Below are 59,807 nucleotides of genomic sequence, written 5' to 3' on the forward strand. Positions count from 1 at the left end.
GATCTTTCAGATTTGTGATGACTTTGTGTTTGGACAGGAGAAATCAAAGAACATGCTTATCGAATAGATATGTAGAGGAAGACTACACAGTGTTTTCACAGGGTAAAAATATTTTTCTCTCTCTCTCTCTCTCTCTGGCCACTTTGCCGGATAAGTGGACAAAGTCCGTATGACACGTTGTCTATCATGAAACACTCCAGAACCCACGATGAAAAGAACAGAAAAGAGAGGAATTCAAGCAGAAAAGAACAAGAAAAAAAGTTGCTAGTAAAGAGCATTTTGCATTATGCAGTCCATAGAAAAGCCATCTGTCTGGAACATCTCTTTACATATACAATTACTTTTACTGTACATTCGGGGTGAAACAACATTAGCCTCTATGTGTCCCGTGTTACTTTTCATGTAAAAATTCATGTAAATTTGGACTTGCAGCACCGCATGGGCTTGTGGTCTGTAGTGAAGAAGGAACGGAAGCTTCAGAAAAAGAGAGAAGAGAGAGCAAGAGGGAGAGAGAGAGAGAGAGAGAGAGAGAGAGGGAGAGAGAGAGAAAGAGAGAGAGAGAAAGGGAGAGAGAGAGAGAGAGAGAAGGTAATGGACTGAGTATGTGTGTGTGTGTGTGTGTGTGTGTGTGTGTGTGTGTGTGTGTGTGTGTGTGTGTGTGTGTGTGTGTGTGTGAGAGAGAGAATGAGAGACAGAGAGAGAGAGAGAGAGAGAGAGTGCAGGAGGAATAGAGAGGGCTACAGCGAAATAAAGACAGATGGAGAGAATTGAAGGAAAGAGAGAAGAGAAGGAAAGAGAACACAGGACAGGCTGAGAGAGAGAGAGAGAGAGAAAGAGAGAGAGAGAGAGAGAGAGAGAGAGAGAGAGAGAGAGAGAGAGAGAGAGAGGGAGAGAGAGAAGCAGGAGAGAGGCACAGGGTGCATCCCCCCACAGCGTAGGAAGAAAACCCTTAAGTGAGAGGGAATCATCTGTATCTTATCAATGCAAAGTCCCCCTCCCCAAACTCCTAAACAGAAAAAGCTGCTGCTCTTATGACAGAACAGACCAGGCTCCCCTTCAAAGAGCTCTCTCTCCTTCTCTTTATCCCCCTCTCTCCCTCTTCTCTCATTCTGTCTTTCTCTCGCTCTTCCTTCTCTCTCTCTATCCCTCTTTTCCTCCTGCTCTCTCACTCTCTCTCTCTCTGCGAAAGCGGCTGTTGTCTTTTGAGGAGAAAGGGATCAGTTTCAGCAGAGTCGGCCGGGAGGGACTGGCTCTCATCAGCCTGACAATAAAACTGGAGAGAATAAAAACAAAGTAAAAAAAAGCTTCACTAAGAGGAGGAAAGAGAAAGAGAGAGGGAGAAAGAAGGGGAGTGAGAGAGAGGAGAAAAAGAGAGCGGAGGAAAGAGACAGGAGAGAGGAGAAAGAAGAATAAAAGAAAAAGGAGGGTGAGAGAAAGAGAAGTTGTGATTTCTGTCACACACACACAAACATATTCCTATACATCCCATTCCTTTCACTGGCAATAAAAAAAACAGTCATCAGAAGATGTTGGAAAAAAAACTGGTGGGCGGGAAAAAAACGGAAATGTGTGCAAACTAAGGCCTTGAGTTTGGACGATATTAGGAGGCGTTATCCGGGTGTTGGAATGCTTATGAAGTCTAAGCCAGGGGTTCCCAAACTTCACCATGACAAGGCCCTCCATAAACCGGTAGAGTCCAGCCAAGACCACGCAGCCCCCTCCTTACATGGGTCTTGCCACACATTCTTTTCTCTGCACCCCCCTTTCACAACCATAACCCAATTGGGATATATAGAGTAATGATGATGGTAAGAGATGGTTCAGAGATGCAATACATTATTATAATTTTTAACTACAAGAGGAATATTATTTCGCTTCGTTTTGTTTATTTTGGTGTACATTAATCATTCAATTATTGATTTTGTTTTGCTATACTTTTTCTTCCAACTTGCAGCGGCCCCCCTAGTACCCCCTTCCCGCCCCCCTTAGGGGTTCCTAGCCCCCACTTTGGGAAGCACTGGCCTAAGCTACTCAGATTCCTCTGTGCTTCCCTGGGGTTGGGACCACAAAGGTCTAAGATGACTGTCCTGCTGCTCACAGCCAACAGATGTGCTTTGAAGACAAGGAAGAAAGGAAAGTGTTTTTTTCTTCTTCTTCCTTCATTGACAACAACCAGGCGATGGCTGCGGTTGGTATGCACTTCCATCCCATTCTATATTGTGTCCCACCAACACGTTCCCCCTCATCTGATTATATTCATGTAATAGAGTCAATGTCTGTGCTGCCGCGTGCCAAGTCAAGTCAGTCTGTAGTATTCCCCTCCAGTTTCCTCCTTTTAAAAAACAATCTTTCACCACTCATGATCAATTGTAAGTACAAGGCACTTAACAGCTATTTTACAGACCGTGAGTGCAAGGAACGAGCATGTTTGTTGGGCAATGGAAATAAATGGGACTATAATCTCACCAAAAACAAATTGATTTATTATTCAGTAATAACTTCTGTCTGCCAATGTGGTGGGGTATAATGGTATGAGAGAGAGAGAGAGAGAGAGAGAGAGAGAGAGAGAGAGAGAGAGAGAGAGAGAGAGAGAGAGAGAGAGAGAGAGTATGAACGAGCGCATTAGTGCATAACCATGGATTAAGTGTCACTGAATGAAATCTCCCAGGCCAGGCAAGGCAGTGCATGCTCTTGTGGAAAAGAAGTCCAAATTCATCATAGTCATAATAATAGAACTCTATATATACACAATATATGGCACATAGTTTTTTTGTTTTGTTTTACTGGATGTCCATCAAGGTAAAAAATAAAATATCATAATAAAAAAAACAAATCATACCATAGACAACTGCCATATGTCCAAACATATGTCCAATAGAATATTGTTTGTGATTATGTTCAGAGGCGTTATGTTCAAACCGGCGCGAGGCAAAAGTCCTGTCAGATATTCCTTCCTCATTGTGCTCTCTGTTCCCTCGTTTACCTAGCTGAAGAGTCGTGCCTATTAGGATCCGCCGCACAGTCGATTTCGCAGTGTCAATTCACCACCTATAGAATCGCATTTTAACACTGATAATGTTGGTAGAACTCACAAGTGTTGACTTGACACTTTGCAAAATCAGCTGCCTGAGAGGCTCAGTCAGTCGGCACTGTTTGTGAGCGTCCGTCAAACATCAGCACGGTTTGTGATTATGCTCAAAGGCAGACAAACCAGCTTGAGATGGCCAAAAAAAAGTCCAGCCAGATAATTCCTCCTTTGTGTGCTGTCATTTGCTTGTCTACCTGGCTGAATAAGGTGTGCTTAATTAAGTCTCAGCTGGTTCAGTGTCTGATTGTCCGTCCCTGTCCCCGTCCCCGTCCCCGTCACGTCACACATCGGCGCTGGACGAGACGTGCGAGAGGCGCGGGTCCGAGTCGATCTCGTAGCGGTAGTGGTACCCCTCCCACACCTCCCGGCAGGCGTCCCGCATGTCGTAGATGCGCTTCTTGATGCCCTTGCGGTTCAGGTACAGCACGAAGAGGAACATCAAGCCCACGAAGCCCAGCACGATGCCCAGGAACACGTACGACGTCTGCAGGGCCAGGTCCGGCCCCTCCCCAGCCCGGTGGCACCCCAGCGGCACCTCGGCGACCCCCAGGATGGACGTGTTGCGCAGGGCCGGCGGGAAGGCGCACGAGAGACGCTCGGCGTCCGCCACGCGGGCCCGCGACTCGTTCAGCCATGCGGCGAAGGGCTCGATGCCGCAGGTGCACGTGTACGGGTTGAGGCCCAGGTGCAGGCGCGCCCAGGGCAAGCCGTCCAGCTCCCGCAGCGCCTCCTCGCGGAAGGTGCGGAAGGCGTTCATGCTCAGGTCCAGGTCCTCCAGGCGCTCCAGCGACGCGAAGGTGGCGTTGTGGAGGGCCACCAGGGAGTTGTTGGTGAGGTGCAGCCGGCGCAGGCTGCTCAGGTGCTGGAAGATGTGGTCGGGCAGGTAGATGAGGCCGTTGCTGCCCAGGTCCAAGCCCTGGAGGCTGGAGAGGGCGCTCCAGCGCAGCGCCACCGCTAGGTCGCGCACCGACGTGTGGTTGTAGAGCGAGCGGCTGAGGTTGAGGTCGCGCAGCGTGCGGCTGGGCACCGAGAAGGCCTCCGGGTGGATCACCACCAGCTGGTTGGCGCTCAGGTCCAGCGAGCGCAGGCTGCGCAGCCCAGCGAACGTCTGCGACTCGATCTCCGTGATCCTGGTTGAGTGGAGAGGAGAGGAGAGGAGGGAGAGTGTTTAATATGATGCATGCATCATATACAAAAGCCAGCGAACGTTTGCGACTCGATCTCGGTGATCCTGGTTGGGTGGAGAAGAGAGGAGAGGAGAGGAGGGAGAGTGTTAAATATGATGCATCATGATCATACACAAATGCCATGAGACCACAGCAGAATTCAGTAGAGGCTATACAGCCCATGGGACTCGATCTGGATGATCCTGGAGAAGGAAACAAGGAGAAGGACTCTTCCTGGACTCGAGCGAGCCTGGTGGAAAGGAGAGGAGGATGAGAAGGGCAATGCAAACATCATGAGCAAAGGCCATGAGATCACATTGCCCCTCAATGGAGGCCATACAGAGTGAATTTGTAAGTCTTGATCTGGGTGATCCTGGTTGAGAGGAGCGAAGAGTGTTAAATGCAATGTGAACATCATAAGTAAAAACCACATGACCACTGGAGATAGATAACAAAATGATTGTGAGTTTAAGTCATTAGACTCGATATGAGAGATTAGGGTGGAAGGGAGGGGCAGTTTAATATAACAGGCAACAGCCATCAGATCACATCACAATTCAGGCTACACAGCCTGGCAAATGTGTGCGGCTTGATCTGAGTGATCCTGGTAAGGTGAAGAAGAGGAAGGCTGGTTAATGTCATGCCCACATCATGAACAAAATCAGATTTTTTTCAAAAGCCAATCACGCAGTATGACAAGTGTGCGCGACACCATTTGAGTGATCCTGGTGGAGAGGAGAGGAGCACAACTGATTAATGTCGTGATAAGTATTATAAACACTAACCTCATAAACACTAACCATTGCACAAGTTTAATAGATACAGACTGCACACAATCTGAAAGATTATGGTGGAGAGGGGGATGACTGTTAAATGTAATGCAAACATCATATCTGATGCAAATAAAATTACAAAAAATACAGAGACGTTAGCAGTTTAAACCGGATCTGAGATGCACTGTTGGCGAGAAGCAATTACTCCCATTTGAAGTCTTTATTATGCAACATTATATTTAAGTCTAAAGTTCAGCTGTTAAATATATGTGAAAATGACCAATCCCCTCTGCAATACTATCATCAGGACAAAACAAACACCAGGTTCAATCACCACCATCATTCAGTGAAGATGAATGAAAACACAATAAGTGATTAGACTAAATTATCTAGGCTATGAAGAGGGAAGATTGTGTATTGTAAAGCAAACAGAATAGATAGACAAACCCCCTTCACATCTCATGGCCATTCAGTAGACACGAATGTCACCAGAATTAGTCCAAGATTAGGCTACTAACCAACTACCATGTTATTACATAAGACATTAACACAGGTCATTTCGGACATATCGTAGCCTACCTGTCCCTTCAGATAGGCTATAAAACAATGATGGTAATAATAAATGATTAAATGCAACCTTATTATGCATAAACCATTCGTTAATGCATGACTTAATGTATCTGGGAACCACAACACCAAAATATCCAAACAATGCGTAATTTACCTGTTGTTGTAAAGCGACAAAGTTGTCACGTTCCCAAGTCCTTTGAAGGATTCGGGTCCGATGCGGCTGATGTAGTTGCCCGTTATGAAGAGGTTTCTGGTGTAGCCCGGGATGCCACTCGGGATGTCCTGGAGCTCTTTAGATACGCATTTCACCGTCAAGGCTGCCTCGGAGCACTCGCAGCCGGTTGGGCACGCCGGGCCAGCATGGCAGAGGGCACAGAGCATACCCGTCAGAACAATCCATAGAAGCATTTTTCAAAACTGTTCTCTGACGGCCAGGCGAAACAACTTTGCACGTAGACCTTGCAAGGGCATGCGGCAGCCAACACAGCGGGACCCACTGCGATTATAAAAGTCTAAAAACCCGACGTGAAAGAATATAAGTCACTCATTCTCATGCCTTCTTTTCTGCAAAACTGCACGCTCTTCATTCGCACCACCATGGACACGCACCATGCATGGCGAAATCCACACAGAGCAACACCTTCAGCGCACCCCCTTTCCTTTGCACCGCCGCCTCCACGAGTTTTTGGGCTTCTCCAACTTTTCTAGCCTCCGAGGAAGACGAAACGTGCAAACCCGCGGAACACGACTGGGCTGTGGAACATAGTTCTCGTTCTGACGAGTTTCGGTGTCTGCGCGCACTAGCCTATGTTTATTTCCCCGTGCATGTGCAAAACTCCACGTGCGAGCGGGAGGTTGGATGCGATTTCCATGAGAAAAGCAATAGTGGTCTTGAGACGTGTTTGATCCTCGCCGGGTCTGTGCGGGGCGTCGCTCGCCTCAAACAATGAAATTAAAGCATCGTCGCCTCGTACAATCGGCTGGGAGGAGCCACGGGACTCAACTCCCCTCCAAACCTTCCTCGGGTCGCTAGTACAAAGGCAGAGAGGGGTAGGATGATTGGGGAGGGGGTTGCACCGCAGAGTACCATAAATGCTTACAGCCCAAAACTGTAGCTTTCAGATGGTGCTTGCATAATGACATTATGGGCTACCCGTCAAACTTGCGCACAACCCGAGCGAGGCAGCGAGCCGTCACATTCACTAGCCTATCCTTGTATAAATGATGAATAAAAAAGAAAAAGAAAAAAACCCGTAGTCGACACTTTTAAAAACTAATCTTACCACAATCTAGCTACAGGAATCGGTAGATACAGAGGCAATGGAAAGGGAACAAGTTTCACAGTTAATGAAGAATGCCCTAATATAACCCTACAGCTTCATCTTGAAAAGGGGGGTGGTGTGGCCGTAAACCCTCTGGAATTCGCAGTTCTTCAGTTAAAAAGAAGGCCCTCGGACGACATGAAGCGGAAACAATGGTGTCAAATAACCAACGATTCATCCTCAAACGATGATGTCAGTAAAGCAAAGGGCTCTCTCATTGTTTTAGTGGGGCGGTAAGATATAAGTACTTGGCGCCTCTCTCGTTTCTCTCTGCGTGTTTCAAAGAGCTGTTTGCCCCCCTGTGACTTTAAACGCACAAAGGGAGTCTTTTTTTTTTTAAACTGACGGAACCTTTTGACAGTCCGGTGTCAAAATCGAGACCGGCGCAACATGATGTATGAGGTTAGTCATCTAGCCGTCAGAACTGTTTTCGTCTCAAAACTAGTGCGACCTCTTTAATGCGTGCTGTTTGGATTATAAGACCTATTAATAAAATGTAACAGGTTTTGACTGAATATCAGCTTTGTAGTGCTGCTGCCAACAGACACTTGACCTGGAGATGGGCCCTCGTTTGGTAGACTGAGTGGTCTGCAATAAACAATTGCACTGAATTCAAATTAAATAATTAGAAATAAAATATTTAATGAATTAAGTTGTGAATCAACAAATACACATTTCTTTAAATATTTGTATTTTATTTTATTGAGATAGTTCCCTGTCATTTACAGACATAACAAGATCACACCATCTCTGGGTTCCCTTCATTTGCAGAGAAAACCTGCTAGACTGTGCAGCACAACAGTAACTCTGTAAGGATCAAGAGAGCCGGGACCAGGACAGATCCAGAAGACATTGGAATTAATGGAAAACATTTTATGAGGCATTCTGTCACCCGTACAAACTGAAATAGAGAAAGACAGACAGATAGAAAGAAAGAACACACACATATCCTCTGCATCCCCCTAACCCTGATAGATTCTGACATGAAATCTACCACTTGAATCAGCTGAAAGGCGAGTCTTTTGGACAAGCACGTGTGGGTGGTTGTCAAGTCCACCTGTGTGGAGATGTCAGTCATCATCATTTTCTGGTAGAAAAACAACCGTTGATGATGCTGCTACTGTACGTCACTGTCGATCTGAAGTTGATAATCCGACATCCGTGCCAAGTCTTGACAGGTCATTCCTCAACAACCAAAGAAGTTCTAGCCACTCTACCCTGTTTCTGTTTAGTAGTCTGTCCTTAGGTGTATTTGAGTACATCTCTCACTCGTTAATTTGCATTGGTGCCATTGCTCTGTTGAAATGGGCTGCTTTGGCAAAATGAGCTACCAGCATGTCAACATTGCCCTAAAACAGGGATGGGGAACCTTTTTCATTTGAAGGGCCATTTCAAAATTCTCCAAGGGATGTAAAAGTCTTCAGAGGGCCGTACTATGAACACAAACCAGGATTTCCCCCTGCACTTTGGGGCTATATTGAAGGTAGCCACCTTTAAAACAGACCCCACCTTCTCTAGGTCCCCTGAATATAACTTAATTGTATTGCAAATGTAATTTCTAAGATTTCTTTACAAAATATGTCATATTTCATGTGAAGCTGCATAACATTAAAATTATATCGAGGGCCAGATAAAGCGGCCTCAAGGGCCATAACGGCCCTCAAGATATAGGTTCCTGTCCGAGAAGCAGTTTGTAGCTCAGCTTGGTGGGCAGGCCATCTCATTAGAACGCCCCAAGTCATAAATGTACTGTAATTGATTCGGTGCACTAGGCTGATATTAAAACACACGCTCACCACACTGACTTTCATGTTTAGTCATCACAAAAAAAGTTGAAACTAGGCCAGAGCCCTCCAGAGCTCAGCTTCTCCTCTTCACCTCAGTAATAGTGAGATGGAGCCTGGTTACAATATGAAAAGTAATGTGCCTACAACAGCAAGACACTGACAACTGTGAATAAAGAACGTCTCACACTGCTCACAAAAGCCATTTTAACTGCTGCTCATAAGCAGGTTGGGCACACGGACACACACACACACACACACACACACACACACACACACACACACATACATACACACACACACACACACACACACACACACACACACACACACACACACACACACACACACACACACACACACACACACACACACACACACACACACAAAACATTCCAAGGCCTCATGGAACAGTGTTTGGGGTGTTGGGGTGCAATGTTTGGGGTGTTTGTTGACTTGTTCTTCCCTTTGCTATAGGTATATGATGCACAATGGCTACATTTACATGACGTTTTAAATTCCGAATTAATAATTCCGAATTAAATAGTTCCCTCGAGTTTACTTTGATCTTTCATTTAATTCAGAATTAAGAAGTGTTTACGTGATGTTTTCTTTTTTTTGAACTTTATTGCCAACAGAAAACTTAGAGGCAATCACAACCACATAAACAAACATATCACACCCAAACAAACAAACAATACTAAAACAATAATATGCATAAAAACACACATATAAAAGAAAATAAAATGAAAATACATAAAAATAAAAAAAATGATAATACATAATGAAATAAAAATAAAAAAGGGGGGGGGGTTCACCTTGATTGCTAGCTTATATTATGTATGTCTTATGTAACTATATGCTTAACCCATATAAAGAATGACAGGTGTCCATCTCCTAAGGAATAGGGGTAATTTTAGCTGAAGGATGGCAGTCATATTTTCCATCAGTTGGACTTGGTTGCACCTCAGTCTCCATTGAGCCACTGTAGGAGGCTCAGGCTGCATCCAATGCATTGTGATCATTTTTCTTGCGATCATTAGTAGGACATGCAAAATATAACACAGGTCTTTGGAAAAGTTTTGTTCTGTTGTTTTTTCCAGCAAAATAAATACAGGGTCAAACGGTATGTCCATGTGCAGTATCTTCTCCAGTATGTCTTAATGTCTCTCCAGTATGGCTGTATCTTGGGACAGTCCCAAAAAATGTGGGTATGGTCACCTACCATCCCACAGTTTCTCCAGCATTTATTAATACCCCCAATGTTGAAGATACTAACCTGAAGTGGAGTTCTAAAGAATCTCACCTTTACTTTCCAATCAAACTCTTTCCATAATTGACTTCCCACCCCTCTATGACATTTAGAACATATATCCTCCCATTCATCATTTTCAATTATTGTATTAAGTTCCAGCTCCCATTGTCCTTTTATGTGTAACGTGTTATCTGACATATCTGTTGTTAGTTTTTGGTATATTTGAGACACTTGGTGTTTTATTATAATACGGTGTTCCAGTATATATGCAAAATGTGCTTCAATGCTATTGGGGTCTTCCTTGAGTAGTTCCAATCTGGATGTTTTGTTATGTAGTTCATGATTTGGAGATATCTATAAAAATCGGGTTTGGGGCAGATCAAATTTATCCTTAATTTGTGAAAAAAGTCTTGACCACCTGCCCATCTATTAGCTGATTGATTACTCGTAGGCCTTTCTCAGCCCACCTTCTAAACACTATGCAACTAGAGATGGGAGAAATTCTATATTTCCTACAATGGGCATGGCTCTTGACAAAGATGCTTCTCCTTTTAGGTGTCTTTGAATCGTATTCCAAACCTTAAGGGTGTATTTTAGTATACCTGTTCTTTACTTTGATTTTCTTTTGTGACTGTTGACTGAGGAGGGTAGTGTATCTAGTGCAATTCCTGGCAGAGAACTCTGCTCAATAGACACCCAACCCATTTCACCTCTGGCTATCCAAGCTAACCATTGCTCTAAGTTGGGCTGCCCAGTAAATACAATTTTAAATTAGGTAGACCAGACCGCCTTTTTTCTTGGATGACATCAATACTTTCAACCTGACTCTAGGTCTCTTATTTTGCCAGATGAATTTTGATATACGTTTTTCAAGCATTCTAAATGTGGACTGAGGAACTATAATGGGTAGCGACTGAAATAAGAACAGGAACCTTGGCAGAACATTCATCCTTACTGATTCAACCCTACCAAATAGAGACAAAGGCAACATTTCCCATCTACTTATATCTATATTTATTTCTTTTATCAATTTGTTGTAGTTTGCATTATATAATTGTGAAGGCTTTGGTGTTAAAATAATCCCAAGATATCTGAATCCCTGCTGGGACCTCTTAAAAGAGACCAGGTTATCTAGTTGAGTTGGCCAGCTACCTACTATCATCATGGCTTCAGATTTATCTGTATTAACTTTGTAACCCGACACAGTACTATAGGCGTTGAGGCTATCCATGAGTGCTGGGGATAGAAGTGATAGGATTTTCTATAAACACAAGTATTCATCAGCAAACAATGAAATCTTGTGCTGAATATTTCCTTCATCCCTTATACCTTGAATATGTGAATTGGTTCTTATCAACTCCGCCAGAGGTTCAATACTTAGCGCAAAGAGAGAGGGAGACAAAGAGTCTCCCTGTCGTGTTCCACGTCCCAATGGGAAGAAATGTGAACAGTGTCCATTGACTCTGACTCTAGATATGGGGTTTTTATAGAACATTTTAATCCATTTAATAAAGTTTCATTAAAGCCCATATTTCTGAGTGTCTGTTGGAGGAAAAAGAGGTCCAATCTGTCAAAAGCCTTCTCTGCATCTAAACTCAGAAGCATTGATGGAACATCTCTATTGACTGCAACTGCTTGTAAATTGAGTGCCTTTCTAACATTGTCCACTCCTTGTCTGTTAGTAATAAATCCCGTTTGATCTGGCTTCACAAGTTTATGTATATATTTTTGTATTCTCTTTGCAATGATTGAGGTTAGAATTTTTAAATCTACGCATAATAAACTAATTGGGCGGTATGACATACATTGTGTAGGGTCTTTATTTTCTTTATGAATTACACTGATTACTGCTTCTGACCATGAGTGAGGTGGGTCTCCTTCTCTCAAGGCATAGTTATACACTTCTGTTCAGCAATGGTATTAATTTGTTTACAAATGTTTTATAGTATTCTCCTGGAAAACCATCTGTTCCTGGTGATTTGTTATTTTTAAGCTTAAGAATGCTCTCTTTAATTTCCTCATCTGTAATTGGAGATGATATTACTTCAGATTCTGATGGTGTTAATGTATTGAGTTTAATCAACTTGAGGAAATGTTTAACTTTGTCTTCCTTATGTGGGTCCCTCTCTTCTTCATATAGCTTTTTATAGTAGGTAGCAAATGCCTCTGCGATCTCATTAGGCTGTTGTTAGACTCCTACCTAGATGTGGACATGATACCTTATGTACAGTCCTGTTAGACTGTTCTTTCCTCAATTGAAAAGCCAGCAGGCGACTGGCTCTGTTTCCCATTTCATAATATTTCCTGTTTATAAATCGCAATGCTCCTTCAGTTTTATAGTTAACAGGTCATCCAGTTTCATCCTAGTCTCTTTTAGTATTTCCAAAATCTGTGGGTTTGTTTTGTCTGTTTATGTTCTGACTCTAAATCCTTAATTTCTTTCTCCAGTTTGTTTTGTTCTGATAGCCTTCTTTCTTCAGCCTTGAGGAAATAGCAATGATTTTACCCCCTCATCACTACTTTAGCTCCCTCCCACAAAGTAGAGGGGATACAGACCCATTGTCATTTAATGCCATGTAATCTAACAACTCTTTTTGAATTTCCTCCTTAATGAGCTCATTACTCAACAAAGAAACATTCAATCTCCAGTACTTAAACTGCTTGCGGGGCCCCATGCTTAGCTTTAAAGTTACAGGTGCATGATCTGAAATTGTGATCGGTTCAATGTTGCAGTCGCTGGTCCTGTAAAGTTCTGTCCCAGATATCAAAAACATATCTAATCTAGAGTAACTCCCATGTACATGAGACATGAAAGTAAAATCTTTCTCTCTAGGATGTAGATATCTCCATACATCAATTAGACCCAACTCATGCATCATTGCTTGTAGAGTAATAGATTTTTTGGATGCTGGACCCACCGTTGCTGGGAGTCTATCAATATTTTCTCTCAGGACACAGTTGCAGTCTCCTCCTATTAAAATAATACCCTCTGCTTTATCTGCTACTAATGCTCCAATATTTTTGAAAAAATCTCTGCTGTCTTCATTGGGGGCATAGAGATTTAACAAGTTATTTTTGTACCACCAATAGTCCCTTTTACCATCACATATCTCCCCTCCTTGGTCTGTAATAGTCTGTATATGGCTGAAGTAACTGACTTATTAACAAGAATAGCCACTCCCCCTCTTCCTACTCTCAAAGGAAGAGCTGAATACCTGGCCCACCATTCTCTTTTCAATTTTAAGTGTTCTTTTTCTGACATATGAGTCTCCTGTATCATTGGCTATTGAGCTGTGTAGTTTTTTAAGCTGGCTTAATATCTTTTTTCTCTTAATTGGACTGCCTAGACCCTTAACGTTGTAAGTAACACAAATTAAATTGTCCATGTTAATATATAATTCTGCATTTTCCATCCCCAACATTCCTAACTTCCAAGATATAAACATGAGGAGAGAGAAAAAAATAAGCATATTTTTGCATAGCATTGAACTCAAGGTGAAAGACAAAACATAAATATAAAGAAAAACAATGAAAAAAACACAGTAGTAAACTGTTAGATTTCCAAATACCCAACTGACTTTCCCGTAGTCTCATAATGGTGCCTGGCCCATGGACTAATAAGAAAACCAGCCCCTGATGTAACCTGGGCGAAGGATGGTGACCACTCCTCCGTGGGAATCACACACCGTGTGTCGGCGCTGTCGTCGTCCAGCTCGTGGATCATTCGCTGCGCCCTTCAGCAGAGTTCCATCCAATATTGTAGAGAATAGTCTTTATCCTAATAGTTTGGCTATAAAAAGCCTACTTTCTCCTGCAATGTAAACTTGGCATGTGTTTCAAAAAGTTCACTCGTCCTTGGCAAAGAAGGCATGCATATCCGCGCGCGTCATCATCGGTTTTAGTCTTTTCACCTCCCTCCTCTGTGCGTTTCCAAGTAGACCTGGCCATCTCCCTCTCCATCTTTTCACGTTCGTCCGATCTTAGGGTGGATATTAAGCTCTTTGAGTGTTGGTAGGGCTTCTGTGATCGTCGCGAAAGTCTTTTCACCCGAATCAAACAGTATTTTTAGCTGTGCTGGGAAGACGCATTTGGCTTTGATACCTTTTTTGTTTTAAACTCTTAATCACCTTTTCTCACCTCCGTTCTTTTCTTTTGCAGCTCTGGGGAGTAGTCATGATCAAAGTAAATCTGTTCTTCGCCGTAGAGAATTTTCTGTTGTTTCCATGCTTGCCTGAGGATGGCTTCCTTCTCCGAGTGATCCACGAATCTCACTATAATGGACCTTGGAGGGTCGTCGGCTTTTTTTGGTTTGGCTGTGAGCGCTCGGTGTGCCCTCTCAATTTGCAAGTTCCCGTCAGGCATGGGGTCAATGACTGATTTCAACAGCTCCTTTACAAACTCCCTAGTGTCTGCACCTTCACTTCCCTCAGGCACTCGATATATTCTTAGGTTATTGCGTCTGAGTCTATTTTGCAAGTCTTCGCACCGCGCCGTTAGATCCATATCTCGGTGTAACAGGTATTTCAATGCCCTTTCATACCTCATCCCATTGTCCTCAATCTCACCCACGCGATCTTCCACCTCTGTCGTTCGTGTGTCTAGGGATTTCACTTCACCTTTTAGTTCCTCCATTGATGATTTTATTTCGGCAAGCGATGCTTTGATTTGTTCTTGACCCTTTCGGTTTTCGGCTCGCATCTTTTCCAGCTCAGCTAGCACTCGTGACTCAGCGTCCAAGCCAGGCCCAAGAACTTGAGCTTGTTTCATATTTCCACTTTCTTCCTTCGCAATTTCGCCCTTTCTCGGTCCTTTACCTTTAGATGATGATGCCATTCTTTCGAAATAGTTGTTTTTGCCAAGTTTTTTGTCGATTAATTAGGATTTTAATGATCAAATGGACGGAGCTCTGCTGTCAGCTCATGCCCTGCACATGACGTCACCGGAAATCCCCTACGTGATGTTTTCAAAGCGGAATTAAGCTTCATTCAGAATTAAATGGAGTTAATAATGAATTAAATGTCTCATGTAAACGTAGCCAATATTATACAGGCATGATCATTCACAGGACCCGCCATATCCAGTAATACCCCAAGGAGGAAGACCAAAGGTGTCCGAGAAGGACCCTGTATGCGTGGACGCAGGCCCACTGACAAAAGGGGACAAATGGGTATGTTGTCCCGGGCCCAGGGAAATATGGGGCCCAGAATTGGGTCCCCATTACATTGTATGTATTGGATAGGGGGCCTTTTCAGAATACTTTGTTCTGGGCCCAGCAAAAGCTGTCAGCGGCCCTGTGTGGACGCAGTACGTCTTCACACAGGTGGAATTCAGACAAATTCAGAAAACAGAGGCCTGCATGGTGAGAGGGAGGATGACCCGCAGACATACAGTACAGTAGGCCTACACCGATTGATCGCTATTCATTCAATGATGAAGACAACCATGTAACAAACGGAAATCTAAGGTACATTGTCCAGCAACTGGACCATACAATTATCATTCTGATGGCAGAGGTGGATGAGGATACTATCAGAGTTGAGATTGGAACTGGTTGCAGAGTAGGAGATATGGTGAGAAAAGACATAAACAGACAGCTAAAGATGTGGGCATCTGGGACAAGTGTATCGAGAGAGAGAGAGAGAGAGAGAGAGAGAGAGAGAGAGAGAGAGAGAGAGAGAGAGAGAGAGAGAGAGAGAGAGAGAGAGAGAGAGAGAGAGAGAGAATTATGGAGCGACCATCAGTAGCGGTCAGAGCCCCATTTTGCTACCCCAGAAGGTCTGGGCCGGGTGCGAAAGAGTTGGTTTCTTGAGATGAACATGGAGGCAGTATAATGGCCAGTGTTGGGCAGTAATGCATTAAAAAAGTAATTAATTACTGTAATGCATTACTTGTTGCTGTAATGCAGTAATGTAAGGCATTACAGGGCAAAATCTGTAATATTTACTTAGTTACAATGCTAAATAACTTAACTTAACTTAAGTTGCAAATGCATTACAATGACCTGAATGTTAGTGGCAATCAGTGTGGTGGGTCAGAAAGAAGCTATTCCTGAACCTGGTAGTTTTTAGTCTGCATGCTGCCAAAAACACCTCCTGGGTTGGAGGTGAAAAAGTCATGACTCATGGGCTTGATTTACACTGTAATAAATTGCCAGATCCATATTTAGGCCTACAGTTCGTTTGGCGAAAGTAACTAAACTAATGCAAAAGTAGTGTAATGCCTTACATTTTTAAATATAGTAATATTGTAGTGTAAGGGATTATTTTGAAAAACACAGTAACATGTAATCAGTAATGCATTACAGGTTTTGAGTAACTTGCCCAACACTGATAATGGCACTGTGGCCTGCCTCTGCTCTGCATCCTGGCAGTCAGTGGTGTAGTCTATGTAGAACGCAGGTATACGGAGTATACCCACTTCAAAATTTCAGGGATTTCAGTATACCCACTTCAAATTGATTGATCCATTATGTAGAATAACACAAATATATACAGTATACACACTTTAAAAATGTGGAAAATATACAGGGTAACACTTCATTTTAGGGATACATCTATTAGCACTAATACATACAATGTTAATGCCTGCATAAGTAACTTGTAAGGCATGTACTAAGCAAACGCTGAAGCCTACTAGGTCCTTACTAAAGTTAAATTGGTAATAAATCCCTTATTGTGCATGAACAAGACATTTGCGAATACATGCCTAACAAATGTTTGATTTTGCTTTGTACATGCCTTACAAGTTACTTATACAGGGACATTGTATGTATTAGTGCTAATAGATGTATCCCTAAAATAAAGTGTTACCATATACAGTATACCCACCATAAAAAAGTAGACTACACCACTGCTGGCAGTGCTTCAGGTAGCTCACCGGCTGCTGCACGCCCCTGTTGCGCTGCTCTGTTTATAGTACGTCGTTTGTCGGCACGGCAGCAGCAACACCGGGGAGGGAGATGGATTCTCGCGTTTCCTGTTCTAATCCATTGCTCTGCATTGCACCGCCATTTGTTACAGGCAACTGGGTCAACGTACGACAACTTCCTACAGTACCAAAAGCAGGCACACTTAAGAAAGAGTGTTACAATTTGTTAGCTGGTGCGTGTATACGTGTATACACACCCACCCTACATACACAGTTTAAGACAAGTAATACAGTATGTCAGCAAAAATACAATCTTAAAAATAGCCTCTAGATAAGAACTTTATGTAGAAACATAGCTTATATATATACTGTATGTGTGTGTGTGTGTGTTTGTTGCTATTCGTACCAATGCGGTTATGCGATATCTAGCTACGATATGCAGCATGTTAAGTAAACAAAGTGTTTGTTCTAAGAGACATCAGTGCCACATCTACTATGCAGAGAGATGAGAGTGAGGGGGCTACTATTGGTCACATGGTTAGCACACCTGCACACATGGGTAAACACACACACGAAACCCCATTCATAGAGTATAATGTGTGTAGCACCAACACACACATACGTAGCCAAGCGTGCAGCCGCGCACACATCCATACACACGCGAGCCATGCATGCACGCAAACACGCGTGCTTACAACCTGCCCATGCTAGCATGCAAGCAAACATGCACACACAACTGGTCACAGACATGTGCATATGCGAGCAGGCAGGCACACACTACACACACGCACGCAGACAAACTGACACGCACTCACGCGCACACACACGGACAGTCACATGATCACATCGGCCACACACAATTGCTTTCAGAAAAGAGCCTCACCTAGTCTTAGTACTTTGGTTAAGGATGTAAGGACCTGCGTGGAAAAGGCAGGCCAGGGGCCAGGGGTGGAAATGTGGTCCCACTGAAACTGGAGAGGCTGAAAGGGTTGTGCTTACATCCCATGGGTAGGCTTCATAAGGATTTGGATAAGGATTGGTGGACAAGATGAGTTGAATTCAAAAGAGTTGGTGTGACAGGCCTATGATAGGAAACTGGAAAGTAATGAGTAATAAATTAAGTAATTTAGTTTGTACATATGCAAAATCAATATGCCTTTGCAGGATGCCATCACACTGACATATGGATCCACTGAGAACGTAATAAATCTCAAACATGATGAAATAAAACATGTCAGAGAGGTGTCAGTTGGTTATGAACAAAAAACACTTCACCTCCGTAAATCCCAGCCTTGACAAAAGATAGAATGAGTGGAGGAATTCGAAAGGCTCTCATCTCCCGGGTCGAAGAAGAAGAAGAAAAGCAGGAGGAGGAGGAGGAAGAAGAAAAAGAAAAAGACGAAGAGGACTAGAAAAAGAGGAATTAAGCCAATGTGAGAAAGTTTTGCACTGGATTCCGCACCCCAATCTACCCCCCCCCCCTGTCTCTCACACACACACACACACACACACACACACACACACACACACACACACACACACACACACACACACACACACACACACACACACACACACACACACACACACACACACACACACACACTTCTAATCTCATCAGTGTTGCTGGGGGCTCCTCTCTCACACTTGAGGAGAGATTTAGAGGCGGCTCTGTACCTCTTGGACCTCAAGATCTCGACTACCTGCTGCTTTTGGCTTTCCGTCCAAAGGAGAGAGAGAGAGAGAGAGAGAGAGAGAGAGAGAGAGAGAGAGAGAGAGAGAGAGAGAGAGAGAGAGAGAGAGAGAGAGAGAGAGAGAGAGAGAGAGTGGAGTGTTCGTTGGGAAGCGTTAGGGGTGGCATAGTGTGTTGGCCTGTGTGTGTGTGTGTGTGTGTGTGTGTGTGTGTGTGTGTGTGTGTGTGTGTGTGTGTGTGTGTGTGTGTGTGTGTGTGTGTGTGTGTGTGTGTTTGGAGGGGTGGGGGGGTAAGAGCCTTTTTTCTGTTTGATTCGAAACAAAGGGGGGATTTGATTCTGCCACTGACACCATGGCAACAGGGTTTGGTGTCCCGGCTATCGTCTGGGATTACAGCCCCGCCAGTTCAACTGCTGTTTGGGACTAAATGGAAAGTTAATATGTACAGTGCATCAGGGCACACAAAAAAGAGAGAGAGCGAGAGGGAAAAAAGGAAAGGTAAACAAAAAAGGCCGACCATCATTGTCACCGAGGCGCATTCAGTGTCTCAATACAGTGACCCAAAGGGGGAAAAAAAGAAGGGAATACCAACTGTTGTAGTAGGAACAGCGATCTCAGTTGAGAAGGGCTCCATGTTTTTTTGGACACAGATCCTCACTCTTAATCCTGGAACCATGTGGATACATTGAATTATCCAAGGGAAGAGGAGATTTCTTTTTTTTTACCCCCCTTTACTTGCTTATAGGCACTGACTGAATTCATTAGATCCAAAGACCATCCAAAGAGTAGAGAACAAAAAAGAAGGGAGAAAGAGAAAGGGATAAAGAGAAAGAAAGGAGGAGAAAAAAGTGGACACAGCTGATGAAGAAAAGAGGTCAATCCTTCTTTTGTTGGAATATCGTGGACCAAGAGGAGAATGAAACAAGTCCTTGAATTTGATTATTGTAAAAAAAGAAAAAAAAAGAAGTTGTGGATTTAAAGCAGACATCAATGGTAGAAGAGGAGTCGAAAAACAGATAGAACTGCACTTAGGACAACAGTCAGTGTCTGCTATGAATTACACCCACAGATTCCCACTGATGTGATGCATGCTGACTGACTTGCACTCTCATTTTTAAGTAACACTGGAAGACAACAAACGGGCTCAATTCTCAAAAGCACATCACTCACACGCACATACCCACACGCACACGCACACACCCACATGCACACTCACTTACGCACGCACGCACGCACACACACGCACACACCCACATGCACACTCACTCACGCACGCACACACACTTCTCATCAAAAGTTAGCATCACATGCAGGAACGGGGCACAGACTGTGGCCTGAATGTTCGATGTACAAAATGTGCAGTGAACTACAGATAGTGTTTTTTCTTTTAAAAACTTCCAAGAGCATGTGGTGCAAATATCTGCTGGGTTTACTATAACATACACATTCAGTAAAGGCAGCAAAATAAATGTTAAGTGTTCACTCCAAAAATGACATAAAAAAAAATACTGTAAATTAAACAAAGTAAAGGCATGCCTGTCTGCAGTTATTGCACAGGAGAAAAAGGGCTACAAAAAGCTGCATTAATTCAAGCCGAGGAAACAATTGCAACAACTCTTCAGAAGGCATATGCTGTATAAGAGAGAAAACATCAACTTCTAAACTTCTTTTTTTGTTCATTAAATATGAGAAACTGTGGAGCATCAAGATTAAAAAACAGATCACAACCGATTTTCAAAAAAAGGGGGCCATGTCCTCTTCTCCGGGAGGCTGAAGTGAGAGGAGAAGTTCCAGAGCCTTTGTGAACATGGCGACTGATCACAACCTTAAGGAGACATTTCTAGGAAGTCAAGACACTGAACTCCATGTTTGAACAAGGTGAACTGTAGCCGTGAAGGCTGCCTTTAGCAGAAGGCATCCGGCATGTCTCTGTACGAGTTACTTACGAGGCTAACTGTGGTGGGAGCCTCGTGTCATTGCACTGTTATTGCACTGAGGAAAAAAAGTGTTATGTCATTTGTTTCCTTTTCTGGTTTCATTGTTGATAGTGAGGCCCTGGTTGCATCACCTTTAAAGCCGGAACCATCTCCTTTTTTCAGATGCTGTTCAATAACTGCTGTTATTAAACATAATGAGAAGGAGGGTTGGTGTTGCTGCTCCTTTTCTTTCATTTCCTCCCCATATTCCCTTTCTCCTCCCTTTCCTCCGTCAGGTGTTGTCTCCCTCCTCTCTGCTACCATCGACTCCTCCCCTCTCTTCTCTTCTCCATCCCTCTCCTCTCCATCCCTCTCTGATCCTTCGGTCGTTCCTCTGGTCCATCTGTGATGCGTTGTGATTTGCTGGGCTGTGTTATGGTGTGTTCTGGTGTGTTGTGTTGTGTTGTGTTGTGGTGTGTTATGGTGTGTTGTGTTGTGTTGTGATGCGTTGTGTTGTGTTGTGTTGTGTTGTGTTGTGTTGTGGTGTGTTGTGTTGTGTTGTGGTGTGTTGTGTTGTGTTGTGTTGTGGTGTGTTGTGTGTTGTGTTGTGTTGGGGTGTGTTGTGTTGTGCTGTGTTGTGTTGTGTTGTGTTACATTGTATTGTGGTGTGCTGGGCGTGTCAGCCCAGGTTGAGAGTCAAGGCCACGATGAGGATCACACAGGACACGATGAGGAAGGGCAGCCAAGTCTTCAGGAAGCCAACCGTGCTACACACACACACACACAGACGGAGAGAGGGAGAGAGGGAGAGGCGGGTGAGAGAGGGATGGGGGAAAAAGGGGTAAGAGACAGAGAAAGAGGGACAATGTACACACACAGACAGATCACACACACAAACGGAGAGAGGGAGAGAAGGAGAGGCGGGTGAGAAAAGTTTGGGGAAAAGAGGGGTAGAGACAGAAAGAGGGACAATGTATACACACAGACAGATGGAGAGAGAGAGGGAGAGAGGGAGAGAGGGACGGCATGAGAGAGGAACGGAGGAAAACAGGGAGAGAAAGAGAACCTGCTAACAGTGCTGCACATGCATGGAGAGAAGGTGAAGGTCTCAAGAAACCCAAGTATGCTACGCAGACAGATGGAGAGAAGGAGGGAGAGAGGGCATGAGATGAGGGATGGATGGGGGAAAAGGGGGAGAGAAAGAGAAAGAAGTATGAGCCTGTACATGAATGAAGAGAGAGTAAAGACTTCAAGGAACCCAGCTATGCTACAAAGAGACAGAAAGACAGATGGAGAGACAGACTCTTCTTCTAAGCGATGGCATGGTAGAGTGATGGAAAAGAGAAGGAAAAAAGAAACTGCACAATGAAGAGAGAGAGAGAGAGAGAGAGAGAGAGAGAGAGAGAGAGAGAGAGAGAGAGAGAGAGAGAGAGAGAGAGAGGGAGGGAGGGAGAGAGGGAGAGAGAGAGAGACACTAAATAAGCCATTGAAGACTGAGAAGAGATGGAAAAGTAGTGGCTTCTGAAGTGGATTCATGAGAAATTTCACAAATGGAGAAGATGTCAGAAAATGACCTTCACAAAAGCAGTCGACATATGTACTGTATACAGCACATTTATTACACCTGAATCGTGACAGGTCAATCGTGTCCGTCTGTGCGTGTAGCCTACTGTATGTGCGTGCTTGTGTGAGAGCCCGAGAAGGAGAAAGAGACAGATGTCAGAGATCTCTGCATTTGACATGTAACCATAACAACCAATCCCCAGAGGTGATGGGATGGAGTGGAGTGGCGACATCATCAATGGACATCTGTTTCCCTTCAGCTCGGCTGCCTGATAACACTAACCACTACCAGCGCCACCAGGATGGAATATGACTTCATGGGTTCCCTGGGCCAGACAACAAGAAAGGCCCCTCCTCCATACAACTGTGAGGTTTGAAAAGATCTGGGTGTTTACCGAAGATGTTACAGAGAGATTTTGTTGTTGTGGGCTCTGGGTTTTCTCCCCCGAGGGAAATTTGAAAATAAATTGCAATTTTTAACACTGTGAGAACATAAATATAGACCAATAGCGAAGTGTCTTCTGTAACACGGAGGCTTGGGCTGCAGGGCCCCCTTGGCTCTTGGGCCCCTAGGCCTGGGCCTGGTAGGCCCATGCAGTACTCCGTCCTTGACCACCACCACCGCTCGTTGCTTCTGCTGACTGCTAACCGCCGGTTATGACTGCCTTTCCATGCCACACACTGACTCCCGCACACATCTCCATTCACATAAGCATACTGTATGTAATACAGACCATTTACACACACGCATATGCATATGCATATGCATATACATGTATGCACGCACACACACACACACACACACACACTCACTCACACACACACACACACACACACACACACACACACACACACACACACACACACACACACACACACACACACACACGCACGCACGCGCGCACGCACAAACACACACTTACTCACCATTCATATGCACATAGAATGACCAAATGTCCCATGGCCATAATGGCCATGATGCGTTAAACATTGAAGTCAATGGCAAAAACAGTGCATGGGAGTTATCGAAGCCCAGATATCCTTGATTCTTTGCTGTCAGCTGTTCTTGTTTGTTGACCTGGTGCCCCAAACTTCCCTCTTCAATATACCCGAAGATTTCCATGCCACGTTTTGGTGTTAACTCACCAGTTTAATTCTAACTCAACAGAAATGAAACCCCATTCATTTTCAATGGGGTTTCATTTCTGGTTATTTAGAATTAAACTGGTGAGTTAGCGCCAAAACGTGGCATGGAAATCTACAGGGTATATGTTTTTTTTTTTATTTATTTTTTGCAGCTTTCAACTTTTTAAACTTTTTAAATATATATATTTTTTTTTTTCCTACTTTTTTTGCCTTTTTAACTTTCTTTTTTAACTTTTTTGGGACTACCAGAGCAGGGAAGCTTTTCATTGTATATATATGTTTCATATATATACACATGACAATAAAATATCTTGTATCTTGTATCTTGTATCTTGTATATATAGACTCACACTTCCCTTGCCATTGTGGTGGGAGGTAAATTGGAACTAGTTGTTCAAACAAAGAATAGAGGGTAACCATAAGTGATCAATTCAAGTGATAAACTGCAGGCTGGTGGAATAAGATTAAAATAAAGTAATAAGATAAAGATGCATTGATTGTAAATGTCAGTCGTGCTAGGCATGCATACCGTATCACTACTGTGACATGTGGCTGCGTGTAATGTACAAACTCTGAGGACCAGCATGGTTTCAAGTATTACATTTATGTTATTTCATGTACTTTGGAGTATACTGTAAAGGTACTTCAAGCAGACCTGTTAATATATTTACAATACTTAATATGATATACTTTTTACAGACTTAAAAAGTTCCAATGTAGTCCAAAGAAGCATGAAGTTAATATACTTTTATTGAACTTCTAGTAACAATAAAATGTCATAGAAGTGTACTCAAGCACACTCTTAATGCCATACGAATGCATGAAAAGCGTGTTTGGAGCATACTTTCAAAAGTATGCTTGTAGTGCACTTAAAGTTGTCCAAAAGCGGTGCCAATTTAGCATCCTCAGTGTGCTGCAAGTGTGCTGAAGTACTGCTTTAGTAGTGCTTCAGCGCACTAATAGTGCAATGAAGCGCACTTTAAATCGCCGAAAATAGTACACTTTGTACTAAGTACGGTCAAAAAAAGTACACTTTAAGTATATGAGTTTTTCACCTGGGAAGGGTGGCATTGAACTTTGTTCCATGCTACTTTTGAACACCTTGCCCTAGCTGCAAACTGACCGACTCTTCCTTGCTATATAATGAAAGCTAAACGCGAGTAACAGTAGCTGCCAGTGCTGATGCGATGTGCACATCACGCCACAAGGGAAATGTTGGCATGACTTTTACCTGACTAAGATAGTCCAACAACATTATGCCACCCTGGATACATGTGAAACTAACAGTGGTTTCTGGCTTATACAACAGAACACGGCAGTGAAGCAAGAACTGCTAAATGAAAACTGTTTCTCTAAACTATTGTGTAGTGCACAGTGAATGAGCAAGAATTTTGGGCTTTTAAGACATACTACACATCGTGCCACTGAATCCCTTCTTAAAACCCTGCACCCTAAAGTTTTAAGGGCCCTGCTACACGGCAACGTTTTTCACTCAATCTGATATTTTTGTTAATAAGGTACCAGCGTTTTGGGTAACCTAGAACGATATTTTTGAGAACAGGTTCCAGAGTGGGAAGATTTGGGAAGGCTGCTGTTCCCTGCTGTGCCATCTTTACTATTAGAATGGATTAGTTATACGTGCAAGCAGTGTTGGGCAAGTAACTCTAAAACTGTGATGCATTACTGATTATATGTTACTATCTTTTCAAAATAACCCCTTACACCACAATATTACTATATTTAAAATGTAAGGCATTACACTACTGTTGCATTACTTTAGTTACTTTCGCCAAAAGAACTGTCGGCCTTCGTATGGATCTGGCATTTTATTACAGTGTTAATCAAGCTCAAGAGTCGTGAATTTTTCACCTCCCATCCAGGAGGTGTTTTTGGCAGCATGCAGTCTAAAAACTACCAGGTTCGGGAACACCTTCTTTCTGACCCACCCTAGTGCATATCATTAAAATCCATGTCATTGTAATGCATTGTAACTTCAGTTATTTAGCATTGTAACTAAGTAAATATTACAGATTTTGCCCTGTAATGCCTTACATTACTGCATTACAGCAAAAAGTAATGCAGTGTTTCCCATACATTGAGGAAACTATGGCGCACCGGCATAATTTAATTTTGCCCGCCATAGTTTCCGAAATTGTACAAAAAAAAAAATGTTTTGTACATTTTTTTTTTCTTCAATCGATCTCCGTTTTTTAAGAAACGATTTTAAAAACGAGTTCCTTCACATTTTCCTCCTGGAGTGTCAGTTTACTGACACTCCCCAGGCTTTGTTTTACAGTTGTATGATAATGAATTAGGCGACAGACCTGCATTGACACAGCAGAAGAGACTGCATATAGGGCTGCATATAGAAATGAATGTGCTATGAATGTGAATATAGGCTACCGACATGAATGTGTAATATGTTGTTCTGCCCTTTACTGGGAGGAATTTTGAAAAACTGGCCCTGTGATCGGCACCCCTCATGTAGAATGTGTAGGCCTATGTGTGTGGGGAAAAGCGCATAGGCTGCTGTCTTAGACTCTTTCTGTCTTTGCGTTAACAATTTCACAGTGCTCCTAAATTCTTGTCTGTGCTCCTATTATGTTTTTAAAAAAATGCATAGACCGCTGCATGAGGGATGAATGAAAGTGTGTTGTAAACAGAAATGATTCACTGTACTGCATTTAAAAAATATATATTTGACAATGTACTACTATACATGTCATGGGTAAAATTCACTGTAAAATACACTCTAATGCATTACAGTAATTGATTACTTTTGTAATACATTACTGCCCAACACTGCGTGTAAGCCACACGGCCAAAACTACTGACATATACAGGGGTTGTACAAAATAATAGAAAAACCTGTCATTTTAGAGTGGGAAGCTTCCTCTTGCGTCCACAGTTAATCCTGTTGGATGTGATTCATCCTTTTCTGTGATATGCAGACATTACCTTGGATACCGTGGTTCTTGATACATCACAAAGACTTTCTGTCTTGGTCAAAGATGCAACAGCTACACACGTACTAAGAATTTCTCCTTTTTGAACTCTGACATGTCACCAATAATGCCGTGTGCATTGCAATTTTTTTTTGCAAAACTGTGCTCTTACCCAACTGTGCTCTTAAGGGCCGTACACACACGTCGCTGCTAGTTACTCGCTCAGCGAATTAACTCAATAGAATGTCAATGTGTTCCAGCAAGACGAGCAGACGAGTAGGCGAGTACTGTACAAGTGATGCGATGTAGGCGGATCCCGAGTTTAAAATATTTTAACTTCGAGCGAGGCAAGTAAGCGAGTAACCAATTGGAATGCAGAGCTCGGTACTTCTCGCCTGTACATTGGCAGTTAAAGCCGCGGGAACTTTCAGCGAAAGTTCCATGAAAGCGTGGCGAGTAGGCGAGCAAGCGAGAAGATAGTAATGTGTGTGTGTACGCCGCTTTACCCACACTTCACCTTACTGGTGCAATGTGCTATTAATGAAGATTGGCCAAGAGGCTGGTCCTCTTGAGCCATGAAACTACCCACTCTAAAATGACAGGTGTTTTGCCCGACCCCTGTGTACCAGGGCTTGACACTAACTTTTACGCTTTCACTAGCCATCCAGCTATTCTACTAACCACAAAATTGATATTGTTTTTTTTTCTTTATCATTACGCTGTTCATCTAACCTCAGAGGATGAGTACATAGCTTTCTACATGGAAACAAATCAAACAAGTAGAAACTGAGTGACTGAGCTTTTTCTTAAGCGTAAATACAAACAATTGATACACAAGGCGTACAACACAGTATAAATGCTATTCTGATATGTCATACCATTGAATAAGGTACCTGCCACATTGGCTAGTGGCACTGTAATTGTTACCAGCCACAGCCAAGTTTTACCAGCATTTGGCCGGTTGGCAGGTGCCAGTGTCAAGCCCTGCTGTGTACGTCAGTGACCAGAACCACCCCCTTTGCGCACAACATTCAATCCATACCCTCACAATGCCATTACAGGTATCTGATCAGACAACGGGTTGTGTATAGGGAAAGAGGCTGCCTTGGATTTCAAACACGGACACTGTGTTCTACTCATTTTACACTGACCTTCCGTGTGCGCCGTACTCTTGTTCAAAATCCCTCCAGTCCATGTTTTAATGGGAACGCGAAGGCTCTATATCAATGAAATATCATCTTCTCTTTGCTGTTATCTTGCTCAATTTGAACTGTAACCAACTGTCGGCTTCTGTAAGGGAGTGGACACAGACGCACATTCACACACAAGCATCATTCTCCCCACGGCCCTGCCAGTTTGACTGGCAAGCCACAAAAGTAGAGAGGGTCTGGCTTATCATACTACCTGCCAGTAGATTTTATGCCACATACCAACAAGAAAAAAAAAACAAGCTCTCACCCTCAGTTCCTCAGGCGTTTTAGCCTACAGCCCATTGTTTATGCTGGCTTGCGCATGCCCTGCCCTGATGAAATCTTTGTGTAGACAGGACAAGGTTTGTGTGTGCACGCACCAGGCTTGTACGAAATTCCAAATTGACTGAATTTCAATTCAAAATAATGCCATAATACTAACACTAGGTGGTGCCATTACCTTGAATTTCTTTGAATTTAATCTACACCACCCATTGAAAGTACATAGAACACCACCACCTAGTGTTCGTATTATGGCATTACTTTGAATTGAAATTCTTTCCATTCGGAATTTCGTACAAGCCTGGCACGCACTATATTTCAAGACGCTGAGAGAGTAAAAAGAGACGGTGAAGTATTAATATAAACGCCGTCTAAGACTAATAATCTACCCCTAATATCTACTAAACTCTGATGGTAGTGTATGTGGTGGTGGTGGCTACTAACTGCTTAACACAACAGTACCCACTAAATACGGTTATCAAATACAAGAGCAGCCTTCTGGTAGTGAGGGGCGTCACATTCTTTTTGTCATTGGGTCCATCCCACTACCTAACCTCCTGTCCTCATCTTGCACTCCACCTCCGTTATGAAAAAAGGCAATAGTTTCCCCATTGTCAGCCTAGGCAAAACAACTGTTGGGGTACTTTTCCCTATTCAACATCCGATTGATGATGAGAAAATGACATTTGAACTGCTTTTGAATTATTGAAGTGCTTTTGCGAGATATTGAATAAAAACGTCTATCATCAATGACGTCTTGCCTCGCGTGACGAGGCCACAAGCGCAAGACGAGGGAAGGATGTTAGATAATGGGATGGAGCTAATGAGCGTGTGAGGCACACATTCCAGGATATGTCAAACCCCACTGAGGATGGCTTACCACAGGGGGACCATGATTTGAGCCGGCCAAGCTCTCGATGCAATGCAGGTTGTCACTTACTAAATCCCCCTGGGAACGTCCCATTGTCCCTGTGACACACAACACATACTCCCACACAACCAAATAGTATTTTATTCCTCACCCCTGTAAGAGGTGAGCAGAGCAGGCGTCCCAAGGGAGCAGTGTGGGTGGATGATACTATGCTCAAGATACCTCAGTCATACAGTAGAGGAGGATGAGAGAAGATCTTTGGTGGTGCTGTTGACAATAAAGCTGTCAGCAAGCCCTAACCCCTTGTCTACTGAAATGCTGCCCAATAGAGTTACTGCAACATTACCACAGAAATACACCAGCGGCGATCTGAGCGAGGCGAGCGACGGAAGTAATTGACTTTGTATTGAGTTGCGCGACAAAAGCGATTCTGGAGACTAGAGCGATTTGCGCGACGAGCGCGACAGTTTGAAGTTGAAATCTTTTCAACTTTCTATGACGCGGTTCGGCGACAAGCCGTGACAGCCAATGACTGTATAGAGGTCAGTGACCACAGCCAATGGGAATGCTTGAATGCTTTGCCTTCTGCCTGTACGGACATACTCTAGTCTCCTCAATCGCTCGTATCGCTTGCTGCTGCACTCTGTCGCTTGAATCGCATCGCGCCTGGTCTATTCGCGCGGTTATGTTGTAGAATCCTCAAAGGATGAGTTACAACATGGTGCCCATGGTTTGAGCTTACTAAACACTGTTCATTTTGCACTCTTAATACCCACTATAACAGAATGGACTGATATAGTCAGTGACATATATTTGATGGGAAAAAAAAACACATTTGCACGCAGGTTGCGAATGGGGAAGTTTGGGTAGCTATGGGCAGAATGGGAGAGTCGGGGATGATGCATGATGAGTGATGCACTTTGTATGTGTGGTATATTCTTCTCACTGTTCAATAAAAAAGAATGATTTTTTGTTTGCACTGTTAGTTCGATACTAAACAAAGAAGCGCCAGTGCAAGAGGAGTGAATTCTACTCTACTCTTGTCCGCTACTCTACTTTACTCTAATCTACTGTCTGTATCAAGTGTTAGATTAACACCGCTAAGTTTACTGTGTGTACATGGATCTTACTGTGTACAGTACACGGACCATATACACAAAAAGTAACACTAGAACACATTGCTATGGGGGTTGTTGAGGTGGGGGGACAAAGGGGCTGTGGATTGAATGAGTGTGTAAATGCGTGTTGTGATGCAATGTTTTGTCTTGCATTGTCTGTACTGTCCAGATTTAAGGGGACCCTATTGAAAACCAGATGCCACATCTCAAGAGGCATTCCCCATGTGCAAAAAATAAAAAATAAAATAAAAAATCTGCCAGTGGTCAGGATAGAGCAAGGCTGTTCAAATGGTGGCCCCTGGGGGCATATGTGGCCCTTGGATGGCAAGGTTCTGGCCCCCCATAAGTGCCAGGACAAAATGAAAACAAATACCGGTATGTGTGCCATCTGTGGCCGAGCATAATTTGCGATCACTAACACTTCAGGTTGGGAATATCTCCACTATGCATTCACATGAGAGGGAAATCTTATCTAAAACAGTCTCATAAATAGACCATCTTAAGGCTACTAAGAAATAGAGAAGCAAATATCTGTTCTGTCTGGAAAGCTATCCGCTTGTTTCGCACCCTAACCTCAGACACCGTGCTGCTCGCAGTTATACAGATTCTATGTTCGGCCCCTTCACTGGAGTGAATTTGAAATCCCTCGCTGACTTGTAAATAGATACCCCTGGGTTAGAGTGTCCGATGCTCGATGCTGGTGGCCAGTGGCATCTCACCTGACGTGCTTCCCGTGGATGAGCGCGAGCAGACACACGTTGACCATGTTCCAGGAGGTACTGTTGTCATAGTGCATCAGATTCAGAGCCATGGCCACGTGGGAGTGACAGTTGTCACAGCAGAGGTTGTGCTGGAGCGGAGAGGAGAGGAGGAGAGGGAGAGAGGAGAGAAGGGAGAGGAGAGGAGAAGAGAGATGAGAGGAGAGGAGAGGAGAGGAGAGGAGAGGATGGAGGAAGGAGAGGGAGAGGAGAGGAGAGGAGAGGAGAGAGGAGAGGAGAGGAGAGGAGAGGAGAGGAGAGAGAAGATGAAGCAACGGGAGAGCAATATCTGGCAATCAGGGATCATTGATACATACAGTACAGTTCTATACACTCACAAACAGGCACACATGCATGCGTATACGGGACACACACACACATGCAGCCTCCTACAGGTAGGTACATGATGTACAGCAGTGGTTCCCAAACTGGGGTCCGGGACCTCTAGGGGGGTTGCAGAGTTACTGCAGGGGGGGGACATGGTCAAAATAGGCATTGCATAAAAATGGGAAATCACCAGAGTAGCCTCTTACTGCAGATGGGGTCGCCAGCGGGCCTATTCGCTATTTAGTGAAAAGACTCAACTACATCATAACAGCATTGCTATGACAGCGCCGAGAGCCTCAAGTAACATATTGAGACATAGACATTACAATTTTGGTGACAGTAAGGTTATAACATAGGAGCTACACTAAGGGGTTAACAGCTTCCACAATTCCACAATTTGTGTGTGACAGTATTCACTTGAATGGTTAATAGATGCATCTGCTGTCCTGTGTATTTCTAGCCATATTAGCGGACAAATTATTTATGGGAAATCTAGCAATATGAATGGACAAAAAAGTCCAAAGGCAATAATAGTTTGTCCGCTCATATTGTTGGAAATGTATTGCTAGGCTAAGTCTATGGTGGGTGGGGAGTCATGAAAATATTCCAAAATGAGAAGTCCAAAAGAGGGTCCCCGCTGAAAAAGTTTAACCTGCTCCTAACCATCCCATAATACTACCAATTCATTTCGTATTTATGGTCTGGAAGTTGTGTGATCTGACACAATTTCAGGAAGCAGGAAGTTTGCACTCAGTTATGGTTTGAAATGATTGGACAGCTCTCACCCAATCGCCGACAGTTACTCAACAACAACATAGCGCAGACCAGAGCCATTGGTGCAGACGTTTTCGTCATCGTCACGAGTGTCCTCCCCCTTTCTCCCCCACATGGGGCGCTTATTCGCTTATTGGCTGTTTTCTGATTAGATTAGATGGGGGGGCGTTGCGATCAAGAGCAAGGCCAGACTACCGTAGTGGAGCCAATCCTTTGGCGGAAGTACATAGGATGGCTCGCGAGGCTAGAAAGATTTTGGGAACCACTGATGTACAGTCACATTAACACAGAGATGAATGCACACACATACATTGAATACATTGACAAAAAGCATGCATTCCATGTACAGTAGACATCTTTGGGCCAGTAGATACCGGCACATCGGTACAATAAGTTACCATTCTGTGCTTGTACTCCTCCGAGGCATCATGTACTGCAGAGTCCCAGGCGTTAGAGCCGCTGGCATACACCTTGCTCACATCCAGCATCCAGTACCTACACACACACACGCACGCACGCACGCACACACACACACAGAAAGACAAAGAGAGAGAGCCCTTTACTTAAAGGTGGTTGTGCACTGCACTATGAGGAAAGAACTTCTGCCACTTCTTCATATAATATTATGGTTTGTGGTATCCAACTATGTCAAATACAATGGACAATAATTTCAATGAGTACTATTACATAACAAGAAGGTGCTGAAAATTATTTTAAATCTAAACCTGCACAACCGCCTTTAATCGATTAAGGTCTTATTTCACTTTACTTCCACAGTAAATCTTGTGTACTTAGAGAGCTGAGCCAACTACAAGAGTGTTAGATTGGACTCTCAAAGTGTTTAATTACAGCAACACACTGCAAGATTTACTGTGCGACTTCACTTCTTTGCAACATTTACAAAAGACTTAGGGAAGGCAAAGCACTGCCCGCTAGAGCACAAAACTCTCTGGCAACTCCTCAAAGCACTATTTAAATGATGCTGTCCACACACACACACACACACACACACACACACACACACACACACACACACACACACACACACACACACACACACACACACACACACACACACACACACACACACACACACACACAGACTGTACTGTGGTTGGAAAACTGAATAATAAACATGTCTTTGATATTCGCTTCCATGAAGGAGGCATTATGGTTGTTGGTTGTTCTTTGTGTCCTTGCAGGCCATTCAGCATTTTTGCAAAGAGTCGTCAGAGAGGAGAAGAGAAGAGAAGAGAAGAGAAGAGAAGAGAAGAGAAGAGAAGAGAAGAGAAGAGAAGAGAAGAGAAGAGAAGAGAAGAGAAGAGAAGAAAAGATTTGATTAGATTAGATCTTAGAGAGGAGAGGAGAGGAGAGCAGAGCAGAGCAGAGCAGAGCAGAGGAGAGGAGAGGAGAGGAGCGGAGAGGAGAAGAGAGGAGAGGAGGGGAGAGGAGGGGAGGGGAGAGAAGAGAGAATTGATAATGAGGAGAGGAGAAGAGAGAAGAGAGAAGAGGGGAGGAGAGGAGAGGAAAGATCAGATGAAGTGAAGTGAAGGGAAGAGACGAGAAGAGAAGAGAAGAGAAGAGAAGAGAAGAGAAGAGAAGAGAAGAGAAGAGAAGAGAAGAGAAGAGAAGAGAAGAGAAGAGAAGAGCCGTTCAGAGGAATTTCGTGAACTCACTTCGTGGGTCTCCCGAAGGCCATGTTGTCCTCCTAATGAGAAAAGAGTAAAAAGAAAAACAACACAAACACACAAACAATGAGGACCTTTAAGAAAACCATTTAAATATGTATGTTAATTAGGTGGTTATATTCACTCAAAATGAAAGCTATTAAAATGTTGTGCAAGTGTAGACTAGGGGAGGGTGGCTCGCAAAACAATGACATTTGTGGCAATAAGCTGCAAAGGAAACACTTTTGCTGTTGTATCAATGCTCTGTTCTGCTGTTGTATCAATAACTGTCTGCATGTCATTTCATCACAGAAAAACTGTATACTGTGCACTGGGTATATGTATTTCATGTACTGTATGTACTGTATGTATGTATGTATGTATGTATGTATGTATGTACAGTATGTATGTATGTATGTATGTATGTATGTATGTATGTATGTATGTATGTATGTAGGCCTATGTATGTATGTATGTATGTATGTATGTATGTATGTATGTATGTATGTATGTATGTATGTAATGTATGTAATGTATGTAATGTATGTACTGTATGTATGTAGGCTATGTATGTATGTATGTATGTATGTATGTATGTATGTATTTATATATTTATGTATTCATGTATTCATGTATGTATGTATGTATGTATGTATGTATGTATGTATGTATGTATGTATGTATGTATGTATGTATGTATGTATGTATGTATGTATGTATGTATGTATGTATGTATGTATGTATGTAGGCTATGTATGTATGTATGTATGTATGTATGTATGTATGTATGTATGTATGTACTTGTAATATGTGTCTGTGCCTCTGTTAAAAGTGAAGCTCTTTTTCCAGTCCCACACTGGGCAGAAACACCACTGCCACAAGACCAAGGCACCTCCACCGCCACACCTCCTCCTTATAAATGCATTTACAAACGGCCTCCCATCACGCAGCATTAATTCCTAATTCCGCTCCGTCTCTACCTGAGCCATGGTGGGTGGAGTGATGCGAGACAAAATGGCGGGTGATACTCCTCATCGTCATCCCTTTAGGAGGTCAAACGACACCCTCCCTCGTCTCATGTTGCCCCACTCTGATTCCGTTGCAGGTTTCACTTCTGGCCAAGTCACTGCACATTAGGCCGGGGACAGGGGACGATACTGCTACCGTAGCATGTTTCTTAGCAGCAACTCAGTCTCAACCAGTCCCAACCTATTCCCTCAAGCCTGAGTAACTGATTCCACAAACCCATGGTAAAGGAACATAGTCAGGCAAATGGTTAGACGACCACAGATCTTAATTAAGTGTGCAAACCACTGGCCCAGAAGAATAAGACGTTATTATAAATAGGAGGAAGGAGATGGCACAAAATGGTCTCTAGCTGCAACAACCATTAATATGCTATGCAGCTTTTGAGGGATAGTAGCCTCATATTTTCAAATTTATAAACAACAGTGTAAGTACAGTAAGTACCATGTATCAAGCTGGCCCTGACCTTCCCCGTTGCATTATAATTACAGTAGTACACTCAGCTAATGTTTTTATTCAAAGTAACTTAAACATACTTAGGTACATCGTAATGTGGAGGTTGGTTACATACCTCACACAAGGGCACGCAAACTTGCCTGGTTCACACCAGACCATATCACAAGTAAGATATTGTCTGGAGACCGCCAATAGAATTTCTCGTAGGTGAAGTGTGGTTTGCGATTGCCAACAGGGCCGTTTATGGGCGTTACAAGTGTATCATTTGGTGTATACATAGCCCATAGCCAATCGTGTCAGTTGTATTCAAAAAAACTGTAAGCTTCCATTTGTGAAGTAATGCGTCTCACCATCTTTCTACCCCTGTCTGCTCTCAGATTGGCTCCCTATCTCAGGCGAGTGCTTTAGGGAAAGTATCCATGCCTTTCAGATCAGATAGACTGTGCAAAGCAGCATGGGATTTCCCAGAATACATGCAACACAGTCTCACACCCAATATCCAGTATGACGCCAAAGGTATATTTGAAGGCTTTATTTGCAAAACGGTGTATCTCCATTTTTTGACTTTTGCATTTTATTATTGAAAATGACTGTTCAGAGGGCATATCACCTATGTGTGAATTCTTACCATTCAAATATTTTGAGAACATACTTTTTTAACCTATATAAAATGCATTTTGCAATGCAATTCAATGGAATGCCCAATACAAAAGGTCAATTTCCCAACATTCTACAAAATGGAGATACACCGTTTTGCAAATAAACCCTTCACAGCCAGGCAGCATCAATACATGATGCCAAAGGTTATGTATAAAGCCACGTTGCCAAAACCTAAACCTTTACCCAAAATTTTAACCTTTGCTGAAACATGCTTGAAACACGCTGAAACACGTCACAATAGTAGCCTTTTGCTCACAGCTTTTTGCGTCATGGGGCGAATCAAAGGCTGAACTTTTAGGGTCATTGGTCAAAGTGTCATATATTGACGAGCTGGGTGTAACACTGTGTAGAACTTAAGGCACTGATGATGGTGTTGGAGACTACCCATATCTCTCCTGAGGGAGGGTTTCGCACCTGGAACCTGATCTCAATACCAACTCCCTGACCATTAGGCCCCATGTTGGGGAAAAGCAGAAAAAGAGACATATACCTCAAACATAACGGATGCTTCATTGTACCAATTATACCACTGCAAGCTCGTGCTTCCAGAGAGCACAACTCCTGCCCGATTGTTCGACTATGATGGTATTGAAGATGTGGGGGGTAAAGGGACCAGTGGTGAAGGGTTAAGAATTGATCTTAAGTGAGTGTGGGTTGTTGTACTTGTGTGTGCGTGTGTGCGCGTGCGTGTGTGTGTGTGTGTGTGTGTGTGTGTGTGTGTGTGTGTGTGTGTGTGTGTGTGTGTGTGTGTGTGTGTGTGTGTGTGTGTGTGTGTGTGTGTGTGTGTGGTTTTAACCACTGGAGGTCCTTCATAAAAGCCAAGACCTAGTGATGACCCCTGAGACTGCTGCGTTGCTGTGGAGTAAGGGGGAGACATCGCTCCTTAAGCCCTCCTCTTAAGGCCAGCTAAAGTCTCCAGCCCCCATTCAGATGGGGGTATCTGACTTTTATAGTCAGCCGAATCTCATTTCTTTAGCCTGATAAATGGTTTATCAAACCCATCATACTTCTTTAATCAGTACAGAAGATCTGGCTTCAGTTCCAAATAATCACTGTCCTTACAGGTAGAATCTGACCTAATTAATTACCAAACCAAACAGCGGGATGGATGGGATATCACTGCTTTTTATTACATTACATTACATTACACTTAGCTGACGCTTTTAAAAAAAATTCAAAGCGACTTAGTTATTTAGTTACAGCATAATGGTTACAGGCCCAGGTGCAATGAGAGGTTAGGTGCCTTGCTCAAGGGCACCAGCCATGGGTGAAGGTGCTGGTAAGGGTGGGATATGAACCCACAATCCTCTGATTTAAAGGCCAGCGCTCTAACCATTGACCCATGGATGACCCATGGATTTAGCTATCTTCCAAAGCGCAGTTAGACTTAAGCTCCCTTTCCAGACAACTGTATGCCTCACAGCTGTGGTATAATGGTTAGGGAAGTGGTATTGCAATAAGAAGATCAATGCAATGTAACATAATGCAATAACCCAACTATGCTGCCAACTATGTAACTATGCTGCTCATTGAAACTGTGCTGCCAACTGTCAAATTTGATCTTTTCATTAATATTTACTATGCTACTAGTAAATATTCACTAATATTTACTAATATGACCAAAGTAAAGTAATTTTAACAGCTAAGAATATCTATTTCTGGAAATTCAAAATAGCGGACAATGGAGAAGATCCCCCTACATGAATACATAGAATTTGATGGTGGCACAAAGTATTCATGAAAAAGGTGACATTTGTGAAAGGGCAGCATGAATTATGGAAATAAACTACTAAAATATTACACAGTGCACCTTTAAAAGAAAACTGTAAATGTGTCTACTAATATATCAGCTGAATGCCTTTTTCACATCTACAGTGTAACACTCTGAGCTTTGATTTTGAGTGCCCTCCAAAATGAGTCATAAGCCTTGACGCTGAAGGTGAAAAGTGTTAGAGGTCCTATCTTGACCTACAAAATGTTTAGAGCACTAGAAGACAAAGCTTTAAAAAAAAAGTCACTGCTCGGGATCACAATGCACATCTGTTGCAAAGGCGACGCGAAAGAAAAAATGATTCACATCGCTGTCTAGGCCACTGCACGCCATATGTCAAGGAGGAGATGAAACTGGCGACTTAATTATGGCTAGTATGCAGTCACGGCCTCAGCCTCTCGGCTCTCTGACAGGCCTGGAAATCAATTACCAAGCAGATGATTTGCTCTCATGAAAAGGGGGGCCGTTAACGTCTGTCTGACATTTCACCATCTCCAAAACAAAAAGTCACGCAATTTGAAAGGATATCCAGGCTCAGCGGTTTGCTGACTGACTCGGCGAGGTCTTTAGCCTACACACACAACACAATCCACATTGTATTGTTCTGTTCTTTCTTTTGTTTTTTGTTTTGTTTTTTCTCTTTTTGGTTTGCAGAGGGGGGTGGGAGATAACAGGGTGTGCTAGCTGTGGGAAGGTTACAGAGTTTTATCGAACCGCAAACTAGTCTCGAGGGGGATCGCTAAGCAACATCATCCAAAGAGAGAGAGAGAGAGAGAGAGAGAGAGAGAAAGAGGGCGACAAGGCGACATTTGGAGTGCTGGATGCTCTGTTTGGACCCACGACCCTTTCTTGCCTCCTCCTCCCTCTCTCTTCGACCTCCCCCTCTCTTCCTCCTCCTCCTCCTCTTCTCCACACAGTCTGGCTTCTTTTAAAAGGGCTTTGAAAAATGCCACATGTTTCAAGCGTTCCAGAGCAACCCCCAAACTTTATTAAATACAGTCCAGACTGCAACAGCAGTGGTGGCTGGTGGTTGCTTTGCCGTCTGTTGTACGCCATAGAGAGAGGTTTTGTGGAGGGAAAAGGAATGGTTTTCGCATGCGGCTGGTCGTCTGACTGAAACATGCGTTGCGACATGACTTTGTACAACTTCATACAAACCTTTCTGTGTGCATTTCTAAAAAAAAGGTGCTTGTCACATATTGTACATGTACATGTCTCAAGTGTCATGTTATTGTGGAAAATCAAAAAAAAAAGATGGTAAGTCTGTGGGAAGTGAAAGCAGCCCCATGTAACCACCCATCTGTTTTTGTGGCATACTCACAGAGACGAAGTAAGGCCCTGCAAAGTCTCTTATCACCCCGGCTGAAGTGCAGATTCCTATGTGTCCTATGAAGGGCAGGAGCCATCTGAGGAGAGGACACAGACGACCAACAAACTTGGATGAGACTCAAGGGCCCAAGTCCATAACAGGTAGGCTACTTGTCCTTAAAACACACAATCTGTGCATTATGCATCGTCTGTTATCCCTCTGAGATTAATAAAGTTTTAACGACTGTCCTCTACTCTATTCTACTCTACTCTAGAGAGATGATGAGAGGCAACGGAAGAACTCGTCTTGCACCCATATGACAAAACAATTCTCAGCGCTATGACGCGAAGCCACACAGTCTATGGAACAAACCCATTCATGTCCACTGCAGTAGTATAACTGAAAACTCTTTTCTTTTTACATGCATAGTTCCATGAAAAAACACAACTCTGTGTAATTAACTAGTAACAGTTATATGGACTATGACTCATAGACACCACAATAGAGATAATCATTCATAAAAAAAATAATGGAATCCCTATCAAAGGATTAAACTACATGGAGTTCAGGTATATGCGCCATGCACTGTTCACAAATGTTCTACCACCCCAACATATTTAAAACCAGATGTTAAGATTCATGCCTCTAGTCCCACCATGATATATGGCCGCACAGGCTATAGGCTATGAGGCATCTGGAGGATTAGTGCCCTTTCACAGTAAGCGATGTTTGACTGGGGTGGCAAAGTGGAGTAGGACAGGGGGGGCCACAGCCGGAGTCGGAGTCGGAGCCAGGCATCCTAGTTACAGTGCAGCCCATGCAATTATTAATATCGGATGGCTTCCTAGAAAGAGAGCACTTGACCTAGATACAAAACGAAAGGGCATAAGATGAATCGAGCTCTAGCAGTTAAAATGTCTCCACAGAAATGTATCAGTGCCCTTACTTAATAAAAAATAACGTTGTAACATTGTTGTAATACTCATTAACATACTCTTTTTTAACTTAAATGTATTATTTTCTATTTCAGTTGAGTGGCGAGCATTACACTGTGAGAAAAATACAAGTGACAGGTGCAGATAAACGTCAGACTGATGGTCTACTGCAGTTTCAGAGTGAGATGCGCTCAGGGCGCACTTGTCAAAACGGAAGCGATCGAGCCACGTGAATGCAGATGCATCATTCCAAGGCTTTGCGTACAATAGCTACAGTGTTGCTCCGCTTGGGGACAAAGAGGGGTCGTGGGATGTGACAGTGGCAGTGGTACAGTCTTTCTTCAGCTGAAGCATCCGTAAAGGGGCTGGTGGCTAACAAGAACAGTTGGAACGGCAATGTCCTCGGCACAACACACAAAAAAACGCAGGCATTATCACGATTATGCTGTAATTACAACTGTTGGCACAGAGGGTGGGAAATGGGCAAACAACACAATGTAACAATGTATGAGAAGTATAAACACTGGCTGTCATTCAGGAAAACCAGGACACCCCCTTAGTACGTCACCTTGTGCATGTACCCTGGTTAATGCTGTTATAGAAACATCCAGATATCCACAGCTGTCACTTGGAAATTCTGTTACGTTAGGCTATATAAACAGAACAATTTACACCACCGGTTATGAAGTTATAAAGCTCATGACCAACCATGACATTCTACATGGCTAACGTAGCACAGCTGATATCTGAAATATATATTTCCCTCTTTCCGTAGCTAACTGTACCGACAATAATGAACATGGACATTGTTGAATCCCTTCGCCTGTCACGAAACCACCCCAAACCGCGCGTTAAAGGGTTACCAATTTGCTAGCGTTAACACCTTGCACTCGCAAACATGAAGACAGGATGCGCGAGACACTCACGATAGAACAGGTATGGGCGTCCAAACAATACAGTAAGGATAGCGACTCGTAATGGGGTCTATCCTCTCAACGGCTATGTTATAATTCTTCGTAGTGTCTATTTCGTCAACATCCGCCATCACCAACAGTGAAAAATGAACTTCATTCGTTCCGCTTCCTGGCAGCCGCAGCTCTCGCCAAAAAGAGCAACGGCGCGCTTCCGGTGTCCCAGCCAGGGAACTTTCAGAGGGAGTCGATTCTGTCATTAATAGGCCATCAGTTTCGCCGGGTGAGGATGCGCACCAATGCTGTGAACCTATTTGGAAACACACATCGTTAACCAATTGCTTTCCATAAAATAATTATTTTTGGCACGGGGTATGCGCACTCATGTGCCAAAGCTATTGTTAGGCTACATTATGTTCATGGCAGAAGACGTTTAAAGCCACATGCACTAAGTTTACATTGACATTTGGAGGGGGGAATCATTAGGCTACCAATTCTAATTATGAAATAAAACGGAATGTCCTACCAATTTAAAAATATTTTAGGCAAGCCTGTCACAATCAACCTCAGCCAGAGGTAATTCCACTCCACCATCATGCAAACAGACAGATATAATGTGTCTCAAGCAAGGCAGAGACAAGTAGCCTAGTAATCAGAGTAATTAAGGAGGGAGAGAGGTGAACAAAGCTGAAATAGTTTTGAGTAAGTCAGAGGCCTGTCTTATAGCCAGAAAAAAGAAGACACTCACAAAGGAGCTAGGCTACCAGTTGCATGCGTCCTATTTAGCCTTCAAACAAGGTTAGTCCATTAATATGGAGGCAGACTGGCAAAGAAACAGTAGAACCAGTTAAGAAAAAGACAGACAGGTAGAGAGATATGATACAAACACACACACACACACACACACACACTGATCAGACAGATAGACAGAGATATGATATTAACACACACACACACACACACGCAGATCAGACAGATAGACAGAGATATGACATTCACACACACACACACACACACACACACACACACACACACACACACACACACACACACACACACACACACACACACACACACACACACACACACACAGTCTTGTGATTTTACCTTCCATGCTGCTATCATAAGTGCCATTGCCCTTGTGGTGCCTTGCAGCCATTCGGGGTGAGACTATATGGGCTACTACCTATTACAGAAAGTGTTTGAATTATTTACCGCCGATCACTTTACAAGCCAGTCTCCTGCCAGTGTCTGTTTAAGTTGTTACACAATGAAACTCAGCTAATGCCGCATGCATTAGTAAAGGGAAGTGTCAATGAGTGACGAGCAATTACGGATGACAAAAGCAAGTGCAATGGACCTGCGGAAAAAGGCTTATTACATCCAGGCCGAGCCAGCCCTTTGATGCAGAAGGGATCACCAGCTATCTGATTCACTGTTTGCTGAAAAAAAAACTCAGCTATATCACAAATAAACTGCTATGTTTGTGTGTGGAGCGGCACAGCAGGCGACTTGCGATACCCCATCTTTTTCCAAGGAATACAATGGATGTTGTACTATGCTCAGTGACTTCTGAGTGACACTTTATCTTTACTATGCACAGTGACTTCTGACCGTCCTGGACACTTTGTTGGTCACTTTGTCTTGGGCTACTATGTGCCGCTCAGCTACAGTAAGGCACATGTGACACTGTGGACACTTAATCATTTGCTGTGTGTGTGTGTGTGTGTGCGCGCGCGCGTGTGTGTGTGTGTGTGTGAGAGAGAGAGAGAGAGAGAGAGAGAGAGAGAGAGAGAGAGAGAGAGAGAGAGAGAGAGAGAGGGCTGTATGTATGTAAGAGTGAGCTATACATGGTTAATATATGTGTAAGGATGTGTGTAATGTCTAGTGTGTTATGTCTTCTGTATTTATATATGTATGTATGCTACTGTACATCTTAATTTCCCCCTGGGATCAATAATTGATTCTTAACTTGACTCTCTACTCTATGACATTGCAAAGTCTTAATATAGGCCTAAAAGATTAAGAATGGGTCATTACTATTTTGGTAGGCGAAAAGCAAGCCTATTATGCATGAAACAAGCTTACAAGCTTATAGGCATGAAAAAAACATTTAATCCGTTTTTAAGATTTTCTTGTGTGAAGTGTGAAAAATAAACCTTGAGCTGATTTAGAAATGAGCGAAAGAAAGAACAGTTCAGGGGTGTACAGAGCAATGAAAAAGTGATCGAAAAATCGAAATGGGCTTTTATGTATTGTGGCAAAAGTATCTGCATGTTTGCTGTCTTAGAATTATTTACGTTTTAATTCTATGATTCTGGCTTCTATGTTCCACCCATGTGTGCAATGCGGGGGGATTCTTCTATCACTAGGTTATTCATCTGAGCCTAGTGAGGCAGAGGCAGAAGCAGAGGCAGAGTCAGTGGAGGAGAGGAGGAGAAGGACAAGGAGGCAGGGCTGGGCTGGGGGAGAATTAGGGCCCGGGCACTTTTGGCCTAAAGGGGCCCCTCATAATTAGCGGCGCAGAACTGACTCACCGGTGGGCCCTGCACCCTTGTGGGCCCCTATTTTCAGAAATGTAAAAAAAATGTTTTTTTTACATTTCTGATAATAGGGGCCCACGAGGGTGCAGGGCCCACAGGGAAATGCCCGCTATGCCAGATGGCCTGTCCAGCCCTGCATGGAGGAGAAGAATGGGAGGAGAAGTAGAATGGAGACTGGTTCGCTGCTTCTTCTAAACCCCTGGGAGATGCGGTGGAGCAGCAGCAGCAGCAGCAGCACATCCCCCAAAGCGCTGGCCCCCATTAAACCTGACAGGTGATATATGGCGCCAACAGCGAAAACAAACTACTCAGCAAAAGCAGCCGGACGTTGATAAACGAAGCAGAGGTGACACAGATAGCGGCGGAGCTCATCACGTCCGAGCCGTGGGAATTCTCTCCACCGTAGCGATGCGATGCGATACAGCACTGCCACCACCGCCGCCGCCACCAAGAGCCACCACTAGTGTCACAGCTGCTCTCTCTTCAATAGCACCAGCCGGAGCATCCGACCCAATTAGGCCGAAGAACATGAAGAGCAAGAGGAGGCAGAGACCGATTCTCCCCAGCTGTGTGTGTGTGTGTATGTGTGTGTGTTCATGCGTGTTTCGTGTGTGTGTGTGTGCATGTGTGCAGTGTGTGCGTGTGTGTGTCATGTGTGAGCATGTGTGTGTGTGTGTGTGTGTGCGCGCGCATGTGCGTCTGTGTGTATGTGTGCGTGCATGTGTGTGTGTGTGTGTGCGCGCACATGTGTGCTGCTTGCGAGTGTGTGTGTGTGTGTGTGTGTGTGTGTGTGTGTGTGTGTGTGTGCAGGCCCGTTGCGTTAAGGTACGCAATGTAGGCAGTTGCCTAGGGCCCCCGAGTAGGTGGGGCCCCCAAGGACGACAGGTTATGTACCCAACAGCAATGACGATTTTAAATAGCTTCATAATATGGCACCGTCGCCTGTATGAAGGGCTCTGCTGCGAGGGAAGCGACAGCGCCTCCCTAATACCCCCTTGCTCGAGGGGGCCCCCTTCCAATAGGTTTGCATCAGCGACAACGTGAAAATGTCAATTGCCGAACAGCGAGCGCATCGACAATATAGTCAAAGTACCCCCATCTGGAGGGGGCCCCCTTCCAATTGGTTCAAGCATCATATTCCACGCAGATACAAACTGAAAATGGAGCGACACAATCTCTCTCACTAGATGTTACGCAGACGCCAGTTTACATTACATTTTTGGAGACAGTTGCTTTTATAATAAAAGTTTATCTTGAAGACGACACATTAGGCTACTCTCCGTACTGCTGCCAAACCACCAGACTGTCCCAGGCCAGTTGACATCGCACAGACAGCGAGATGCTTCAGTTACAGTTACATATGTTTTCAAAAACATCCACGTGCTGTAAGCACTGCAAACGTCGATTGTTCAATAACGCACCTTTTTTCGACACGGAACTGTTTTGGATGTGGACAAACGCAAGAAGAAACGAATGAACAATGTAATGCCTATCGGATAACAGGAGTCACAAGTGCGATGAGTGGGATAGCTAAATTGTAGCACAATAGTCCATTTCTTGCTATTATGTGGGGTTACACATTGGAATTTGGGACCATGATTGTGGAAACGCGTGGATTACAGTTAGAGGTTGGGATACATTCTGCGGTGAAGACAGCGCAAGGTAAGGACACCGGGACATTGGTCCCTATAACACAGTTGTCAACCGCGGAGGTTGTTCAGTGATCCTTGGTCGCTGCCTATTCGTGTTTGCTGCGGTACTACTAATAACAAAATCATTTGGATTGTATTTTCAAGTGCGTGATGGATGCAATACGAAAAAATAGGCTATATGGTCGGGGAGACCCCCCTTGGCTTGGTTACAGAATTCTGGCTTAATAGGCTATCACATCCCCCCAACCCCACTGTGCCTGCTCATTCGTTTCTCAGCCTTGAGTTTCTGAACTGTAGGCTACGCCTATTGTCAATATTTCGTTTTGCCCAAATGGTGCACCCTTGGTTAGATTCTCAAAGTGGTTGGAAAGATTAGACCATTCTTTATTTGTGATTGGCAATGCAGATCATGATTTTCGTGGTAGGGTAAAAAAAAATCCTGATTGGGCCATATAGGCCTACTTTCATTTGAGATGAGCCTACTGAATGGAATGGGCTATATTTTCCCAGGTCTTTCTTCATAAAGTTTCATAAAAATGAACTGGAGGGACTAGTTATCATAATAGGCCTACCTAGATTGCATTTCCTCACCGAAAAAATGCTGGTGTATGCATGCTCTTAATGCATTCATTGCCCTTCATGCATGTGTTGCCCTGCATAGCCACAACACTGTCTAAGGTGACTTGTTTGTTTCATTATGTTTCCATGTGACATGATGTTGTATTGGTAGGCTACAGTTGTGCTAATGACTGGAGTGCCATCCAAAAATGGTCTGGCCCATCCGAAACAGAAATTCTGGCGCCGTGGCTGCCCCGTCAGGAGCCCAGCCCCCCCCCCCCCCCCCCCCCCCCCCCCCCCCCCCCCCCCCTCCCAAAAAGCCCTAGGGCCCCGACAACCCCTTTGCCTAGGGCCCCCAAAATCCTAGAAACGGGCCTGTGTGTGTGTGCACGCGCACGTGCTTGTGTGTGCACGCGCATGTGCGTGTGCGTGCTGCCGCAAGCGTCCGTGCGTGCGTGCGTGCGTGGGCTACATCCTCCGGGGCAAGAGGGATCCCTTTGTCAGGGGTCTTACAGGCCGGCTGGAACATGGAGAATGTGTCCCCTTTTCTTTCTCCCTCACCTTCCTCTCTAATGCCTCTTTCAAGTGGAGACAATCTTGTCAAATGTGCCTCTTTGTTGGAGCCGGTGAAAGGACGATGTCACCCAGAACAACCTTGACATTTGACGTAATATCGAAAGTGAATACATTAAGAGAGAACAGAAAGGTAAGGAGAGACAGACATGCAGCAGTGACAAAGGGAGAAGAATAGAAGCTAATTGACACTCATGCTGAGAGGTTGAAGTACCTTTCCACCAGCTTGCTTGCTTGCTTACTGACTTACTAACTAACTAACTAACTAACTTACTTAACTTAAATAGGCTACTGTATCTATTTGCATGCAGAATAATATCATCAGTTTGATTCCCTAATATCTATACACAAGCTTAACTGTTATGACACATTTTAACAAATTACTCAGCATGTCCATTATAACACAGTTAACACACACAGTTAACACAGTTAAGAACCACTTTGTAACCTTACTGTCACCAAACTTGCAATGGCCATGTCTTAATTTGGTAGTTAAGCCTCTTAGTAATGTCATAACAATATTGTTATGATGTAGTTGAGTCTTTTCAGCAATGACTGAACGGGCCTGCCGGCAGGCCCATGTGCACCAGGAGTCTGCAGCAGTGGTTTCCTGGTCACTGGACCAGACCTAGTGTTATGGTAGCCTCTTACTGCAGATGGGGTCGCCGGTGTCCTGTCGATATGAGCGACCCGTCGAGATGTGATTATTTTCGCTACTGAGCAGGCGCACGCATGCGCACACCCTCGCGGCGGTTTTCGCGGGTGATTGCCCATCGAATTGTGAGACCGCAGTTTACGATAGGATCCCCTGAGACAGTCAACTTTAGTGACTCAATCTGTATGAAATAGTGTGGATCATCCAGCAGATCATACACCTGTGTAGTGACTCAGACTTAACTTGGTTCTCCAACCCAGCAGCGCTTTTTGTAGCCTACCCGTAATTATATCAGGCATAGGCTACTACATATTCTCAATTTGGAAAATCTGCGAAATAGCGTGGCCTCGAACATTTGCTACTTTGTTGCCTAACCGTAATCGCTCACACACGCAGCCTCGAACATTGTAACATCGATCAGAAAATAGGCCTACTATTTATGTTGAGAGGCGTTCTCATTGCAAAATGGAAAAAAATCGCCACCTCTGAGCTGTCAAAAAAATGTTCCCTCCACCCTTTTCACTCAAGAATTTGAATCGACTGCATTGTAAAATGCCTGAACATGATCATAAGAAATGCACTGGTGGGGATGTTTAGAAAATGATTCCGGTCATTAAAAGAGGTGTTGCCCATAAATTGACAGACATATGCCAAAACAAAGCCTCTATCTACTATCTGCATCTGCTATCTGGGAATCTCTGATCGCGCTTGTTTATCCCCATAGCACATCATTTCATATGGCGTTGCCTTGCGAGCCCACGTCGCATTGAAACAAAACTAACAGCAAATGGCTGCATTAAACAACCCGTAACCAGGCCCTGATCCCAAACACTTTCTCCAGTATTTGCGCAAACTCAACTCACTCTTTCATATGGCACGTTTCTTAACTTGCTCAAACGAGAGGCTCACGGTTTTTTAGTGGCAGCAGCCGCGCGTTCTTATTAAACTCCGCACGAACGATTGCACACCCCTGTCCGTGAAATAAACAAAGTAGGCTAATGGTTATTAAAACAGTCCTACTTGGACCGATTGAAACGCCTTCCGCGTAAAATCAAGGTCGCTCATTTAGATGAGGCATCGCAAATCGATAGAACACCACTATCGAATAGGGCGACCGGTCGCTCATCTCGACGAGGCAACACATCTCGACAGAACACCGGCGGGCCTATTCACTATTTGCTGAAAATGCTCAACTACATCATAACAACATTGCTAAGACTATAGCCATTACAATTTTGGTGACAGTAAAGTTATAACATAGGCTCTGCGCTAAGGGGTTAAAGGTACACTGTGCAGGAAATGGTCAAAAAAAGGTACTGCAACTATGCTGCTCATTGAAAATGGGTTGCGTATTGCCACATTTGACCTTTTCATGAAAGTTTACTAAGTAATAAACTAATATTTTCTAGAAATTTTCTAAAAATGGCTATTTCTGGAAATTCAAAATGGTGGACCATGGAGAAGATCCCCCTTTTCATGTATGAAAAGTGCAATTTTTCCTGTCTTAATGAATACTTTGAATTTGATGGTGGTGGTAATTATTCATGAAAAAGGTAACATTAGTGAATGGGTAGCATGAATTCTGGAAATAAACAACTAAAAATCTCACACAGTGTCCCTTTAAGTGTTTTGGCTGAGCAGTAGCTTAATATCAAGAATAAAATGCCCTCATTTAAATATAGTTAAAATATCATTGTCTCTTTTAGATCACAACAGATGACAACCCACCCCATGAGATTTTTCTAGATAGAAATGTGGGCCGACTCCTTTCTTTCTCTGACCACCTCTGTGGTCTCTCTCTCTGTCTCTCTCTCTCTCTCTTGTCACATCTCATGTCTGAAGACGGCTGCACGGATGTGCAACAGGAAACAGCACACACTGGAGGTTAATTAACTCTCTTGACGGCCCATGATCCATTGCTATTAAAGCATGGAGCTATCGATAGTTGAGGGTTGGTGGTACGGGCAGAGAGAGAGAGAGAGAGAGAGAGAGAGAGAGAGAGAGAGAGAGAGAGAGAGAGAGAGAGAGAGAGAGAGAGAGAGAGAGAGAGAGCACTCAGGGCAATCAAATGACAACGAGCCCATAGCGATGAAAAATAACAATTGTGTCTCAGGGGAATAGCTGTTCTTTAATATTAAAAAGGTTTTCACTGATCGATGACTACATATTCCCACAAAATATGATACAATCTGGTATTCATCATCATCATCATCATCATCACCACTACCACTATTATTATTATTATTATTATTATTATTATTATTATTATCAGCAGCAGCACTAGCAGTAGTAGTAGTAGAAGTAGTAGTAGTAGTATTAGTATTAGTATATTAGTAGTATTATAGTAGCCTCATACAGGGGCGTAGGCAGAAATAATAAAACAGGTGGGCCCAGAAAAAATCGGACGGGCCCAACCCGAAAGCGAATAGGTAGATATCGCCCTCAAAATGATACTTTGAAATTGAAATCATAAAAATCATAGAAGATGAACCAGACTTTTGACAAAATGATTAATTATCACTCAGTGCTATGCCATTAATTATAGTTCAATGGGGCAACAGTTGACTGTCAAGTGTGAATGGGGCGGGCTTGGATGTCAAGTGGGCGGGCCCAGGCCCACCTAGGCCCACCCCTGGCTACGCCTATGGCCTTATAGCGGTAGTACCTGAACATTTTTACAAATGCTACAGATCACCACGGTGACAAAGTAAAAGTGATTAATTTTCCACACAATATTAGAAAGGAGAAAGAGAAGAACATCTGTATAGTTGCAGTTGTAGGCAGTTGCATGTGGCTCAGGTGCCAAGACTGATTAACTAGTTAACCCAGAGATGATGCCATTGCAGAAATTCATGGGATCTCAACTTGTCATTATCAGACAGCTGGCAGAATTACTTGTACAAAGTGAGGAAACATCATGCTCTGGTAGTGTTTTGGCCCATATGACACCCAGATTTAAAAGGGCATTGTATGTATGTAATGCATGTGATTATGGAACCTCAATCAACTAAGGAGATTACCAGTTTTTGCCTACTGCTTAAACACTATAGGCAGATGCTTAAACCAAAGTAGCATATCGTGAAGTTGTTGGTGCATATCTTAAACACTTATTGCTTGACTTTAAACAAAAGTCAAGCATTACACTTCCATACCAGTTTAGCAAGGCACTTGCTCCTTTACGCAACACACAGACTCCAGCTGTCTACACACAATTTCATACACAAGACACTTTGTTCAAAAGTAAAATCTCAGAGTGTCATTGTGAAAACACATCTGTTAAAAAAACAAAACACACTGATGTATGACAAGATTTAGACACAGACAATAAAACACATGTTTTCAAAATTGAACACTATTCTGCCATGTTACAAAGTTGCATGCTTTATATTACATTGCATTTGTTTTATTTTGCATTTACAGTTTTTGCCTACTGCTTGCACACAGTCTGCAAAATTTCGCTCATAGAGTCAAAACTCTACACACAAGCCAATTACTCTCAACACTTGGAGATAAACCCTTCACATATATGCCAGCATGAAACTCTGCTATCAAAACCTTAACATTGCCAGAAAAACTCAACAATCTTTTGTCAAAACCTCACTTTCATGTCAAAAGACACACATTAGCACCAAAAGAGAAAACAAGTTAGATCAATGTGAAAACAGTTGTCTACTTTATACAAAACACAGCGGTCTTTCTTTTTGTGACAGTCTATTCAGACTCACAGAATGTAGGCTACATACTCACAAGACCCCAAAATTCTACACTGTACATTACATAACTGCACCTTACAGTACAGGATATTAAACCGAAGCAAAATATAAACAGTAGGCCTACATCATTCTCAACACAACAGTGTGTAGGTGAGCTTATGGACCACTTGTTTGTGTATTGAGTATATTCACAAATGTTCAAACATCTAAATATGATACGAGACACAATATGCAGCTGACATCTACATGACATCATCAAAATTATATCATGTTCAGTCAGGTTGCTCAAGTGCTTGCTTGGTTGTGTTCTGAAAATGACACTATTACGTGTATTTCTACAAACTATCATGTTCATACCTAACATGTGATGATGAAGACAAAAGGCTACTCCTGGCATCAGGCTAGGTTTTACAGAACTTGAGTCAGTCAGTGCCATACTCTTTATTTTACTCTTTAGTGCCGTTGTGATATTTGTTGTTTTGTTTGAGTGTAGAAATGTGTGAATTTAGCAAAGAAGCAATGAAAGTAAAACAAATAAATGCAATATAAAATAAGTGCAATGTAATATAAAGAATGCATCTTTGTAATTGGCAGAATAGTGGTTAATTTTGAAAGCATGTGTTTTATTGTCGGTGCCTAAATCTTGTCATACATCCAGTGTGTTTTGTTTTTTTAACAGATGTGTTTTCCCAATGATATGATGAGTGTTCATTTTTTTAAGGAGTGTCTTATGAAGGAAATAGTGTGCAGTGACATGAGCAAGTGTGTAGCGTAAAGCAAAATGTGTGTTGCTGAATTGCTACTACAGTGTTAAGCAGAACTTTTGTTTAAGGTACGGACACACTGTGTTTAAGTTATGTTACCAACAACTTAACAATATGCTATTTTGGTCTAAGCATCAGCCTATAGTGTTCAAGCAGTAGGCAAATACTGTATTTGTTTTACTTTGATTGCTTGTATGCTAAACAAGGCGAATAGCACAATGGTACTAAAGTGTAGAATATGGAGTATGACATTACAGTAACTGACTCACATACTGTAAAACCTAGCCTGATACATGCCGCCAAGAGTAGCCTTTTGTCTTCATCATCACATGTTAGGTAATGTGAACATGATAGTTTGTAGAAATAGTGTCATTTTCAGAACACAACCAAGCAAGCACTTGAGCAAACTGACTGAACATGATATAATTTTGATGATGTCATGTAGATGTCAGCTGCATAGTGTGTCTGTGGAAATATATTGTATTTCGTGAATACCTCATACCTCATAACCAAACAAAGTAGCCTATATTGACTATGATTGTCATTACAGCATGTTGACGTAACCCCATATTTATATCATATTTAGATGTTTGAAAATTTGTGAATATAAACCAATACACAAGAAAGGTACATAAGCTCACCTACACACTGTTGTATAGGTGATGTACTGTTTGAGATACATTTTGCTTCGGTTTAATGTCCTGTACTGTAAGGTGCAGTTTTGTAATGTACAGTATTGATTTTTGGGGTCTTGTGAAAATGTACGTTCTGTGAGACTGAATAGACTACTCCAAAAAGAAAGACTGCTGTGTTTTGTATAAAGCAGACAACGGTTTTAAAGTTGATCTAATTTGTTTTCTCATTTGGTGCTTTTGTGTGTCTTTTGACATGAAAGTGAGGTTTTGACAAAAGATTGTAAGGTTTGTATGGCAATGTTTATGCTTTTATAGCAGAGCTTCATGTTGCCATATATGTGAAGGGTTTATCTCCAAGTGTTGAGAGTAATTGGCTTGTGTGTAGAGTTTTGACTCTATGAGCCAAATTTTGCAAATTGTGTGCAAGCAGTCGGCAAAAACTGTAACAAAGCGGTTCAGCATTTTTTTTGTGACACACAATGCATAGAAGAACACACAGTGCCACCTGGTGGATGTAACGCTCCTATAGTCCAACTCAATGAGAGATGGGATTTATGGTTCTTAGAGGGATTCGGATCATAGCGGCTCGTTCCTTTCAAAGAGCTGTTCCAAAATGGTCTCTTTTGAACATTTTTTTAAATATAGGCCTAGGTATATAATTATTTTTTCAGTGTTAAGATGATAGCAGTTTTGACTCCACCTTGAGGTGATTTTGTCAAAACAACAACTGATTGTCTTCCTACTTCTAAAGACCATTTCTGCCACTCTATGAGGCACACTCTTGTTTTTTCTCCCCCAAAATTAAAGTAGGCCTATTCACATGAAGGTCAAGTGCTCAAAACAAATGAAAAAAAGAGAAAAGAGTGACTCCCAGCTGTGATTCGGTTTCCATCGCTCACATTAAAGGATAATTTCAGTCAATTTCAACATGCAGTTGTAATGCTCACACTACCATGGACATGTCAGTATCTGAGGTTTTTTTTTCTTCTTCATCCTTTTCCGAGAAAAGGGCTGAGCCGAAAAATGAGGCATCACCGGGTACTGACAAGTCAAGGGTAGTGTGAGCAATACAACAGCATATTGAAATTGACTGAAGTGGTCCTTTAAGGAGCCGTTCAAACGAATCGATTTATTCACGAATAAAACACAATCAACCATCCCTCTGGCCAAACCAACACAGACAGGACAAGACAGGAATAAGTCCCTTCAGCTTGTGTTTTAAAATAAATGTGTGTTGAGTCAAAAACAGATCAACTTCACTGCATCACTCAATTACTGAGAAATGTATGCTTTTTACTCAAGCTTGTCTATCAAATTGAAGACCTCCTCCTCATCCCCAACCTGTGAGAAGTAGGACTGAAAAGCTAGTTATTTAGTTTTTGATGACAAAAGTGGTACAGCCATAGGTTTAAATACTTTTAAGGCATGTGCAGGTTTCCCCGCCGTAAATAATGTATTATTGGGCAATATACATTTAGATATCATTTAGATGGGAGCAAAACTTGACAACGAAATACCAAATCCATCAAGGGTAAAGTGTCCGCTTCTCCCAGGAAAGTATGTTGTTCCTTCATGATTTTTTTTTGGTACTTCAAGACAGCTCGGATCTTCAAGGTTTGTGAACCGGCAAGAAAGATTTGTGTGATGTCCAGATTTTTTTCTTAAGTTCTTTAGCCCTCAAGTTCAGTTCTAACTGGACTAACATATCACTTCCAAAGCTAATAGCCACAATTCCCTTTGCTATTGAACCAACGGGAAGCTTTGCCAATGCATTGCATAACTGTCTGCATGGGTTTGAGAATACACAGAGGGCCTTTGTCAGTGCACAAGGCAGCACAACCTTTTAATGTTTCAGCCTCTGAGCCAAAATCAACATGCAGATGATGAACAGCAAGGTAGATGTGTTTGTTACCAGCAGATTTCAATGTCATTTAAATTCCATTGTAATGGCCATCTCTAAACTAAACTTACTCTGTCTTCAACTGGGAAACATGTAAAGTGACACTACAGAGCAACAATGGAAAACAATACCTGTCAAAAATCTGTAATTTCACCCATTGGCCCGTTGAGACACTGCGTTATAAATTTGCTGTTACCAGAATGGCAATGACCAAGTCGTAATGCATTACTAAAGACCCTATGTTATGTCGTAGTGTAATACTAGTAGTTACCTTTTCAATGATTATTACAGCATTCCATTGGTGGAACGGAATGCATTATGGGGCTACTGTTGTCATTAAGGTTAATGCAGAGGTTCCCAAACTTTTTTCAGCGGGGACCCCCTTTTGAACTTAAGAATTAAGAATTAAGAAAATATTTTCATATTTTTGTAGCCATGTTTTTGTTCATTAATATTGCTAGATTTTCCATTAATAGTTTGTCTGTTAATATTGCTAGAAATCCACAGGACAGCAAATACATACATGTAACTATACAAGTGAATACTGTTAATGTCCATTTTGTCCACAGCCCCCCTTCAGTACCTCCGCCACACCCCTAGGTGTCCTCCTGACCCCATGGGAACCACTGGGGTAGCCCCTTAATGCACGCCATACCTCCTGTGGCACGCTGTAATAGACATTGAAAGTTAGCTACTATAGTACTACACTACTATGACAGTACACATGCCCTTTAGTAATACATTACGACTTGGTCATTACCATTTTGGTAACAGCTAATTTATAATGCTGTGTCTTAAGGGGTTAATGGCACATGGAGCAAACAAGGGGCTCCAGAAGGGGGCAGAGACCAGTCATCCCGTTGGCTGAAAACGGGGACACAGTTACATAGAGCAGTGATCCTCAAAGTGTGGTCCGGGGACCACTGGTGGTCCGCGACAGAGCTCAGGTGGTCCGCGAGGGAATTTCTACTTTTCCAAGACACACTAGCAGAAGGCTATATTTGTAACATTATTACAAAGCCAAACATGTCTGAAGTCATATGTTCACCATAATAAGACAGGCTTGTAAATGTAAACAAAAACGAAGTGATCTGCATCAAATTTAGCGATGTCGAATTGGCACTTGTCAAATGGCAATTCAGTTGACAGGTGGTCCCTGAACATTTTTGGTGGGAAAAAGTGGTCCTCGGTCTGAGAAAGTTTGAGAACCACTGATATAGAGCAATGGGAACCTCATCTAGAACACAAAAACAGTCACGCACGGATGCTCTTCATCAACTCTCAACACTGTCATGACATCCCCCAACATCTGGCGAACAGGCTGATTAGGCCTCAATGGGCATCAACACACTGTGTGTGTGTGTGTGTGTGTGTGTGTGTGTGTGTGTGTGTGTGTGTGTGTGTGTGTGTGTGTGTGTGTGTGTGTGTGTGCAGGGCCGCTGATAGCTTCTGCTGGGCCCAGGATAAACTCATCTGAAAGGGGCCGCCTACCCAATACATACAATGGAATGGGAACCCAATTCTGGGCTCCCTCTCTCCCTGGGCCCAGGACAACAGACCTGTTTGTCCCCCCCTGTCAGCAGCCCTGGTTGTGTGTGTGTGTGTGTGTGTGTGTGTGTGTGTGTGTGTGTGTGTGTGTGTGTGTGTGTGTGTGTGTGTGTGTGTGTGTGTGTGTGTGTGTTTGCTTGCTTATTGATTATTGTCAATATTTAAAGTACACTTGACTTGACTCATCTAAAAACATTTAAAAGTTTTTCTCAACTTGTCACCAAAAATCACAATTGAATCCACTTGTCACGAATACAGGATAATAGCTCAGGACTCCATGGATGAGACACAAGAGCAAAAACACCTGCAGCACTAAGCCAAACTAACTGCTAAGGCACAACAATGTGCCTGAAAAAAAAAGAAAGTCCATCCAGTGGAGGTCAGATGCAGAGGGTATGTGCCAAGATCCTGGCACTTTACTCTTGCACCTTGTATACAGATCTACACTTTTCACTTTACTACTAAGAACACTGATTGTACTTCTGCTGCTGTGTCTGTGTGTGTCTGTGTGTTTGTGTATTGTCAGTACTCTTATTGCACAGTGTGTGTGTGTGTGTGTGTGTGTGTGTGTGTGTGTGTGTGTGTGTGTGTGTGTGTGTGTGTGTGTGTGTGTGTGTGTGTTGTAGCCTATTGTATTGTAAATGTCTACATCAGTATGTTAGTGTTTGGAAAAACTGCACATGTGTGAGTGTGTATTGTCTGTGTGTGTATGTTCTGAATGAATGTGTCAGAGAAAGAATTGTAAATGCATGTATGAGTAGGTTAGTTGTGTGTGTGTGTGTGTGTGTGTGTGTGTGTGTGTGTGAGAGAGAGAGAGAGAGAGAGAGAGAGAGAGAGAGAGAGAGAGAGAGAGAGAGAGAGAGAGAGAGAGAGATTATTGTCAATGTCTTATTTAAATGTTTTTAGTTAAACTGCACATTGGAGACTGGTCAAACACAATTTCAAACTTCTGTGCTAACCCTGTTACATAGATTTTTGACAATAAAGTACTCTTGACTTGACTTGAAGATCCACCACTAAACTGCTGAGAGATCAGGAACTCAGAACACAACCATCAAAACCACATTGGAAACTGTCTCTGGCTACAAAGCAATGACCCCATTTGGAACGGAAGTGCATGATGGGTTGGCCTGCAACTCACCTTCTCTAATGACTGAGCCTCGAATCACCAGTGGCCAGTGAATAAAAAGAAAAAATAACTTAAAGAAGAAAAAATCCAAAGGAGTGTGCAAACTTTTTTCCACAAAACATTACTTTTTTGTCCAGCACCTGGAATTGTGCCCAACTAACTCTACAAGGGAGCATCGAATCACCCCATGAAATTCAGAGGAACGCAGCTGATGACGTGTCCTAAATTCAACTTTAAACATTTTCTCTCATCAAACATTGTTGAGTCGATCAGGGAAACGGTTCCAGCAACCAATGCCTTCAACCTAAATGAAACTTACAACATCCCACTGTTTAGCATAGTATGTTAACATGACACTGTTTGGCACAGCATGTTTGGCACAGCATGTTTGCGCAAAAAGAGGCTATCATCACATCCTGTGCTATCTTAACACATTGAGTACCGACGACGTAATAATGCGTTTTTCACGCCCATGCGTTGTATACCGAAACGCAAAAATACGTTTTTGCATTTAAATATCATATTTTGAATCTACACCCTTCAATGGACAATATATGTGATTTTGGTAGCTCTGTGATGGACATAAATGACAACATTTGCAGTCCAAAGTTGTTTGATTGTTATGATGTTTGAGTGTTATGATTTGGATATTTTAATTTAACTTACCAAGATGTCTGGATGCCAACCCATGTCGCCTATCGCGCTGCCTGCATTGATTTCCCTAGTACGGTCACTGTAGCATGTGTTGTCTCTGACTTCACGCAATAGGTAAACACCATTGTATAGTGCCTGGAGTATCTTGAACTTTCTGGACTTGCTAGACCTTTACCAGATCCTTGGATCCAAATGGCACCCGATATGTGATTGCAGTAATGCGCTCCGATTTGGACGTTTGATCGCCAAAAAGATAAGTTTCTGTGTCTTCCTGTATGTGAGAAGCCAGAAGCTAGCATGGCTACATATCATGATTCCCTGATTGTCGCTCCCAACGCAGGACGCTCCCCTGTCGGCTCGCTCCCACTAGCCAGACTATCGATCCGGGTGGGACTACACGTCCGGGAGTGATAGAAACACCTGGGACTACACGTCCGGGAGCGATCTCAGTTGGGAGTGTCCATCTGCCACCGCATATGATTCGGCTCGGATGGGCTAGGCTACATCTAAGCATCATATCATTTGGATTTGTTGTCAATGTTGGGCTATTATTTCGGGAGTCATCGGGAGCTATTTTAGCAAATGTCTCACCCTCTGCATGTGTGCAAAGAGTTTGTGATCAGTCCACGTGAAAAACGGGGATTTCAAAGGGCATCGATTGCTGGTGTCGTAGTGTGACAGAGCAGGAGGTGTCCTGCCGTGTGTGCCGTGAATCGTGCTATGTTGTTGTTTCCCTAGTAGCCTACGATCGGTAGCGTGTATTGTGTCTGACTTCACGCAATAGGTAAACACAGAGACCATGTATATCGTTCCAGGAGTATCTTGAACTTTCTGGGCTTGCTACCTAGACCTTTACCAGCTCCTTGGATCAAAATGGCACCCGAATTGTAATTGGAGTAATGCGCTCCGATTTAGAAGTTTGATCGCCAACCAGATAAGTTTATTTGATTATTCACCCCTATGTTGAACTGTCTTCCTGTATGTGAAAAGCCAGAAGCTAGCATAGATGGCTACATATGGATCGGATGGGCTACATCTAAGCATCATATCATTGGGATTTGTTGTCAATGTTGGGCTATTATTTCGGGAGTCATCGGGAACTATTTTAGCAAATGTCCGACCTTCTGCATGTGTGCAAAGAGCTTGTGTTCAGTCTGTGTGAAAAACGTGGATTTCGAAGGGCATTGATTGCCGGTGTCGTAGTGGTTTAGAGCAGGAGGTGTGTCTTGACGTGCAGGAAGATGTGTGTCAGAGCTAACCTTGCACCAAATTGTGATTAAAACCAACTCATCCCCTTTCAAACTCGTCACATTCTGAAGAAGCGCACCCTTCACAAAAACCTCAATATCTCCGATTGTAGCTGAATTCCATGGATACCCACTTCGGTTTAGCGTGGGTTTACTCGGCAATAAAAGCTCGTAGAGACACACAGTTTTCACCTACTAAGAGGGCAGCGTCTCCACTTTCAAACGAGTCATAACATATTTCAGTGGCCCTATCACATAATAAGCTGTGAGTCTACAAAAAAACGTAAAAAAGGGCTTAGAACGCTGGTATTCTACGACATAATTCCGTGAGCACCGCCGGTATTCAATGTGTTAAACAGGAAGGATGACTTATTTGGTTGAAATTTCTCCCCTTTAAAACACACTGTTTTGGCCGAAACATACAAACACAGGGGAACTTACTACTTAATGGGCACTGAATGCAAGTACATGGTGGGTCAGCCTGCAACTCGCCGTCTCTGATGACTGAACCTCGAATCACCCCATGAGATTCAGAGGAACACAGCTGTGAAAGTGAAGTGAAAGCCCAACTGGAAAACTCCAACTCCCATTGTCATTGTGACACAGCACTCCACACAGCACACCAGTGTTCAATGCACACAACAAAATTGCATTTATGCCTCACCCGTGCAAGGGGGCAGCCCAATGGCGTCCCAATGGAGCAGTGCAGTGGAACGGTACCATGCTCAGGGTACCTCAGTCATGGAGGAGGATGGGGGCGAGTACTGGTTAGAGAGAAGAGAGAAAGAGAGAAAGCCCATTGGGAAACTCCAACTCCCATTGTCATTGTGACACAGCACTCCACAGCACACAAGTGAACACTGCACACAACGAAATTGCATTTATGCCTCACCCGTGCAAGGGGGCAGCCCTCAGTGGCGCCCCATGGGGAGCCGTGCGGTGGGACGGTACCATGCTCAGGGTACCTCAGTCATGGAGGAGGATGGGGGAGAGCACTGGATAATTACTCCCCCCACCAACCTGGAGGGTTGGGAAAAGAACCGGCAACCTTTGGAATGCAAGTATGACACCCTAACCGTTTACCCATGACTGCCCAGCTGATGATGTGTCCTAAATTCAACTTGAACTTTTTCTTTTATCAAACATTGTTGAGTGGATTAGGGAAGCGGTTCCAGCAACCAATGCCTTCAACCTACATGAAACTAACAACATCCCACTGTTTAGCACAGTATGTTAACATGACACTGTTTGGCACAGCATGTTTGCGCAAAAAGAGGTTAACATCACATCCTGTGCTATTTTAAACAGGAAGGATGACTTCTTTGGTTGAAATTTGTCCCCATTCAAACACACTGTTTTGGCCGAAACATACATGTGAATCACCTGGAGGCGCACAGTAGAGGAAAAAATTAAATCTATGAGCCTCACATGGGATAGTGTCCAGAAAAAAAAGCACAGAACAGACCAGAGTGGAGAACCTTTGTTGCTGCCCTACTTGCCAGGAGGCAAAGGGGCAGTAAGTTAAGTTAAGTTTAATACATGTGAATCAAGGTTTGGTTGTGATCACAAGTAACATTAGATTATGTGATCTAATCCAATTTCAGAGTTTTGTCTTTGTCGCTCTCTCTCTCTCTCTCTGAACAACTTGCTTACAAGATGTGGGTTAATCCAACACAGACTACATGAGAATCCTGTCGGAGTGCATTTGAACAGGTGGACCCTGGTACAAGCTTCCACCACAAAGCGGCAGATAACTCAAAAAGTGTTGTCAGAGATTACATGTTACACCACATGGCCATGCAACAATGTTTCAAGGCTGCATGTTCAGAGAAATATGCTCACAACGGTTTAAAATGTTACTCAGAACTTTCAAATAAATGACATACCATTCTAAGCAACAAGTGTAGGAGCATAGAAAAAAACTATATTATAATTCCATTTGAACATAGGCGTCTTTGCTCAGACTATGATGACAGTGTTTGCTACAGTCAGGGCAGTGTCAATGACACCTTACTAACCCAACCCTATTCCAGGTAGGCCTATGCAGACAAAGGGCTATGATGCAAAGACAAGGCCAACTTAATTAAGATGTAG

At 43.2% G+C, this 59,807-nt stretch overlaps 2 protein-coding genes across 2 annotated transcripts; both read right to left on the reverse strand.

Annotated features, from left to right (window-relative positions):
- Window positions 1–2,526: 2,526 nt before the first annotated feature.
- Window positions 2,527–6,570, reverse strand: tpbga (trophoblast glycoprotein a). The gene is made up of 2 exons (XM_063184864.1): window positions 5,752–6,570; window positions 2,527–4,218 (listed from the first exon to the last, which is right to left on the reverse strand). The coding sequence occupies exons 1-2, from the start codon at window positions 6,003–6,005 to the stop codon at window positions 3,369–3,371; spliced, it is 1,104 nt and encodes a 367-aa protein (XP_063040934.1). The 5' UTR covers window positions 6,006–6,570; the 3' UTR covers window positions 2,527–3,368.
- A 13,271-nt stretch (window positions 6,571–19,841) lies between these two features.
- On the reverse strand, window positions 19,842–40,294 carry tmem222b (transmembrane protein 222b). Its single transcript, XM_063184865.1, has 6 exons — window positions 40,158–40,294; window positions 38,309–38,393; window positions 33,084–33,115; window positions 31,806–31,902; window positions 30,268–30,398; window positions 19,842–21,200 (listed from the first exon to the last, which is right to left on the reverse strand). The coding sequence occupies exons 1-6, from the start codon at window positions 40,274–40,276 to the stop codon at window positions 21,113–21,115; spliced, it is 552 nt and encodes a 183-aa protein (XP_063040935.1). The 5' UTR covers window positions 40,277–40,294; the 3' UTR covers window positions 19,842–21,112.
- Between the last annotated feature and the right edge of the window lie 19,513 nt (window positions 40,295–59,807).

The sequence above is a fragment of the Engraulis encrasicolus genome, chromosome 20, assembly GCF_034702125.1.
Source record: "Engraulis encrasicolus isolate BLACKSEA-1 chromosome 20, IST_EnEncr_1.0, whole genome shotgun sequence".
NCBI lineage: Eukaryota > Metazoa > Chordata > Actinopteri > Clupeiformes > Engraulidae > Engraulis > Engraulis encrasicolus.

What these genes read in the sequence shown, in the direction of transcription:
- tmem222b (XM_063184865.1), bottom strand. Translation starts at nt 40,276, where the DNA reads ATGGCGGATGTTGACGAAATAGACACTACGAAGAATTATAACATAGCC. An exon ending in AGGAGTACAAGCACAGAATG is followed by an intron (nt 30,399 to 31,805) that starts GTAACTTATTGT and finishes TCTCCGCTCCAG; the next exon opens with CACAACCTCTGCTGTGACAA. An exon ending in ATCCACGGGAAGCACGTCAG is followed by an intron (nt 21,201 to 30,267) that starts GTGAGATGCCAC and finishes GTGTGTGTGTAG; the next exon opens with CACGGTTGGCTTCCTGAAGA.
- tpbga (XM_063184864.1), bottom strand. Translation starts at nt 6,005, where the DNA reads ATGCTTCTATGGATTGTTCTGACGGGTATGCTCTGTGCCCTCTGCCAT. An exon ending in TTGTCGCTTTACAACAACAG is followed by an intron (nt 4,219 to 5,751) that starts GTAAATTACGCA and finishes CCACTCAACCAG; the next exon opens with GATCACGGAGATCGAGTCGC.